At 37.5% G+C, this 66,065-nt stretch overlaps 14 protein-coding genes and 2 pseudogenes across 18 annotated transcripts; 10 read left to right on the forward strand and 6 right to left on the reverse strand.

Moving 5' to 3' along the window:
- The first annotated feature begins 505 nt into the window (after positions 1-505).
- On the forward strand, positions 506-5,196 carry SKS3 (SKU5 similar 3). Of its 2 annotated transcripts, XM_086253534.1 has the most exons (10): positions 506-926; positions 1,766-1,875; positions 1,969-2,239; positions 2,333-2,471; positions 2,816-3,179; positions 3,591-3,730; positions 3,875-3,956; positions 4,054-4,132; positions 4,450-4,646; positions 4,745-5,196. In XM_086253534.1, the coding sequence occupies exons 1-10, from the start codon at positions 774-776 to the stop codon at positions 4,854-4,856; spliced, it is 1,647 nt and encodes a 548-aa protein (XP_086109660.1). In that variant the 5' UTR covers positions 506-773; the 3' UTR covers positions 4,857-5,196. The 2 variants fall into 2 exon arrangements, with proteins under 2 accessions (XP_086109660.1, XP_086109659.1); XM_086253533.1 differs by having other exon boundaries at positions 3,591-3,956.
- Positions 5,197-7,842: 2,646 nt separating this feature from the next.
- SCPL21 (serine carboxypeptidase-like 21) lies at positions 7,843-11,897 on the forward strand. The gene is made up of 14 exons (XM_086253252.1): positions 7,843-8,199; positions 8,300-8,445; positions 8,854-8,930; positions 9,095-9,217; positions 9,326-9,428; positions 9,504-9,541; positions 9,615-9,716; positions 9,828-9,908; positions 9,995-10,237; positions 10,523-10,588; positions 10,698-10,819; positions 11,126-11,239; positions 11,408-11,453; positions 11,689-11,897. The coding sequence occupies exons 1-14, from the start codon at positions 8,036-8,038 to the stop codon at positions 11,770-11,772; spliced, it is 1,509 nt and encodes a 502-aa protein (XP_086109378.1). The 5' UTR covers positions 7,843-8,035; the 3' UTR covers positions 11,773-11,897.
- Positions 11,898-12,887: 990 nt separating this feature from the next.
- LOC147276182 (CDT1-like protein a, chloroplastic) lies at positions 12,888-16,549 on the forward strand. The gene is made up of 7 exons (XM_086254472.1): positions 12,888-13,325; positions 13,424-13,543; positions 13,659-13,896; positions 14,319-15,008; positions 15,722-15,923; positions 16,007-16,103; positions 16,223-16,549. Exons 1-7 carry the CDS (start codon positions 13,000-13,002, stop codon positions 16,293-16,295), a joined length of 1,746 nt encoding a protein of 581 aa, XP_086110598.1. The 5' UTR covers positions 12,888-12,999; the 3' UTR covers positions 16,296-16,549.
- A 2,336-nt stretch (positions 16,550-18,885) lies between these two features.
- On the reverse strand, positions 18,886-22,029 carry LOC147276183 (uncharacterized). The gene is made up of 2 exons (XM_086255465.1): positions 21,877-22,029; positions 18,886-21,412 (listed from the first exon to the last, which is right to left on the reverse strand). The coding sequence occupies exon 2, from the start codon at positions 21,292-21,294 to the stop codon at positions 19,324-19,326; it is 1,971 nt and encodes a 656-aa protein (XP_086111591.1). The 5' UTR covers positions 21,295-21,412; positions 21,877-22,029; the 3' UTR covers positions 18,886-19,323.
- A 1,398-nt stretch (positions 22,030-23,427) lies between these two features.
- Positions 23,428-26,704, forward strand: LOC147276184 (Polynucleotidyl transferase, ribonuclease H-like superfamily protein). The gene is made up of 8 exons (XM_086253584.1): positions 23,428-23,746; positions 23,866-23,996; positions 24,503-24,691; positions 24,789-24,901; positions 25,013-25,129; positions 25,208-25,322; positions 25,426-25,641; positions 25,972-26,704. The coding sequence occupies exons 1-8, from the start codon at positions 23,430-23,432 to the stop codon at positions 26,613-26,615; spliced, it is 1,842 nt and encodes a 613-aa protein (XP_086109710.1). The 5' UTR covers positions 23,428-23,429; the 3' UTR covers positions 26,616-26,704.
- A 345-nt stretch (positions 26,705-27,049) lies between these two features.
- Positions 27,050-30,106, forward strand: LOC147276185 (FAD-dependent oxidoreductase family protein). The gene is made up of 9 exons (XM_086253585.1): positions 27,050-27,568; positions 27,707-27,856; positions 27,959-28,173; positions 28,264-28,334; positions 28,463-28,625; positions 28,837-29,026; positions 29,222-29,380; positions 29,501-29,589; positions 29,835-30,106. Exons 1-9 carry the CDS (start codon positions 27,208-27,210, stop codon positions 29,928-29,930), a joined length of 1,494 nt encoding a protein of 497 aa, XP_086109711.1. The 5' UTR covers positions 27,050-27,207; the 3' UTR covers positions 29,931-30,106.
- A 91-nt stretch (positions 30,107-30,197) lies between these two features.
- LOC147276186 (linoleate 9S-lipoxygenase-like) lies at positions 30,198-33,753 on the reverse strand. Its single transcript, XM_086253586.1, has 9 exons — positions 33,454-33,753; positions 33,053-33,336; positions 32,736-32,976; positions 32,296-32,634; positions 32,116-32,201; positions 31,938-32,027; positions 31,466-31,764; positions 31,101-31,364; positions 30,198-30,974 (listed from the first exon to the last, which is right to left on the reverse strand). Exons 1-9 carry the CDS (start codon positions 33,644-33,646, stop codon positions 30,200-30,202), a joined length of 2,571 nt encoding a protein of 856 aa, XP_086109712.1. The 5' UTR covers positions 33,647-33,753; the 3' UTR covers positions 30,198-30,199.
- An 896-nt stretch (positions 33,754-34,649) lies between these two features.
- Positions 34,650-35,401, forward strand: LOC147276187 (2Fe-2S ferredoxin-like superfamily protein). Its single transcript, XM_086254908.1, has one exon. It carries the CDS (start codon positions 34,715-34,717, stop codon positions 35,198-35,200), a length of 486 nt encoding a protein of 161 aa, XP_086111034.1. The 5' UTR covers positions 34,650-34,714; the 3' UTR covers positions 35,201-35,401.
- Positions 35,402-38,060: 2,659 nt separating this feature from the next.
- Positions 38,061-39,246, reverse strand: LOC147276188 (cytochrome b561 and DOMON domain-containing protein At4g17280 pseudogene; annotated as a pseudogene).
- Positions 39,247-40,269: 1,023 nt separating this feature from the next.
- AGD11 (ARF-GAP domain 11) lies at positions 40,270-41,962 on the forward strand. The gene has a single exon (XM_086253641.1). It carries the CDS (start codon positions 41,259-41,261, stop codon positions 41,730-41,732), a length of 474 nt encoding a protein of 157 aa, XP_086109767.1. The 5' UTR covers positions 40,270-41,258; the 3' UTR covers positions 41,733-41,962.
- A 651-nt stretch (positions 41,963-42,613) lies between these two features.
- On the forward strand, positions 42,614-44,804 carry LOH1 (RNA-binding CRS1 / YhbY (CRM) domain protein). 2 transcript variants are annotated; one of them, XM_086253637.1, is made up of 4 exons: positions 42,614-42,846; positions 42,948-43,260; positions 43,440-43,847; positions 44,156-44,804. In XM_086253637.1, the coding sequence occupies exons 1-4, from the start codon at positions 42,764-42,766 to the stop codon at positions 44,702-44,704; spliced, it is 1,353 nt and encodes a 450-aa protein (XP_086109763.1). In that variant the 5' UTR covers positions 42,614-42,763; the 3' UTR covers positions 44,705-44,804. The 2 variants fall into 2 exon arrangements, with proteins under 2 accessions (XP_086109763.1, XP_086109762.1); XM_086253636.1 differs by having other exon boundaries at positions 42,615-42,846; positions 42,945-43,260; positions 44,156-44,802.
- A 109-nt stretch (positions 44,805-44,913) lies between these two features.
- On the reverse strand, positions 44,914-47,034 carry LOC147276191 (protein FAR1-RELATED SEQUENCE 3-like). Of its 2 annotated transcripts, XM_086253638.1 has the most exons (4): positions 46,880-47,027; positions 46,415-46,488; positions 45,553-46,169; positions 44,914-45,240 (listed from the first exon to the last, which is right to left on the reverse strand). In XM_086253638.1, the coding sequence occupies exons 3-4, from the start codon at positions 46,120-46,122 to the stop codon at positions 45,028-45,030; spliced, it is 783 nt and encodes a 260-aa protein (XP_086109764.1). In that variant the 5' UTR covers positions 46,123-46,169; positions 46,415-46,488; positions 46,880-47,027; the 3' UTR covers positions 44,914-45,027. The 2 variants fall into 2 exon arrangements, with proteins under 2 accessions (XP_086109764.1, XP_086109765.1); XM_086253639.1 differs by lacking the exon at positions 46,415-46,488 and having other exon boundaries at positions 46,880-47,034.
- Positions 47,035-48,208: 1,174 nt separating this feature from the next.
- LOC147276192 (Far-red impaired responsive (FAR1) family protein) lies at positions 48,209-50,744 on the reverse strand. Of its 2 annotated transcripts, XM_086254770.1 has the most exons (3): positions 50,584-50,744; positions 49,511-49,932; positions 48,209-48,557 (listed from the first exon to the last, which is right to left on the reverse strand). In XM_086254770.1, coding segments are annotated over exons 1-3 (627 nt in total). In that variant the 5' UTR covers positions 50,585-50,744; the 3' UTR covers positions 48,209-48,353. The 2 variants fall into 2 exon arrangements, with proteins under 2 accessions (XP_086110896.1, XP_086110895.1); XM_086254769.1 differs by lacking the exon at positions 50,584-50,744 and having other exon boundaries at positions 49,511-49,948.
- Positions 50,745-52,639: 1,895 nt separating this feature from the next.
- LOC147276193 (Far-red impaired responsive (FAR1) family protein) lies at positions 52,640-55,251 on the forward strand. The gene is made up of 3 exons (XM_086254715.1): positions 52,640-52,775; positions 53,492-53,943; positions 54,836-55,251. Coding segments are annotated over exons 1-3 (654 nt in total). The 5' UTR covers positions 52,640-52,774; the 3' UTR covers positions 55,037-55,251.
- A 1,411-nt stretch (positions 55,252-56,662) lies between these two features.
- LOC147276194 (maternal effect embryo arrest protein) lies at positions 56,663-57,782 on the reverse strand. The gene is made up of 2 exons (XM_086254644.1): positions 57,526-57,782; positions 56,663-57,418 (listed from the first exon to the last, which is right to left on the reverse strand). Exons 1-2 carry the CDS (start codon positions 57,531-57,533, stop codon positions 56,860-56,862), a joined length of 567 nt encoding a protein of 188 aa, XP_086110770.1. The 5' UTR covers positions 57,534-57,782; the 3' UTR covers positions 56,663-56,859.
- Positions 57,783-64,168: 6,386 nt separating this feature from the next.
- The window catches only part of LOC147276195 (eukaryotic translation initiation factor 2 subunit gamma-like), a 3,279-nt pseudogene continuing 1,382 nt past the window's right edge, over positions 64,169-66,065 (forward strand).

Genomic DNA, 66,065 nt, shown 5'->3' on the forward strand with positions numbered 1-66,065 from the left:
TTTCTAGCCCAATATATTTCATAATCTGGCCCAGATCAGTCCACAGCCAACACTACATGCACACTGTCGGCATTAGCATTTGCAAACTAATCTTTTCTTCTTTGCATACATTAGAGAGAATCGAACTTAAATTTATTCATTGCTACTGATGTAAAAGCTGGTTAAGCTATGAAAGTTTCATTGGATTCTAAAAAGAAAAAGATTTACAACTAATAAAAACTCAACTATTACTGCAAATTTTAATAAAACAAATTCCAAAACTTGCATTATAAAGTATAAACTATGAAGCATGAGATCGAACTTTGTCGTTTTGGTCCAGTTGAGAAGGGTCTTGATCCCAAAGCAATCGGTCAAAAAGATTTGGCACAGCCACTCAGCTGTGTCATCTACGTTTCTCTATGGGCCCAAAGAACCCCACACGTTGAATTTTAGTGTAAAAGTGTAAAAGCACAGCGGGTGTGGCTCCATTTCTTTAGAAATAAATGGAAGAGATGGGAGTATGGGACCCAGAAGAACAGAACATGAGCGCCTCAGACGGCCCAAAGCTGTGTCTTCCACTCTCCCATGTGCTCTTTCACTGCCACTCTGCCACCCAGTTTTGGCTTTGCTTCTCCTCCCCAATCAAACAAACATACCCAAGTAACCCAACTCACCTACAGGCTACAGCAACTCTCTCTCTCTCTCTCTCTCTCTCTCTCTCTCTCTCTCTCTACAGAGAACTTGAACTTCAAAGTTGAAAGAAAAGGTACCCAAAAGGGTATAGAGAAAATCCAATGCCCTCAGCTTCAGCTCTGCCCTCTTCTTGTTTCTTCAACTTTGTCACCCTTCTCTGCTCACTACGTGTTGTTTTGGGTGGTGACCCTTATGTGTTCTATGACTGGACTGTCTCATACATCACTGCCTCCCCACTTGGAGTTAAGCAACAGGTTCTTTCTTTCACTTATCCTCTACTTTGAAACTTTCTTGTGCTCTTTATATAATTGTATTTTGTAGTTGTCACATTGGGAGTATATTTGTAGTAAATTTCCAATGTGAATTTTGTGTCATTCAAACGGAATGATTCCATGCGTTTTGAATCTTTTGATAATTGGGTTTACTTTACAGCTGGAAACCGAAATACTATGCTGAACTTATTTATCAAATGTGATAATTGGGCTACTTTACATTTATTTAATAGAGTAAGTAACTAGGTATAGTAACTTTTCGGGATTCAGCTTAGAGCCTTAGAGCTGCCTAATCATGCTTAACAACTAGTTAGCAGCTTTATATAGGGACATGTGGTAGAAAAATGGCAAGGAGATTTAACAGAATGGTTCAATTGCCTGCTATAATCTCCTTCATACATAGACTTTACTAAAATGTGCCAAGGGGGGAGAACCCAGCTTAGTTATCCCAATACTGTGAAATTGAAAAAGAAATTCCTCAGGAATAAGAAAATTAAAGAACTGTTCAAGTACAAATTAGTTTAATACTCTGAATTTTCAAAACTGTATAGATGTGTTGAACATATGAATTCTTCATCAAATTGCTTTATCAAAATCATGTCTTTTTCCAACACCTCTTTACCCTAAGTTATGAATTATCTCTAATTGAGTACAGGACTAGAAGCTTGGTACAAAGTTAATGTACCAACTTTAAGTGTGGTTAGTTTCCTCTCATCTTCTATTTTATTTTATTTCGGTACTTGTATATTTTTGAATAGTACAACTCGTGCTAAAGTGAGTTTGGCTGCTTCCTTCTTAACCTTCCTGTCATAATCTTTCAGGTTATTGGGATTAATGGGAAGTTTCCAGGACCGATTCTTAATGTCACTACAAACTGGAATGTTGTTATCAATGTGAAGAATCACCTGGATGAGCCATTGCTTCTCACATGGTAAAGTATATGTGTACTATATGTGTACCATCAGCAACAAAATGATAGTAAGCATTGGTGATACTATTGCTAAAATTGCTTAGTTTAATGTAGGGATGGAATACAACATAGGAAAAACTCTTGGCAAGATGGTGTTTCAGGGACTAATTGTCCAATTCATGCTGGTTGGAATTGGACATATGAATTTCAGGTTAAAGATCAGATAGGGAGTTTCTTTTATTTCCCCTCCCTAAACTTCCAGAGAGCTGCAGGTGGATATGGGGGGATCACCATCAACAACAGAGATGTTATTCCACTACCTTTTGTGGTGCCAGATGGAGATATTACCCTCTTTATTACTGACTGGTATACAAAGAGTCATAAGGTCAGTGTAAAATTGTGTTTGGCCACTGCTTGTGTTTTACATTACCTATTTATTTTTGTTTCTTAGGTGTGACTCATGTTTGTAAGGAAACAGGAATTACGGAAAAAAGTTGAAAGTGGAACTGACCTGGGAATTCCTGACGGTATCCTCATCAACGGAGTAGGTCCCTTTCACTTTGATGGGGCACTTGTTGCAGAAGGCATTCCTTTTTTGACAATAAATGTTGAACCAGGTATATTTCTGGGAAACCTGTGTAAACTGTTTTGCTGGTTCTTGAATTTGATTATGTCTTACAAATCTTCCAGAATCATGTAAAATATAGGGTATCAATGTTGCCGAGAAAATAATGATGTAAGTTACATATTTCTTCTTTTGTGAGGGGTGGTGAGTGAGTGGTCCATCCCTCTAAGGGGCATTTTTCAGTTGGAAACATGGCATTTTATCTAGATATTGTTTAGCACCTTTTTGGGTTGGGTTCTACTTTGGGCTCTTATTGTTCTGCTGATATGGTGTAAATGTGCACTTTCATTATCTTGCACTTTCAACAGGAGCTGATTGTTGGTTTACCTGGAACAGGAAAAACATACCGCTTCCGGGTGCACAATGTTGGTATCTCAACTAGCTTGAATTTCCGAATACAAAATCATAACTTACTTCTAGTAGAGACTGAAGGATCATACACGGTTCAGCAGAACTATGCAAATATGGATATTCATGTTGGTCAGTCATTTTCTTTCTTGGTTACAATGGATCAAAATGCCAGCAGTGATTACTACATTGTTGCCAGCCCTCGTTTTGTCAATTCATCTTATTGGGCTAAAGCTACTGGAGTTGCCATCTTGCACTACTCCAATTCTCAAGGACCTGCATCAGGTCCTCTCCCTGATCCTCCTAATGATTACGACACATATTTCTCAATGAATCAAGCAAGATCCATAAGGTTGTAATTGAGCATGTTTCTTTTTGGTTTAATAACATAATTATTAGAAGATAAAAAAAGGCTCATTGAATTCCTCAAAAAAAAGAAATTGATGATGGTGGTGACCTTCATATGTACAGAATGCTTGATAAGATGGCTTACCCCACACTTCAATGTTGACAATCATTAATCTGTGATAAAATAATCCATTTCCTTAGCTTTTTGTTTTATGTTACATATGAGGAGGTTCAATGATACTACATTCCAAAAAATTAGGGGAAGTTTTGTATTTGTCTACCTGATATCTTGTTTGTTTCCCTTGAAATACATAAACTAATTAGTTTTTGTCTTTTCTTTTATGGGTATTTTAGTTCTCAAATGCTGGGCTTACTGTTGTTGCCTTTTTTTATGGTGGTCGTTGTGCAATTGTAGGATGAATGTTTCTGCTGGTGCTGCTCGTCCAAACCCACAAGGATCTTTTAAATATGGTCAAATCACTGTCACAGATGTATATGTTATCCTCAATAGACCTGCAGAGCTTATAAATGGGAAGTGGCGCACTACCCTCAATGGTATTTCATATTTACCACCTTCAACACCCCTTAAGCTTGCCCAACAGTTCAACATTTCAGGGGTTTACAAGCTTGATTTCCCAAATAGACTGATGAACAGACCTGCCAAACTTGACACATCTCTAATTAATGGCACTTTCAAAGGTTTCATGGAAATCATATTTCAGAACAATGACACCACTGTTCAGAACTACCATATGGATGGCTATGCGTTTTTTCTTGCGGGGTGAGCTTTTAGTTTTGAAATCATTATCTGTCTCTATTCCTAACAGTGGAACTGTCAAATTATAAGCATGACCAGACAATTCCCTGTTGCTCTGCAGTATGGATTTTGGAGTGTGGACAGAGAATAGCAGAGGCACTTACAACAAATGGGATGGCGTTGCTCGCTGCACTACACAGGTACCCCTTGGCTCATAAGCTTATACAAACCAATTGGTCAGGAGATTTTCCATGGCTTTAAGAGGACAACAGACACTAAATAGAAAGGGTATTAGGATCCTTCTATTGAGAAATTTTGTATTTGATTAATCTGGTGGTGTTGAAGTTTGTTGACACTAGCTCGATTATGTGCTAGGCTTTTTGCATTACTTAGTGTTTGTTATTGTGGTAGTCACACACATTTACACATGCACATGGAATGAAACAATATTTTCTGTTTATGTGTTAGGTTGATTGTGTATTGTTAATTGACTGCTTCATGGCTCGTGTGGCTACAGGTCTTCCCTGGAGCTTGGACAGCCATATTGATTTCTCTTGACAATGCCGGCATTTGGAATCTTCGTGCAGAGAATCTGAACTCATGGTATCTAGGCCAAGAAGTTTATGTCAGCGTTGTAAATCCTGAGATAGACCAATCCGAACAGCCTTTGCCTGATAATACCATATATTGTGGAGTACTTTCCTCTTTACAGAAGTAAGTTATATCAAAAAATTGGCTGCAAGTTTTCCATTCAGTTTAATCTTACTAGGCTACCAATTCATAATTATATTTGGTTTTTTTTTTTCTTCCAGAGACCAGGCTCAGAGAGTCAAGTTTTCTGGTGCACCATCAATCTCTTGTTCAAGTTCAACAATTTTGAAAATTTTGGTTATGCTAATAGTTGCATGTGGGTCTTTCCACTGAACTGGCATTTTACACGTAAACATGGTTCAAGGGGGTGGTGGAATGCAAAACATAAGGGCTTCATTCGTTTTGCATGAAAGAGTAGGATGTTGGTGGATAAAAACCCATGTAACATTTTAACTATAACATGTAGACCATGTAATCTGATTTTATATCGTAAACTATGTATAATTGTAATTGTAATGTGTCTCTTTGTAACTTCAACTTTGCAGGCCATTTTTTATTTTTAATTGCTTTCTGTATCTATCAGTGGTGGAGTAATGATGGGTCGGGCTGGACTATGCTAAGCCTACAAAAGAAAAAATTAAAGTATATTTTGTAGGCCTAGGCTAAATTCACTATCCTTAACTATTGAGTTCACCACCTTATTTCAAAAATTTCAATTTTATCTTTTGGTAGATAATCACTGAATGATCATTTTACAGGTATCTGTCAAATTTTGGCGAATTATTTGGTAATTATATGTTGAATATTGATGGATGTTTTGGTAGATAAGTACCGAATGATCATTTTATAGGGTATCTGTCGAACTTTGATGGATTATTCGATAGTTATCTGTCAAATGTTAATAGAGGTTTCGGTAAATAACTACCGAATGAGTGTTAGTAATTTCATCTTTATTTTGCAAGAAAGGGTTAAAAAAAAAAAAAATTGGACAAAATATGTTAAAGTGATAAACTCAACACCTAAAGGAGTGGATTTAAGGCGGGTTTATTTTGTATCCCACGAGTCCTAGTCTCCTGCTGTTTCCACTGTCAGCCCACCAAGTTTCAGCCCTCCTCTCCCAAATCTCAGCTCCTAGCATAAGCACCCATCCTCTGCTCTCATTATTAAACAGTACAGTCGGCATGCCAAACGAAGTTTCAGGCTCCTTTTCCCAAACCATCCCAATTTTCTAGTCTAGCTCTTGGCCCTCTTGTTTGGTTTTTGTTTGTTTGTTTGTTTGTCCTTTCTTTTTTAAAAAAAGAGAAGAAATTGAACCCAACAAAAATTAACATATCCAAACATGGCTTTCTGGCTTTGTGCCTTTGTTATTGAAGTTTCCCCTTACCCAAAACAAAAACATGTGCTTTCGTCTTTATTCGTAATACATTATTAAGTTGCAAACATATATATAGAACCTTAAGACCACCTTTTTGCTTTTACCAAATTCAAGGATTTAAATGTTATAAGGACGAACCACCCTCTTAATGATCACACATAAAATAATAAAAAACATAATGCCCACATACAAAATATCCTTTTCTAGTGGGTTGGTATAATTAAATTAATTAATACTTATGGGCCAATGGCGTATTATGCATGAATGCTATAGAAAAAAAGGGTTTATTGGCACATTTGCTTAATTTCGTCTTAATTTCCGTTACAAATGCTGATGTTGCAATGTATTTTTCGTCACTTCACCCATATAAGACTAGCATTTGCCATGTTGTGGATTTATGGGACTCAACACTCTATGTTGGCAATCCTTTCACATTTTAAATAATAAAAATAAAACTAAAAAATTATTAATAAAAAAAAAAACAGAATAAACAAAAAAGAAGCTAAAATAGTTATCTTCTAACATTACTGCCGAGTTACTTGATCATTAATGCAAATCAAAGTCTTAGTGCAGCTGCTATTTGCACACCCTTTTTTTTTCTTTTTGCACACCCCTCATCACTTAATTAGTAATTTTACAAATTTATCCTATTATGAAAAGACCTTAAAATCCTCCCCAACACACTCATCTTATCTCCTCTCTTTCTTCCCTCCCAAATAATTAACTGTGCATTGCCCAGCACATTAACAATCCTCATTTCATTTCAGTCTCTGTCTGCGACCACCCTACCCCAGCCCCATCTCGTCGGAGACTACCCCCAGCGACCACCCTTTCTGGCTCTCTCTTTCTCTCCCTTTCTCTCTGGCTTCTCTCCCCTTATGCTTGCAGCACCACTGCGTGCAGCAGTCAGCACCTTCTTCCACAGTACCTTCCAGCCACTGCGTGCAGCACCGTCGAAGCCACCTGCGCGCTCTTCTGCTCGCACCAACCAGCCACACCACCCTGCCCCGCCCTTCTGCTCGCACCAACCAACCACACCACCTTGCCCCGCCCTTCTGCTCGCACCAACCCATCCACACCACCCTGCCCCACCCCTCTCTCTCTCTTCTCGCCTAAGCAAACAGCCAAAAACTATTAAAAAAAAAATTTATAACTGGTTTGCCGAACATCAAGAAAACCATTCGGAAATACAGTGCCGAACACTTTCAGTCATGTTCGGCTAGTGACTGCCGAATGAAAAGAAAAATTTCGGAAGTGCAGTGCCGAACGACCTGCAACATTAACAATCCCCCACTCGAAAATTAAATCTTAAACTCTAAAAAACCCACACTCTATATGGTCTAAAATATACAAAAAATGTGTTAGGATGGATGTTGGGGGTGAACCAAAGGACTTTTAATTTTTGGTGCTGCGGGAAGAGAGGAGAGAGAGGGGTTGGGTGTGTGTTTTTTTTTTTTTTTTTGAATAGATTAGGTGTGTTGAATAAAATGGAGGTATTAGGATAATTGGAGGGGTGTGTTAAAAGAGAAATTTTAAATTTTCAAAGAGAATAAAAGTGTGTAAGAGAAAAATATGTGCAAAAAGAAAAACAAAATGTACAAATAGCAGCACTTTATATTATTTTTCCAAAAAAAAAAAAAAAAACTTGAAATCACACATTTCGTGTGCCAATTGCTCGATGCCTTTCTTCCTTTGTCAGACACAATTGGATGTACATCCACGAATGTCAATAAATGAACTAATAAATACCAAATAGACCCAAGAATATGGGGCACCTTTTCTCTTTCAGTTGCTCTCCATATCTGAGACATGTCCTATTGAAGACTCTCTCATATCTGATGGCTGACAACACGTGTCATGCACTGATTGACTGACTTGATAACTCCAACAGTTTTTTCCACTACAGCACATTAATTCTGGGTCAGTTTTGTAGTTGAGCCCACTTTGTTATCTTTTTCACTTTCTCTTGGCTTGTAAGCAACAACAACCGGCAAGTTGCGGACTAATAATAATCACTTGCACAGTTGCACATAATTAACTCTCACCATTCATATAAATTCTCTTGTATTACAGTGTTTGATATGACACCCACTTTATATTGTTTCTAACTGGAACAGTTTTATCAGTCACAGAGGTCATGGCTAGCAGTCTTGTCTCCTACAGATACAGAGTATTATATTTATTGTTATCACTGACTTTCCTGTTCTTGAGCTTTGTACCAACCCAATCAGCTCCTCAGGCTGCTCTCATCAGTCAGATTCCTGGCTTCAATGGCACTTTTCCTTCAAAACAGTATTCTGGGTATGCAAGATTTCTCAAACTATATAAATATATATGAATTCTTGGATGCATATATGCGTATAACAGTATATGCTTCTTAATTGCTTTGTGGAATTTGAAGGTATGTGACAATTGACCAGAGTCATGGGAGGAACCTGTTCTACTATTTTGTAGAATCCGAAAGGAAGCCATCGGAGGATCCGGTGGTTCTGTGGCTAAATGGTGGACCTGGATGCTCCAGCTTTGATGGCTTTGTCTATGAGCATGGTATTGTTTCTAATTCTATCACTCCCCAATATATATACATATATATTATATTATTATATATACATCAGTAGTGTCTGTATCATAATTGATTCTATTGCTTATAGAGGAAAGGTCATTGGTTGTGTCCTTTACTTTTAATTGCATAGTTGATTTTAACAACTTCTAGGATCCAAGTGTATGAATGAAGGCCATGACATTTGTAATTAAGTCACCCCATTTACATAATGTCTAAGCATCTGCCTCTGCTGGGATCTGGGTTTGGTATATACCTTCGAATGGGCATATTTTGTTGATTCTTGAATCTGGGGAGATGAGACTAGTTAAAGTACTTTGTGTGTTTCAGCTATAATTTAACACATTCTAGAATTTTATTAATGTATAAAACATTGGTTCCATCCATATTTTCAGGGCCATTCAATTTTGATAAAGCCAAGACCAAGGGAGGTCTGCCCCAACTGCACCTTAATCCATACAGCTGGTCAAAGGTTGCAACTTTGATAATCTTAAGGAAAAAGCTAATTACTCTTTATGTTTTATAGATATTGTGAAATGAATATAATTTGTGAACTTGATTACATTTTTCTTTTTCCATATATCTGTGAACTGAAATCAGATTATTCATAATTAATTTATGCTTATCTCATGTCAGGTTTCCAACATTATATATTTGGATTCTCCTGCTGGTGTTGGGTTTTCTTACTCAAAAAACCAAACTGACTATAAAACTGGTGATCTAAAGACTGCCTCTGATAGCCACACATTTCTCCTAAAGGTGAAAAAGGAAATAACTTGAAAAGGTTTACATACTTATTGAATTGATATTTATTGTTATCTTCCAGAATACTACTAATGCATATGCAATTTGCTATCCTGCAACCAGTGGTTTGAGCTTTACCCGGAGTTCCTTTCCAACCCATTTTTCATTGCTGGGGAGTCATATGCTGGAGTCTATGTGCCAACACTTGCTTCTGAAGTAGTGAAAGGTATAATAGTAATACTAGTAGGTACTTGCAATTCTTGAAATCAAAGGCTAAACTGGAGCTCTGGATCTTTATCAGGAATTGATGCCGCTACAAAGCCCATTCTCAACTTCAAGGTATTTATCCCTAGGCAGTTCTTTTGTGCATTTCAAATATGCGGCCCCAAGCTAAAATAACTGCGTAACACAGGGTTATCTAGTGGGGAATGGAGTTACTGATGAGCTTTTTGATGGTAATGCTCTTGTTCCATTTGCACATGGGATGGGACTGATATCAGATGATCTATTTGAGGTTTGTAAGAAAACCCAATTTGATATTAAGCATTGTAAATTTGTAATGCCCATTTCACCCCCTTTGCTCCCACTAAATCATAGTTCTGATAGTGTATCCTATATTCTCCAGGAGGTTAACACGCAGTGTAAAGGAAACTACTATAATTCACTCAATGATGCTTGTGAGAGTGAGATTGCAAAAGTTGACCAGGTACTGTAAAACTCAATATTTTGCCTCTAATGTGGATTAATGATTATTGTTTTTTCAACCAACTTTAAGATTCTTATTCATCCCAGGACATACAAGATTTGAACATATATGACATTCTAGAGCCATGCTATCACAGCACAGATTCAATGAACATTAGAACTATAAACAGTAAATTGCCATCTAGCTTTCGAAAGTTGGGTGAGACTGAAAGGCCTCTTGCTGTGAGAAAAAGGATGTTTGGTCGTGCCTGGCCTCTTAGAGCTCCTGTGAGAGATGGAAATGTTCCAACTTGGCCACAGCTTATGGATAGCGAAAATGTTCCATGCACTGTAAGTTGCTGAGATTGTTACCACTTTGATCTTTTGATCCCTTTTCCCATTCCCAGCCGTTGGTATCCTTGACATGATTTTCTGAAGTTGATAATCAGTGTACTTCCCTGAAAAGGTTAAAAGAAGAAAGGGTCTTCAACTTCAATACAAGAATACTATTCTATGTTCATATTAGTCTCCTTGATATGGTCGTACTTTATTCTGTTGGAATTTGTTACCCTCCATATTGGAATGGTCTAAGTGTCACTGTCAAGATGCTCTTAAATTTTAATGTACCACATGCAGGATGATGAGGTTGCTAATTCATGGTTGAACAATGAGGCAGTTAGGAAGGCAATCCATGTAGCAGAGGTAAGGTGTCTCAGTATTAATATTATAAACCAAAATCTGAAATCTGTAATTGTCTGATCCAAGTGGTTCCTAATGCATTAAAATTTTAAAAATCCTTTTTTCACAATAGGAAAGCTTGGTACCCAGTTGGGAATTGTGTACGGACAACATCCGCTTTAATCATGATGCTGGGAGTATGATCAAGTACCACAAGAACCTCACTTCTAGGGGATACCGGGCACTTATATATAGGTAAATCTTCAATGAAAATGGCATCTATTAAAGACATGCCTGTCAAAAGACTCTTAAATTTTTATATTTTTGCCACATTGCTCCATTTGATTGCACTGAAATGAAGGAAGGTATACCAAAAATGAAAAAGAAAAAGAGGAAATTGTATAAGTCACTAAGCTAGACTATGCAAGTTAGCTCTTCCCCATTTCCTAAGTTCCCCAACTTTGCTACAATGGATGACTTACATGCTTTCACTTGGTTATTCAGATTTTGATTTGCAATCTTTAATATATGATATGCATTCCTATTCACTTTTTCTGGCAGTGGTGACCATGATATGTGTGTTCCTTTCACTGGGAGTGAAGCTTGGACTAGATCAATTGGTTATAGGATTGTGGATGAATGGAGGCCATGGATTTTCAATGGACAAGTTGCTGGGTACTTATAATTATGTCTTTCCTTCATCAAACCTTGTGAAACTGTCTTTTATGAAATTGACAATTAACATAGATGATTTTCTTCTGCTACAACACAATTCATTGAAAAAAGAAAAACTCATTTTCTGTTAGTACTGTTTAATGACTTATCTAATGGTAATGGTTGCAGGTATACACAGGGGTACGAGAACAACCTCACCTTTCTAACCATAAAGGTTAGTCCATGAAAATGTGTTCTCATTCTACTATAGGCTATACTGAAGCAAGTTTGTTATGGTATGAAGATGTATGAGTGTATGACATACAAAGAGATTTAACGGTTCCTTTTGTATCATACGTATCTGTACCATAGAATTTTCCATACTGAAACTGTATCCAATATGCATTTTTTCTGTTGATATTGGATTCATAGTTGATTCTCATATTTCCATTTTGATTGTATTGGTGCAGGGAGCTGGACACACTGTCCCAGAATACAAACCCAGAGAGGCATTAGATTTGTTTAGCAAGTTTTTGGCTGAACAGCCACAATAAGAGAGAGAGCAGTGCTGCTATTTATTGCCTGTACTGCATAAATTTATAGATTAAATAATATGATCAAAAGGAACAGCCTCCTTGATTTGAATGATATACATACCTGTGCATTTTGACTTTGAGTTTATTGTTTCTTATAATTAGTTATAAACCGATTAATTAAACTGTGATTAGCATATAAATCAAAACAGCCTTCTAGTTGTTACAACAAAAAAAGAAAAAGAAAAACAACATTCTAGTATTCTCTCAAGTCTATGAACTGGGTGGCTCTAAATACCGTATGAAAAATATTACTTCTTGAAGAAATAATTGGATGAAAATTTCAGAAAGACAATCCTCCATAGGATCACATGTGACAAAATGACAAATTAACAAGGTTTGAGTAGAAGTATATATATAGAGTTGCTTATCAATAAAATCATATTTTGACTACTAATTAATGAGATTTAACCCACCCCTACTACAAAATCATCAGCTGATCTCAACATAAATTGTGTTCCTATTCCTATTTTCTTGGATATCTCAATGCAATAAACTATAGCACATGTTTTTTTGCCTGGCGGTCCACTTTTAAGTGGGTACATACAGCGTACTTTGTTTGTATACCAAATTACCAATGACAGTATTGTTACGGTCATTAAGTGACACTATTATAACTATTATTTAATAACATTCGACAATCATGCTAACACCATAGCGTACTCCTTTTCTTGTGTATTAACTTTTTGTATTAGTGAATTAACTTTCCATATGTAACATTTATTGACTTAAAAAGTGGACAGCAAGAAATAAACATGCTCTCAAAAACTAAAATATAATCCCTCTTCCAAAATTGCTACAAAAAAGTGAAAAACTCAAGAGGCTCTATTGGGTAACAATAGAGATATGATAACAAGTACAGCTGGGCACCTTTGGCTTGGGCCTAGAGAAGGCCCAGATAATAGCTAATCTGAATATCATGGTTTGACCTCAGCCCAATGAACAACGAGTGCTCCACTAGCCCACTAGCCCATCCGAAGGAAAATGCGGGAGCCAACGGATCTATTTGGCGGGAAGCAACGACGCACGCGAGCGCCAGCTCATCTTTCCCGCCATGGAGACCCCTCATAAATACCGAAAACCCTCATTTGGCTAATGCTTTCTTCTTCTTCTCTCTGTGACACTGTCATCCTCAGAATCTTAACCCTCCAATCGATTCCAAATCCCTAATTTCTCTTCATCTCTGCAATGAGTCTCTCAGAAACTTTCAAATCCAAGAAACCCATAAGCCGAGAGAAGAAAGCCCTAAACCCAAAGCCCCATGTCGTAGACAACGATGACACACTGATCGCCAAAACCCCTGAAAAGTCCCAACAACCCCCTCGCCTGGCCCGGAACCGAAACGTTGCGCTCTCCATCGGTGACGTGAGAAGGGCCGCCGCCAAAAGCCTCAGCGAGTCGATCCAGAAGCAACGGACGGACCAGATCGGCTCTGCTAGACGGAAGATCGCTGCTTGGCCAGACGAAAGCCCGAGGAGGACCAGTGCTGTCGCCTCTGAAAAGCTACCGGAAAAGTAAGGTTTCATGGGTTTCAGTTGTTTATGTGTGTTCAATTTGTTCATAGGTTTTTAGTTGGATTTTGATTTGTGATTTTTGTGGGTTTTTTTTGCAGGTATGAAATATTGGTTGAGTTTTTCAATTGCTTGGATAGTTCGATTCGGTTGTTGCGGTTGAGGGGTATGAAGCAGAGCTTTACTAATATTTGCCTGCAAATCGAGTCTTTGACGGATAGGTAATTATTTTGTTTTTGAAAAGAAATTCATTTTAATTTGTTCTTTGTTTGGTGGCTGAAGAAATATAATTTGGCAATAAAAAAAGTTATCAATTTTTGTTTATATTGTTTTTAGGAGATTTACACATAGTCACTTGGCTCAGCTGAAGTTTATTTTACCTGAGGTTATTGAGATAAAGAAAGTGCTTGTTAAGGATGAGAGAACCAGTTGTATGAAGCCGGATCTTCATGTTACCATGAACGTTGATGCAGTAGAGAATGATGGCAAGTCAAAATCTGATGGTGGTGGGATTATGAATTTGAGGAGGGCCTTCCGCGAGCGGCTTGTAGATATTTCAAAATGTCATCCTGAGGTATACTCGTTTCTGATATAACACAACTAATATTGTTTAATTTCTAAAGCATTCTATGTTATTAGTGTACTGGCATAAGTTTGAGTGTATGCTTTGTTATCTTCTTTCTGACAGATTGTAAAGGACACTTAGGATTTTGTAACAGAAAGAATTGTATGAACATGGTTTTTTCTTTATAAGGTCATTCTTGCAGTAGGAGTCCTGTATTTCAATTTTCCCCAACAGTCACTATCTGATTTTATTTAGATTAGGACGTCCAATTGTCCTAGCTGGGAAGCAATTCAAGTTTTATGAATAATAAAGATAGACCATAAAGGATGTGCTTGGGACTTCAAACTTTTCTTTTTATCAGTTTAACAATATTTTTCTTGAACTGCTTTTTTGAATAACATGTGGTTTAACAATGATTAATATGCTTTCAGGATTATGAAATTCCAGAAGAAACTCTGCCCCATCCATTCAATCGGGCAAAGCTAGATATGCATCCAGATACGATCAAGTTTCCCTCATCATCGTCTTCTGGTGAGGTATTGTCTGACCCACACACAGTTGAGCAACCAGAAACATCAACAACCTGCCTTCAAGGTGATGGAACTCAAGATGTAACACATCCAATGCCAGCAATAGCAGCTCAGTTGCCTCGATCTTTTCGAAGGCACTTTTCGAAGACATCCTTCCAAGCTCCAAATCTTCTAGGTCCAGAGTCAAACCTCAGTACAGTTTGCTCCATTGACGAAAGTAGTACTGCTGCTTCATCGAATGGCCAAGTGCCTGCAACTCCAACCAAAGAGATAGACCCCTTGGAAAATGAATATGGTTTGCCCAGAAAAAGTGCTAGCAATCAGTCGACTCCAGCAAAGGCTGCTTCAACTCCAGCCGGGTTGATGACTGGCACACCTGCATTGCGCCCCCCAAAGCGATCTTATATGAGCCCAGATGATAATTCTACTAGCTCGCCAAACAAGTTGGTTAGGCGTCCTCCACGCTCCAGGTCATTGAAATTTGACACTCCTGTGAAGAACAAAAAGGTTGAAGATGAAGTACTTGATTTGGATGGTGGACCAATTGATGATGACATTTTGGACATTCTTCCAGAGGATCTTTTGCAATCGGTATGTCTGATGGATTCTCCATTCTTTTATACTTATTGAGCATGTCTTCTTTATCTAGGATTCAATTAATGCTGTTGGAGCTTACTAATTCCATCTTACTCACTCTGCCTGCATAAAAATTTCCTTTCTCCCCCCCCTCCCCCTTATTTTTGGTGTAGAGTGTTTTAACAAACTTTTCCTGCATCCGGCCACAATGTGCCAGCCTTTGTGCAACCACTTTTTTCTTCAATGTATAGTAAATGCAGCAGAAAGTGTGGGGAGTTAGCTCCCTAATATATCAATACAGTGTAAATATTTTCCTTTCTTTTAGTTTGGATAATAATAGGGTTGGTTCAACATAGAATGTATTTAGTTGTGATCAAAAGTTTTTGGGAGCCATGTGCAACCACTTTTTTCTTCAATGTATAGTAAATGCAGCAGAAAGTGTGGGGAGTTAGCTCCCTAAGATATCAATACAGTGTAAATATTTTCCTTTTCCTTTCTTTTAGTTTGGAAAATAATAGGGTTGGTTCAACATAGAATGTATTTAGTTGTGATCAAAAGTTTTTGGGAGCCATATTATAGTTGAAACTTTAAACTTTATGTGGTTGGAAATCAACTTCAAACATAAGCAAGCCATGTTTTAAGGCTTGCTTATTCCATGTCTTTTTGTCTACTTGGATTTGAGCATAATGGACTGTAATTCTGAGAAGTATCCATATATCTCTTTGCAGCTTAGAGATAAGGAGAGGAAGACAATGGAGGAGAGAGATCCAGCCATCTCGCAAGCAAAGAAGCGGCGACGGATAATTGCCTGCCTGCCTAAACTCTTCAACATGATTCATTTCTTATTTCAGTCAATGAACCGTTCTGTTATCTCAAAAGAGGAGCTTGTATACAAGATAATTTCAAGCCATTGTGATATCGTTGACAGAGGTAAGCCATTATACAAAAGCATGTAATGTCCTATTCTATGGAAGCTTCTGGTGACCCTAAATCCTTTTTGATTCTTTTCACAGGGGAAGTTGAAGAGCAGCTTAACTTGTTGCTAGAACTGGTTCCGGAATGGATTTCTGAAAAAGAGTTGGCATCTGGAGCAGATTTGCATTTGATCCAGTGAGTTTTCTTTATAGCTAATCATGTCTGTATGTCTAGTGGAAATTTATGGTGTCTTCCATCAAAAAGATAGAAACTCGACTAATTTGTTTAATGTTACTACGTCTCTCTTCTTGCAGCATTAATAAAATGTCACATCCGGAGTCAATACGTGCAAAGCTTGAAGAAGCAAAGCGAGCTGGAGAATGTTAAGTTTTTTGGAAGTCTACTGTAAGAAGCAGATTTAGGGATGGTGTACAATTTGCACAATTCATCAGGCATCTCGGAAATGTTTTAATTAATTAATTAATTATTCATGTAAATTACATCTGGGTCGCCTAATCATGTAGTTAGTATGAAGGGTTTTGTCAAGAATGTTATTTAACAAGATTGTAGAAATATTTATTACCCTTTTTCTTCAATACTGTGCTCTTTTTCCATAAAAAGAAAATTAATGCAAAAACTTTCCAAGCACTATAAAAAATGCTTGATTGCAAGCTGATTGTTGAATGTGCAAGTTTTCAATAGTCATTGTTAAGAGGATTCTCTTTAGACATTTGTAAGGTGTACAATGGCCGGGACGACCCATTTTAAATGAGTTCATTCATGATTCGTGTCGTGCTCGGGCCAGTTTATTGAATAATCGGATCTGGCCTGTCCGACTCAATTATCTTACATCTTAAGTCCAGTTCGGTCCATGGTCTGTTTCATAATAGGTTGTGTCGGGTCAACCTGATGATTTGTTTTTAAATTTTAATAATTAGTTAATTAATTATTTTTAAGTTACTCAACATCATCTCAATAATATTATAGGGAAATTAATATTTCAAGTATAAGGATTACTTATTAAACAATTAGAATATTGTATAAAGAAACACGTTTATAAAAAACATTAAGGTATAAATTCAATTTAGACACATAACTATATATGTTATTTCAACGGGGTCCACGAACTTTTAAATATTTCAAATATACACCTGATTTATTATGTAAATTGAAAAATGAAATTTCGTCCATCAATTTATTGAGAGATCAGTTAAATGTCAGCTTAGCTTTTGCTAACGGGGATTAATTGGCGACGTGACACCAACTCAGCATACATTTCCCGCCAAATGAGCAACACATGTCCACTTGACACGGGCCCACACACCAATCACTTCTTTCCCGCTCGTCAAACGCTCTCCAGACCATTTAGTCTCCAAAAAACATCACGTTTTTTCCCAGATTCGAATATAAATCTCACTTGTGTTCAACGAGTGAGAAAGAGATGATGAGTTTGTGGACCCGTGTCAAGGGTTAGGTGGACATGTGTCACTCATTTGGCGGGAAATGAGCGACACGGGTCCACCTAACCCCTGACACGGGCCCACAAACTCTCACTCTCTCTATTATTATTATTAAATTGTGAGTCCGTGTCGCTCATTTGGCGGGAAATGTTTGCTGAGATAGCACCACATCGTCAAGTAATCCCGATCAGCAAAAGCCAAGCTGTCATTTAACTAATCTCTCAACGAATCAATGGACATAAATTCATTTTTCAATTTAGATAATAGATCGGGTGTATATTTGAAATATTTTAAAGTTAATGGACCCCATTGAAATAGCTTATATAATTATGTGTCTAAATTGAATTTATGCCAAACATTAATGATAAAATATGTTTTTAGAAAATAACAATTAATAATGAATAACTTTAGAATAGAATTTATAATGTTGTATGTAATTTTTGAGAAATTTTTGAATTTAAATAAATATTTTTATTTATGGAGACAATTTATTTTTTTAACAATTTAAAAAAGAATGGAGAAAAATTATTGTAAACAAGTCGGCCCAAGCCCGACACAAGTTCAAGCCATCCTAACCCGTGACGGGCTCTCGTGTTAAGCTAGCCCAATAAGATAGAAAACCTTAGCACGGCCCGGCCTGTACTTATGGACCGGGCCATCCCAACCATTGTACACCTCTACGTGTGGACATCAAAGTAGAATATGATACACATTCGATTTATTGATTATACTCATCGATCTTAATATACCTAGACGTATGAATGGATTGGATATGAAGCGGACTGGCCTGAATTTGATCCAATCTGATAAGATGATTAACTCGATCTGATCTGATTCGATAATTCAACGAATCATATAAAATTACTATAACATGTACATATAAAGTAATTTAGTGTATAAAAAATCAAATTACTATAACATATACATATAAAATATTTATAATAAATATTAAAAAATAAGCTATATATTATATTAACTCGGATCAAATTTACTAAAATTTATATTTATTTCATTAACTTAATGGATTATCAAATTCAGATTATAATCAGATTATCGAATTGAATCACCAAATACATCTCTTATTAATCACATCAAATTCAGATTGGATTAGATTAAAAATCCGAATCCATTGACCGGTCTAAATACCAGAGTTGACTAGTCATCCATTGACCGGTCTAAATATGCCAGCGTTGACTAGTCAAAATAGGTTGCTGTAGGGACTTGATATGATTTTGATCTCTATTTTTCTCCCATAAAACCAAGTAATGACTGCTCCCAGCATTCCGAGAGCCAAATATCAATTCAGAGATCAGATTAAGTATACAACAATGTTGCTTGGAAAATAACATAAAACTATGAAATGATGGTGCAGGGGACTGAACATGGTTACAAAAACTGTTCCTTGTTTCTGCCAAGAATGAAGCATGCTAGGCTGCTAGCAATACATTAAGGATATTTACTTCAAGAAATAATTGAATTAAAATTTCATAAAGATAATCCTCCATAGGCACATGAGATAATAAACAAGCTCGGGTTGAAGTAAATATATAGATTTGGTTATCAGTAAAATCATATTTAGACTAAGATTTAACCCATCCCTACCACAAAACATCAACTAATCTCAACATTAACCGTTCTCTTCCTATTTCATGCAGCTGCAGACCTTCACAGATCTCTATGCAATGAACCCCGGAATCCGGATACAGTAAAATAAAACTGCTCTGAAAAACAAATACAAAATATAATCTCTCTTCCAAAATAGCTATAAGACCTGTATGGCTCTACAGCAAAATCCAGATGGCAGAAACCGGAAGCAAGAACTGCTCTCAATCTTTACCTAAAATATAGCTTGAACAATATCTGCCTCGAAAGAATTAAAAATGTAAGAGATGCTCAAGATGATTTCCTCAAGCACCTTACTAAACTTCAACACCATAAGAGGAAATATCAGCAAATTAAGCAGAAGTCTTCTTGTTTCTAAAGCTTTCCTTCAGCAATGCAAATTTTTTCTTGCATTGATTCATAGTCTTCCCGGGAACAGCAGCAGCGACCCGCTCCCAGCGCTGACTGGCTTCCTTTGGAAAGGTTTTCAAAGCCTGAACCAGTGCCCTTTCTTGTACAGCAGACCACACATCTTGCTCTGAACTTGATGATAATCCATTTGCAGCAATCGGATCGGTAGGACTCTGGTCTTTTGCACTTCCGCTTGATGACTCTCCTAATTTGTCTCTCTTCTCATCACTGCTTTCAGTGCCCTGAGGAGTCGATACCCCTTCTACTTCCACTCTAGTTGTAAGTGGAGAAGCAATAGATGGTGCAGGTTTCCTCTTCTCAAGAAAAGAATCAAAAGCTTTGGAAGAATCAGGTTTCTGGAGGAGGACTGTTTTGGTTGCCTTCAGAATTTCTTCCACAGATCTTCCAGTACCAATGTATTCCGAAACAACCTCCCACCTCCGAGATGTTCCTTTTTGAAATTTCTGCATTCCTTTTCTCAAAAGCTCAATCTCTTCTTTGCTCCAAGGTTTCTCCTTCTTCTCATAGCTACCTAACAGAATGCTACCATTAGTCTCCACAGAACCATTCTGTTGTTGAGTTTTCTTCTCATCTTGAGTTTTCTTCTCATCTTCCTTCTTATCCTCCAAATCATCATTATTACATCCGCTCTTCGCATCCCTAAGAACTTTTGCTAGCTCTATCCCCTCTTTGCCTTGCATCCTGTCACATATATTCCTAAGCTTCTCAATATCAAGAGACATACAAAGACTTTCCACATCATCCTCAGAAAGATCCAGCAAATGTTGTGATACGACAGGCCCTGAAAGTGTTCGAAGACGAGTCCGCTCTTTGCGCAAGAGTTTCTTCTCTTTCTCTTTCAACTTCTTCTGCTGTAAAGCTGTTTCTGCAGCTCGTTTTTCCTCCTCCTCTTTTCGTCGTTTCTCCTCTTCAGCAGCCCTGGCTGCTTCCTCCTCCTGTAATTTCTTGACCAGATACTTGGCCTGCTTTTTCCTCTGCCTCTCAGCTTTCTCTGTTTCCTTTCTCTTCAATATTCTTGGGTCTCTTTTATAGGCATTGTCAACAAGAGTTCGTATTCGGACATACTCTTCCTTCCTAGCCTTTTCTGAAAGTTTCGCATTCTGCCTCTCCATCCACCTCTTATGGTCACGGGACTCAGCTTGCTCAAGATCAAACTCATCAGCATGTGGGAACTCTCTCCAACTCTTGAAAGTGTACCAAAAGTTATAGAAAGTATCTACTTCATTCAATGGAGTATTCTCATCACCTAAAAATGGGATCGGTTGGGTAACCGACCACCGCCCATTCCTTATGAAAGCAGGACCAAACACCTTAAAGAAATCCTGTGGGGCACATTCAGTGGGTATCTCATCATCAAATTCATCAGTGGAGTCATAGATTCTTCTCTTCACAGGATCAATTAACACCTCATATGCTTCTTGAATGGACTTAAAGTGGCTTTCTATATCATCCTTCTTTGCTTGTTTGGCTGCTTCAGTTACCTCAGCAAGAAGAAGAGCGGCCTGTTTGTCAGGATGATATTTCAGGGCAGTCTCGCGATAGGCTTTTTTTATCTGCTCCTCAGTGGCAAGATATCTCAAATGGCTCAAACCTAACAACGCATAGTGATCTTGTTCTTTGCCTTCTCCACCAGATTTCTTTTTACCTTTGCTGCTGCTATAATCAAATGATGGCACAGAAGTCTGTTCCTTATCAACAGCCTTCGGATCATCAACCTCCGTCTCTTCCTCCACACAACCAAGAAGTTTAAGAGCCACGGCATGGAAAGAATACCCAGCTGGTTCATACTTAAAAGCCTTGACAGGAAGGCAATTCGAAGAAACATAGATTGGTTGTCCATCTACTATCTCTTGTGAGTAGGAAATAAGACGAAACTTGGATTGGACCGACATAATGCTTATAAGAGACCCACAGTGCCAAGAACTATAAATAATGCCAAATTCAGTATCGAATAAAAAGCTTCACTGCACTTCAGAACCCACTTAATATGACTCCAAACAAATCCCCACACTGCAAAAGCAAGCAAACTTCACTCAGAATATCTAACATACAGCATGATGCAATATAAATATCATACATAAACTATTAGAAATGAATGGAATATGATATTGGTGATACAGGGTCCAAATAGAGCAAACAATCCTTCTTTAACACACACATGCCTTTTCGAGAGGCAATCAAATAAACTTAACTGTATTATAACAAACATCACCATCTTTGTTTCATCCATAGAGAATATTACTTTATCACTTAAAAAACAACAACAAAGAGAAACACTTATTCCTGGCCAAAAAAATAGGAACACTTATTGGGACATTTTATATTTCCCCATGGCAACACATAGCTACTCGACCTCTCAAAAAGGCTCAAAATTTATACACAACCATGAAAATCAACAAATACAGCAAGACGATTCAACAGAAATCCACAAAAAAAAAAAAAACAGGTCTATGAAGAAAGAAAAAAACCCTAACCTCGAGCTGAGCAGATGAAGGCGATGAAGTTTTCAATGGAGTCGTCGGCGGAGAAGCTCGAGTCTTGTACGACGATCGAAGCTCTGCCGGACTTTACTGGAGTCGTAGTCGCTCGCTCGTCCAGGTTTAGTGGTTTACATATATAAAGCTCGAATGCGGCAATGCCCTAATTGCTTACAATTGGGGGATGGATGTTCACGATCTACATCGCACACGTGTCACGTGTCCTCGTTTATGTCATTCATACTGGGCCACCGCATTCTGTTCTAATTTTTATTGGCCCAATTTCACTGTGTTTGGGCCTGGAGGAAAACGATTCGTCTCAGTAAGCCCATTGTTTGGATGATAAAAAAAAAGCGGTAAATGACCAATTCCGTCCTTATAGTTTGGCCATTATTTCAATTTCATCCATATAGTTCAATAATCGCACCTTATAGTTTGTAATGGAAGTACAAAATTCATTTTTTGTCAAATTTATTGATGGAATAGTCACGTGTTACGGTGTTACAAGCGTTGCAAGGTAAAATAACCCTTTCTTGATCATTTCCACTAACCTAACAATTCAACCCATGAGGTGTAACAAAGTTGAGTCGGTGAAAATAAACAATAAAAAGACTATTTTGCCCCTATTAGCTCACCCAACATATAAGCTTGCCCAATATGACTATTATGTTAATAAATTTGACAATTAACACAAAAAAAATTGTCCTTCAATTGCAAACAGTTCAAATTACAAGTTAAGTTGTATAACTATTGAAATTAGGACTAGCCACAATTTATTAACCGAACCGTGAGTGTGTAACCAAATCGAAGAGATTGGTAGGCCATAAGAGAACCGACGTTGACATCGAAGAAACCAAAACTGACGTGTTGGTATGCCAATGTAGAGAGAGAATAGAGAAGTAGAAGACGTGACGTAGACCTCTTAGGAAGAAATTAAAACAGGTTCGTTTATGCCAAAACTATCTATTTAAAACATTAAAACCGGTTTAAGCCGGTTATGTTCGATTTTTATGCTAAACTTTCAAAAAAACAACCTGACTAAACTAGACCATCGATACAGTACTTGGTTTGGTGGTTTGAACTTTGAAGTAGGGTTGACATTTTTGATTGATCAACCAAAAAAAACCGCCACCACCACCAATCGATTTGGTTATTTTTGTGCCTTTTCGATTTTGGTTGATGGAAATGACCGAACCTCCACCATTGGTGGTCGAAAGCGAAATGAAAACCACCCCTGTAAAACACCAAACAGCCGAACCACCCCACCAAATATCGCCAACCCTCGACTGATCTCGAAAAGTCGGTAACCGACATCAACCAGTTCGATGGCGATTCCCTTTTGTGCCTTTCGCCCTGCATCGGTTCGGTGGTCGGTCTTAGCTTGTCGGATCGGTTACCAACACCGACTCACCCCTACTTTGAAGTGCCAAAGTCTTAATTGAAATTGAAATAATAAGCAATTACAGGGACGAATTGGTAATTGGGTAAAAGAAAACACATATACTTCAGGTTCAGGTACAGCTCGGCGCACAGGCAGTGTGGCTGAGTCCATGGCGTCTCTGCCTCCATTGATACGCCGCCGTTTACTCTGCACCAAGGTCTCCAGGAAATGGGCCGTGAAGGAAGTGACCAAGTCGAATTTCGCAGAGTCTGTGGAGGAGTTCAAGGACCACCTCGCCAGCTCGGACTTCGTGGCCGTGTCGCTGCAGAAAACGGGGTCGTCTTCTGCGTCGTGGCACCGTACCCTACCCTTCGACACCGCCGACACGTCGTATTTCAAGGCCAAGTACGCCGCCGAGCGGTTCCAGCTACTTCAGTTCGCTGCCTGCCCTTTCACTCTCAGAGCCTCCAAGCTCATTGCTCACCCGTTAGTACATTTCACTTCTACTATGCCCTCATACACATACATACACACACAAACTTGTATATATGTATATATACTGGGTGGGATTTGATGGTTTGAGTTTGTTGGGTTTTTTGGTGCAGATATAACTTTGTATTGTTCCCTAGAGATGAGTTGAAGATGGGAATGCCAGCTTATAGTTTTTCAGTTCAAACATCACATTTGACCTCCATGGCTCAAGAGGGTTTTGATTTTAATGCCTGCATATATGATGGTAAGCCTGCCTTATGAGTTCTAATATATCATTCACTCCCTAATCACTGAGTTTGTGGACATGGGCAATGAACAATAATATGAATCACATTCATTCAAAGTCTCGAAACTTTCAACCCAAGTGAATGTATTAAGGAACACTAAAAGAAATTTGAAAATTAAGAACATAGATGCAATTTCAGTGACAAAGTGTTAGGAAGAAGAAATGTGGCAAGTGGGAAAGTGAGCTGCTTAACAATGGAAGATAAATTTGCAGCAAGATGATTTTTTTTTCCCTCTGTTTCATTCATGCCAATTTTTGAAATTCAAATGGAGTCTTAATGTGTTGGAATTCTATTCAGCTTTTGAGTGTGCTCGTGCACTTGTAGTGTGAAGTTTGAGAGTTGTGTTAGGGAAAGTGTAACAAAAAACAAGGACTGCTTGTTGTACTTGTATGCAATTTTGGATATAGCAAATCTGTATCTTTTATGATGTTTTGAGATTTCTTAGCTGTTTGTCTTGTGGCAGGTATATCATACTTATCTAGAGCACAAGAATCTGCAGCTAAACATCGGATAGGGAATCCAACCCCCAGCACCTATGTAATGGATTCTTCTTCTACCCGTACCGTTGCTGATACAGTTTTTGTTGAAAGAATTAGATCACGAGTTAAGCATTGGAAAAACGCATGTCAAAGCTCAAGCTCAGGGAAAGATGGTAAGGAAAATTCTCTAGGTTCTCTTTACAACCAATATCTTTCCTTCATCTTTGTTATATTTTCTATTAGAAATTGTATTCACTTTTCATTTTGCAGATGCTCTGCTGAGTTCCTTAAGAAAAATTGTCTTGGGGAGTGAAATTTATGGATCAAGGCCATGCATGAATATAGATGTTTGCAGTGAACGTCAAGTGCAGCTTGCACTGCAGGTACATTGATCTGATGTAGTTTTTAATCCTTTAGTTGAAGACCTGTCTTCTGGTGCTGGTATGCTTTATCAGAGTTTTGTTGATTTAATGTTTTTTGGTCATTGGTTGCAGATGTTGACAGAGTTCTCTGATGAACTTGTTCCTTTAATAACACCAGCAAAAGGTGGAGGAACTCAGGCTGTTCGTGTTGTTTTGACATGTTCTAAAGAGGACAAGGACTTGTTTGAGGTAGCGAGGGAATTTTCAATTCTTGCTGTTTTGCTTCATGAAGCTTTTTATAAATCAATATTTGGTTTAAATTTACAGAGAGAACTTCAAAACACTGAAGAGGAACAAAGCAAGAGAATTCGTGGATTTCGTGAGGTGATCGATTTGATTTCTGCTTCACAGAAACCTGTAGTCTCCCACAATTCCCTTAATGGTGTATCTCTATTTAATAAATATCTATGGGCTTTAATGCTTCTGATTTGGCCTTCTTGCTTTCTTTAGTTTCTCAACTAAAAATTTAATTTTTCTTCATGCAGATTTCACGTTTATTCATTCAAAATTTCTCTCTCCCCTGCCAACCAACGTAGATGAGTTCATGTGCTCCTTGCACTTGGTTTTCCCTCACATACTTGACGTTAGCCATCTGATGAAGAATATTGGCCCTCTAAGGAAGGTGACCAATATACCTGCAGCTATTTCCTACCTGAACAATCATTACTTTGCGCCCATTGATATGGAAATTTCGCTCCAAGGTATATGGTCAATTTCCTTAGTTTTCATGTAACACAAACAGAGTGAGAGAGAGTACAACATTGCCACATTGTTGTCGCTCCTGCGGGTTTTACTTGAGAGAAAGATTTGATATGAGAGAGAAAAAAAAAAAAACTTGGGCAGCTTGCTTGACCAGTATTGAATATTATAAATAATGTAGACATGCCAAGTTGAATTTCTTTTAACAATTCACTACTTCGAAGACCTTAACCTCATTTTTGTGAGATTGCTTTTCATCATTTCATTATGTTTTATTTCAGAGCAAGCCTAACTTCTAGTACTATAACAATGTTTGGGGTTGTCATCTACAGAAAAAGAAGGCAAAACTTATAGGCATGATGTTGTGAAGATGTGCTATTTGTTTGGGAAGCTCTGCTCCATTCTGAAAATTTCCAACAATGTTATGCCATCTAACAATGAACTGTTAGCTCCCGCCCTTGAAGAGTATGCAAACATATCCAATCCTTTCTCTGATAGCCCCCAAGAATCAATCAACGAGGATATCAGAATCTGGACAAAGAATATGCAAAGAGTCAGCTGTGATCATTTAGTATTCTTATGGGGATTTAGAAATGGGATGACTGCAGGAATGCTCAAGAGCTTGTTGCACAAGTCACACGACGTTTTCTGCGATGATTTTGATGTTCGGTTAGTGGATAAAAGCTGCGCCATCGTTGTTTTCTGGAGACCTGGTTTATCTAAAACATTTCTGAATGTCGTGAGTAATGAAGACATTTGTGGAGCCTTAAGGGATATAGTCTCAGAGGGCCTAAGAACAGCCAACTATGAGACTTACAAGAGAGTCTGTAGGTTGGGCTTATGGGAAGCAGATTTAGCAGAGTCCTTAGACAAAGCCTTAGAAGGCCCAGACTACCTTATGGAAGCCAATTCAGAAACAAATTCCAGAGAGATTTATTGGTCTAGTGACTCAATGATTTATTTGGATGACTTGTAATATGTAAAATTCACCGTGTTCAAATGATATCAGTTTTGCTCAGCTCACTAATTTGTATAAAACTGAATGCAGACTTCTTTTATTCTTGATTTTGGATCCGGAAAATTTTAAAAACTAGCTCCTTTATTTAAGGCTTTAGCTTTTTTTTTTTTAATTATAAATATAATTCCCAAATAATGCTTGATTTCTTATCGAGTGCTTAAACATCATGGAGTGGTTCTTAAGGGGATTCGAGCACTATTCGAGCAGATCGACTCCTATTTTGCGAGTTATATTTCTAAAACTACTAAAAAGAAGGGCTGAATGCATTTTAAGAGCACAAATTTTGGTAGATTTTCAAATCTCCCAATCCAGACTTACTGTTCGGGTTGAACCCGTTTAAATATTTTCAACGTTGACTGCTTTTAACGGGTCCCACGCCATGTTTCTAATAAAACGGCGTGTCGTCTTGCCGGAATATTCTGCTTCTCTTTCATAACCAACAAGCCGCTAGCACTAGCAGTTAGCACCGTTGAGTCAAACGGTAGTCGAACACACAGTTCGTACCTGGGGCTCTGATTATCAGAGCACGACAGAAAGGAGACTGTAATTAATGGCTGCAGCTTCGACCTTTCTCTCACACCCAAAGCCTCCTGGAAACGACGTCGTCTCCTCCTCAAGAAGTCTGTTCCAGTCATGCAGCTCCAGCTGCCAGTCAGCCTTGTTTGGCTCCAAATTCAACCCGAAATCGCTTTCGTTGGACACTGCCAGAACCCGAGCCGGTCCACCCGAACCCGTTAGTTCATCGGATTCGAAACCGGTACTTGCATCCAATTCCCATCAGACATTCGACGTTCTGATAATCGGAGCCGGAATAATCGGGTTGACCATTGCCCGGCAGCTCCTGATCGGATCGGACCTATCGGTCGCCGTAATTGACAAAGATGTCCCCTGCTCCGGTGCCACCGGTGCTGGTAAGCCCAACTCAACCTTTTATTCAAAACGTTTTCCTCCTTACTGGGTGATTGGTAGTTGAGAAAATTAAATGTAGGAAAATCACTCATGTGGAAAATATTGGGTCAAAGTCTGATGAAACGTTGACCTTGTTTTAGGGCAAGGCTATGTATGGATGGCACACAAAACACCTGGCAGCGACCTTTGGGACCTGGGATTGAGAAGCCAGAAACTCTGGGAGGACTTGGCTGAGAGCTTACTTGAGCAAGGCTTGGACCCTCTTCAACAATTAGGTTGGATGAAAACAGGTACTTATTTTCAAAATTGCCCAACATTAAAGGAAATACCTTTTTAATTTTAATTTTAACTTTTTGTTGTTTTTTTGAAGTGGGTACTCTTGATTTTTATAGGAAGCTTGTTAGTTGGTAGAACCCCTGAGGAGTTAGACATTTTGAAAAGGAGGGTGAAGCAGGTATGTGAAGCTGGGATAAGAGCAGAGTACTTGTCTGCCAGTGACTTGCATTTGAAGGAACCTGAACTGATGGTTGATAAAGATACTGGGGCTGCCTTTCTACCTGATGATTGCCAATTGGATGCTCGTCGTTCCGTTGAATTTCTTGAAGAGGTTTTCTTTGTTTTTTTGAAAGAAATGACTATTTAGCTATAAGTTTCTTGTTCTCGTGCCGTGAATTAATGATTTGCCACTATTGTGTAGGCTAACAGGCATTATTCATCAGAAGGTAGATATGCAGAGTTTTATAATGACCCAGTGACAAGTTTATTAAGGTATGCTATTATACTTTCTAGGGTGCACTGGAAATTACACTGAGAGACAAGGGACAAAAACGGAGAATTTGGTTTTTAGAGGTGGGAGACTGTTGAGCTAATGCTATTATAATATTTTATGTGCTCAGATCTGGTGCCAGTGGGGAGGTTGAAGCTGTTAAGACTTCCAGCAATATCTTGCACTGTAAGAAGGCTGTTGTAGTGGCAGCTGGTTGTTGGAGTGGGTCTTTGATGCGTGACCTGCTTAGAGAATCAGAAATTGTATTGGATGTCCCTGTGAAACCACGAAAGGTTTAAATCTACAATGTGACTTATTCTTTCATATATGAAAATACCTTATTTTGCTTTTCCAGATGCATAATGTCATTTACGTTGCTTTGGTTAGGGATAACTGAAAGAAAATCATTCTTTGGTGCATGTTTAACTTATCCCACCTGACTGAGTGGCAGTAATTTCTCCAACTTTATGTTAAGACCCACCTAATACTTAATCTTCATGGCAGGGTCACCTTCTAGTGCTTGAGAATTTTAATTCCTTTAAACTCAATCATGGTCTGATGGAGGTGGGATATGTTGATCATCAGACTGGAATTCCACTTCCAAGCATCTTGACTTCTGGAGTGCTTGATCATGGGCAAACCTTGTCTGTTTCAATGACAGCCACTATAGATGCAATGGGGAACATTGTTCTTGGTAAAAATAAAACTGATGACTTGTTTTCTTTTTTGGACTAAACATGAAATTGTATAAAGTATAATTTGATAGTGGTCCAACACTAAGTAACTATTACATGTATTTAAAATACCTAAGTTAGTGACCTGGAAGTGTTTCCTGTATTACAAATCCGAGAGTGTCTCACCTCCAATTAGTTGTTATAATGCTTTTCAGGGAGCAGCCGCCAATTTGCTGGGTTCTCCACTGAATTGGAAGAACACATCATTAGTCGTATATGGGAGCGAGCTGGGGAATTCTTTCCCAAATTAAGAGAGCAGCCCCTTTCAGGTTTTAGAAACAGCAGAGAAGTGAGAATAGGATTACGACCTTACAGTAAGTTCGATATCTATTAAACCTAATGAAAGTGAAAGCCTTTACAAATTTGTACTAGTACTAAAAAATTTAGTCATTCCCTGTGGAAATTTGTGAATGACAAAAGCTTTACAATCTCAGTGCCTGATGGGAAGCCAGTGATAGGGCCTGTGCCAGGTTTGTCAAACGTGTTCCTTGCAACTGGGCATGAAGGGGGAGGACTTTCTGTGGTAATACTCATACTTTGTTATTTGTTATTCTGCTTACAGTATATAGAAATTTATACAAGAAAGATTTTCCCCAAGATTCTTGCTTGTTACAATGTGCATGTCATTGCCAGGCTAAACATGAGTGGACAGTGACCAATCATTTAGGAACAACAGTTCATACAGATTTGCATATTACATAATTATTGCTGGTTTACTTGTATTGCCATGTAAAGAAAGAATCATCCATCATTTTGGTCCAATTTCAGGCTCTAGGGACTGCTGAAATGCTTGCAGATATGGTGCTGGGAAATTCTGGGAACTTTAATTCTGCACCTTTTGCTGTTCATGGTCGATGTTGTTGATAAAACGACCAGTGCTAATCAACATTAAAACATTGATTTTCTTAATCATTTAATGTATCACTGGGCAATCTAGAAAGTCCAAGGTCATGCCTTGGAGCACCTTGGTTCCTTACAGTTGGTATGAGTTGTATTGTGCCTGCAGCTTGCTGCTCTTTGAACGTTGTTCCTTCCAATTATTATCTTTCAGTATGTGTGCTTCTTTTTTCTTATTTAGCCATATGTGCAATAGAGAAATGTCCTGAACATATATACAGGCTGTTTAAGACATGTCAAATGGCTATACTGTTAGGAATCCCCTTTCCCGTGATTCCCCCTTTGGATTCAACATTGGATGTATCAGGGTACAAAAGCATGTAAGGAATTTCGGCATGGCCCCGTCTGTTTTTAAGCTTGGGATCGGTATTCTTGGCCTCAATTCTTTTCTCTATATTTCGAAGTTCTTCATTAAACTTTTCAAATTTATGGATCACCTCTTCATTATTTATCGACAATGCTGATGGCCTCTGGCCCAAGTACACTTCATCGGATGTGTGTCGTGAGAGGACCTCTGCTACTGCCATGCCCAAGACCATCTCAACTCTGTCAGGCAACATGCTAAGGTAGTATTTATCTGGATCCTTTAAGAACTCCGCATATTCAAATGTTCCTTCCTTGGGAATGAACCTTTGGCATAGTGTGGGACGATTTGGTGGAAAACCAGCATATGCATATTGCCCAAAGTTTACTGAAGCATGAAGGGCTGATGCAATCCATATCAGAGTTGTCAAACCTTTGATTAGGTCCTCCTGCGATGTCATTTGGTACCACCATTTCTCATTGCACTTGTCACCGTGACCCACATTTCGAATTTCTGACCACCATGCTTGGATTTCTTCATCAGATCTTACAGAGGCGTCATCTTTGTAGAAGAGCATGCAAAAATCTTTAACCCACGCCTGGATGGCGGTCCATATCTCGAGTCCATCTGCACCATAGGGATAGTCCTGGAAAAGGAGCTGAACTCCAGTGGGGTTATCTGGATCTGGGTCTTCTATGGCCATACCTCTGAAAAGTGTCCCACCAAAGAGTGAACATGAGAAATTGTAAAAGTTTCCTTTGGTGGTTTTCCCAATTATGTCCAATTTCTCTCATTAAATATCAAATGATGGGCTATCATGTAATATGAAATACCTTTTGAGTAGGTCAACAGGAAGGGCTTGTTCATCAAATGTCCACTCTTTGTAGAGCTCAGCAGATAACTGCATGGAGATTTCAGCAGAAAACAATGTCTTTTCAAGGATTCCTCCAGAGTTAATGAGTATACTCCGAGCCAGTGCATTTGTGTGCATGGTGTCTTTGAAATGAGGATCTAGTAGCCAATGGATGGGGTGCATCACACTTAGTTGCCTTCTAGTAGCAATGATGAACGGTTCAACCACCGCATGTGTATGCAACCTATAAATGCATTGCACGGCAAATGTTGTAGTACTAGGAAAGAAATGCAATAAATAATAAGAACTTGCATTATTTTGGGTTCATAAAACTGTTCAACTCACCAATGGCTGACTAGTTGATGATAAACAGAATCATTTGCTGCAACATGAGCTTTAGCACAATGCCACAATGCTGCTGCTTCCCCCTGACTTGCCGGAACAAGTACCCAATTGATCTCATTGCCTCTAGGTGAGCCCGGCAAGCTAAGTTCTATAGCTTTTGGCTTTAGTGTAGCATCACTCTTCAAGAATAGTAGTGTACGGGACGCATAAATACTAACACCATTTTTGTTGATTCTTCTTAAGAAGGGCATGAGGTAGTCATGGTGATCCAAGATGAACATCCTCCCATCATTCATTGCCTGTCAAGTTTATAGAAAAAAGGAAGAGTAATGTAGCCAATAACAAGCATGCACTCGATCTGGAATACAAATTTTAGAACATGGGCATGCAGAGGATATATCAATTTTTCACTTTGGGAGGCAGGATGATTATAGAGGATCACCTTCTGGTGCATTGTTATTTGGTTTTTTACCTGGGCAAGTGTCATCCCTTCAAGGTTGTGCTCTATATGTGATGGCTCTATTGAACTTACTGCTCCATTTTTGCTTTGTGGTGGAAATACCTGCAAGTCAGTGTAACAAACAGTTGGTTGTTAACCACTTGGAATACACTAGTGCCCTACTGCCCTACTTCATAAGGGTAGGATGAACCTTCAAGGATCGTATTCGTGCTGGATTAATTCCTGCAAGCATTTGGCGCCCAAACTCTTCATCATCCTTCCATGCAAATTCATTTTCTGGAAAGTAGAAAGTGATAATATAAAAGAGAAATGAAGCACCATCTACCATCTATCATGCAAGCTGCAGAAGTGTAATAGTCAGCTGCATCACCTGCTATTATTTGAGGGAATGGAAATTTCAAGGGGATCTTGCTTGCAGGAGTGATTTCTTTGAAAAGCTCATTTGGTACCATAACTTTCAGTTTCTCTTTGAGCAATCCCTCAATTACTTGGCTTTCTTTGCCAGAAAACATGTTATGCAACTCATCAAATGACTCAAAATGACTGGAATCCTTTTGTAACACAGGTTTTACCTCATCTCTCAGAAAATGTACAGCAGCCTGGATTGAATTTGATATGAACTCAGATTGTTTCTTGGGGCTGAACCTCTCATCCGGAGGAACGTATATGTCCAGGTTGACGGTACAAGGCCGGCTCTCAGTTAGAGGATCTAACATTGATCATGTTTGCAAAGCCATTGAAATTGTAGAACAAGTAAATTGTACTGGAAAGGCAAAACTAGGAGAAGTAGTAGTAGCTTTAGTTGTATACCTGCATTGCTAGGAGGGCGACCTGTTCTGCCTCTGCGAGGATATGGATGCAATGTAGACCCACCCAAGACAGGTCTCTTCTGTTCTGGACCTTTATCAGGATCTCCAAGATCATTGTAGTAGTCATAGTCATATATTCGATCCCATTCTTTCCTCTCCCCACTTCCATCTCCTCTCAAGCTAATAAGCTCTTCCTTCCTCAAACTTATTAGAGCTTGGGGTGTTTGATTTGGAAGACATTTCTAAGACAGCATGGTCAGCTTTTTAATTAATTGCAGTTGCAAAAACTTGTAGTATCTAATTAATCATGAAACTTACTGTATTTGAGAAGAAAATTCGATCAAAATTTTTCGTCTTTCCGAATGGGTATACCCAGGAGTAGCAGTCGAATTGGATAGTCTGACTGTTGTGAATTTGAAGAGCAGCAGATTGGAGGAAGAATCTATGCTTCTCTTGGTTTCTTATTTCCAAAGCTCCTGGAATTCCAAAGTTTGGACCAACATGGAACTTGACATGATATGTTCTGGTTTTTTCACCATCACATGTGCCGGTCTTTCCACATTTGAGGTATGCTTCCTTGCTCAACTTGCCTTTGCCAGTTTCTGTTGGATGCAATATCAAGGAAAAAATATATATATATTTGGGTTTGGCATTTACTCAAATCCCATTAACTTTTCAAAGAAATGGCTCCAATTATTCATGACCAAAATTGAACTTACTTGGGTCGACTTCTGTGCAACTATATATTCGAAGAGAAGCTGATTTTCCGGAACCTGATTGTTTGTGACACTGGACAATGACAATTTCTCCTTTGATAGTTGATTGTCTGCTCTGTAGGGTAGCAGTACTCAAGCAATCTCGCAGGCCAGGGTGTAGGTGGTGGTGATGTTGCATTGTGGCTGCCTGGTGCATGGAAAAAGTGTCTTCCCAGATCAACTCTGAAGAATGGTTGGTTTCATTAATTTGTAACAATAATAATGGACTTTATGTAGTTTAATGTGAAAGGGAAAGACTTATGCTTGCCTCTTATTCTTAGCAATGCATCTGATTCATTGCTTGCCTAGAGGTATTTCAGTTGAACTTTACATACACAACTTGGTGGTTCTGTCCCTGCTTCTTATATAATGCATTTGGTGAGTCTTCTTCTTTCATTGATAAACACACATGACAAGATTGTATAACATAAATTTATATGAAAGAACACTGGGAAAACCATAAGTCCAAATCCTAGTTTTAGAATTATCATGACCTTGAGAGGTGACAGAATCTAACTACTGAATTGGCCTCCTGATAAGTATGTTAGAGGAAAACATCTTCAAACCATTCAAAAACAAACAGATATTAGAGAACAAAATGATAGACCATTGAATCTACCTATGACATTACCAAGTATTTTTGAGTCTCCTTCATTCTTAAGGATTCATTTATAAGTAGACAGACATAATCATTATCATTTAGTTACCAAACAAATACATAAAAACGATTAGTGGAGTTAATTTAAAAAGTATTCAATAATACAAAGTTTAGGTTCACACATTATACAATTATTGGTGTAACAAAATACAAATGGTAATACATCAAGACAAAAATTAAATGTCCAAATGTACAATTATGATATAAGGGTACTGGTGTTTAAACTTCTTCATTTTGTAACTTCTTATTTATTGGTATAAGAAGGTACAAAATGAAATGACTAAAAACACTATTGTACATTTGTACTAGAGTATAAAAAAATTAAAATTTTATTAGAGAACAGGGTAGTATTTCATTTCGTTGAAATAAATCTCATAGTGGATCTGTGAGAATTAACTTAAGTATCATCACATACAAAAAACAATTAGGAATTTAAAAATGTTTGATTTTCATTTTCCTTTATTATTTTTTACAATAAACATTTCTATTCTCCAATAAGGCAATAACAAGTCACCACAGTCGACAGCCAAAGTGTTCCCAAAACAAAGCATCAACAAGACACCAACAATGGCGATGGCGAGCCTTCAGAGCCTTCGCTCCCAAATCCACCGCCTGCCTTCGCTCTCCAAGTCCGTAATCTCCAGATCCTCAGCCACATCCACCACCCCGTCCTCACACACCTCCTCAGCCAAAGTCGCGGACCGCATCGTGAAGCTGTTCGCGATCGACGTCGACGGCCGGAAGCGCGAGGTGGTGGGGCTCGCCGGCCACACCCTCCTGAAGGCGCTGGCAAACTGCGGCCTGATCGACCCGGCCTCCCACCGGCTCGAGGACATCGACGCCTGCTCCGCCGAGTGCGAGGTCAACATCGCGCAGGAGTGGTTCGACAAGCTCCCGCCGCGGACCTACGACGAGGAGTACGTGCTCAAGCGCAACTCCAGGGCTAGGGTTTTGAACAAGCACTCCCGGCTTGGATGCCAGGTCGTCCTCAACCATGACCTTCAAGGTATGGTCGTCGCGGTCCCCGAGGCCAAACCCTGGGACATTCCATAAGCTTTTTGAATTTTGATTTCTGAGTAAAATGGAACAGAGGGTAAAAGAAAAAACTAGGACTTGATTCTCTTTTTGGATATAATAATGTGCTTGATTGCTCTGGTGGCTTTTGGAACCAGTTCTTATATGTTGTGGTGTAATGTGCTGGATTCTATTTAAGAAATTGGTGTTCAATTTCATGGATTTGATTAGTTTGGAATATTTGATTGTTTGTTGTTTTATATTGCTCTTAGAATGAGTTAATTTGTTTGCTTGGAGTTGGTGTCTTGGTGACAATTGACAAAATGTAGGAAAAAGGAAGGGAAAAAATGAGCACCAGATTTTGGGTTTTCTAGAATGGGGATTTGAAATGAAAGTATCAGGCTTGATGATGCATTCTATTGTTTCTTTAGTTTCTTATCACAAAACTGTTCCTTTAGTAATAGGGGGTTGGTTTTTGACTTCAACTGAGTTTGAATGTGGATGTTCAGTTTGTAGCAGCCATCTTGTTTTTCTTTGTGTGAGTGAAGAGTGATTTCCATTTAGTTTATTTGGATTGAATGCAGCATACTCATTGGAAATTGTGGGATTCTATGAAATGTTACATAAAGAGAAAATAATGCAAGAATTGAACAAAGGACGTTTGGAATATGGAGTTTTAGTTAATAATTACAGTAATGACAAGGTTGATGCACTTGGATGATAGTTAATGCCGATGTTCATGGGTGGGTTTGTCTTATGGTGGGCTATAGTGGCTTGAGCTGGTGATAGTGGTGAATAATAATGACTTTTGCGAGCTTGCTGTTTGTGTAAGAACCTAATTAAGAGATTGGTTTGGTCCTCAAAACTTGATTTTATCTCAAGTGTTTGAAGCTCTTTCTTTTATTAACTTTCTGATATACATATTGCTTCATGGGGATGTGTGCCATAACATGTTGTTGCTCAAGTGGTAGTCACTGACGGAATGTAAACGGTCCATTTAGGAAACTGTTGATCTCTGGTGGACATTGTGCTTCTAATCTAATATTGTTTTATAGTAGTACCAACCTCTGCTTGTATGCTGAGGAAATGTAGCAAAAGAAACTTAAATTTTGAGGTTAATTGTTTTCTGTTATTTTCCATGGACAACCGATACCATTTGGCTCGTTTTTAGTCTTGTGGACACTAGGGCAACATAAAACATAAGAATCTCTATTCAAAAGGAAATTATGCCATTTGGTCCTGCCATAGCAAGTTATTTAGATTTAACATTTTGCACTTGGTGGCCACTGTCGAAAATCCAACCCTTACTTTTGCACTTGAGATGTTTTCTTCTGTTCCGATGTTTTGTCACTTGTTAGCACCTGAGTGGAGCTTACTTGAGATATTATGTCCATTTTTCTCTAGGTATTAGGCATATCAAATCCCTTCAAAGACTTTCGTCCAGCATTTTGTTTAGGAGTATACTTGCTAGAACAGCATGCTGGAAAGAATAAGGGGTAGTTACCTTGAGGAATAAGGGACCCATGAGAAGATCATGGTAGGTACTTCAAATCTTGGATCTTTGGCTTAGAAATGCAGACTTTTGGGTTTTTGGTTTTCTGTATTGTGACTGTGCTTGTGCAGTGCCCCCATGTCTTACCCAGAATCATATAGTCATTAACAAAACATGCAATTCGCGCTTTATCATCAATACAAAATTGTTTTACAGCTGCTATATACTAAGTGAGCTCAACAAATTATTCGGATACAGAATCTGCTGTTAAGATGGAGGATAACTCATTTAGAGACTTCTTATATGTTATTATTATCATTATTATTGTTTTTCTTACCCATAAGAATTTTGATAAGACTTCTTTCTCCTAAATGGTAAACCTGCTAACACATTGGATGACCAAAAATAGAAAGTATCAGGCGTACTGGCAACCATTGGTGCTTTAATGATATGGGTGATTCTACGTACATCCTAAATAAAAGGGTCAATTGGTGAATTCCAAGTTAGGAGTCCCATTGTTGTCTATGTTGTAATGTAAAAGGTACATTGTAAGGTGCCCAAGTATAGGCACAAGAATAAAATGTAAGAAAGCAATGACATGCCAATAATTAGGCTGGAGAAAATTCGTTTTACCAAATGAACCGGTTCGTCTCCGGGTTGGACAAAAACACGGTTGGGTCGTTGAACATGTGGGTCGTGAATATGGGCCCGAACCAGTTCACTCCTAGAAAGGTGGGGCCCAGACTGCCTGGCAGCAACCTCAGCCGCGAGCCTGCGAGGGTCAAGAAGATGAAGGTTGGATTGAGACTAGTGTTAAAAATACAGTAAATCGTGCCTCCCCACCCCCAAATGTACATGATGCAACTCCAAGTTCGTCAAAACAAATATAGTAAAGATTAAAATTATTAAATCAATCTATTGAAAGCAAATAAAATCTCACACCTTCACATTCGATGACATCAAAATTATTCAGAAAATTATAGATATAGTATATATATAGACTACCAAAAATGTCTGCATACCAGTATACCACTTTATTATTAATTTCTTATTAATAATCATAAGCATAGAACACTGAGGTATCATCAGCATCCATATTCCATACCCCAGAACAAAGAGATAATCATAAGTTCATTGCAAAATTTCATTAATTTTTTTTTCCATTCCTCACAATTTTAACAGACTGGAAAATATTCATATACAAGTAACAAAGGAAAAATTGAATAAAACCCTGCATGTTTCTGCAATTTATATATTAAGAAATCAAATTGCAGGTGGAGCAAACAACAAAACGCTTGAGGAAGTGGGGTGGGCAAGACATCAAAACTGAGACTACAGCTGAAGGAATACGAATTCTCTGCATATTCATTGTTGAAACCTTGCCTTGCCTTGCCTTTGCTTTGCAAACTAAGCACCATAGCCATTGGCACCATTCATGCCGTGCGGTGGTGCCTTTTCCAACCTCTTCCTCTTGAGCACAACATACCATTTATAAACTTCCAACACTGCAGCTACGACAGCCAAAGCAATGATGATGCCGATGTATATATCTCTCCATATCTTGTTAGGCATCAAGATGTCAAATCCTTTGAAAACGTTAATGATGCTAAGGATGATAACAACATACCCAGTTGCATGGTGATAGATGTTCCAGTAAAATCTGTATTTGTGATTCGGGTTGGGTCTCCAACGTAAAGCAAAGACTTGAAGTGTTCCAAGGCAGAAAAGGGTGATCCCAATATTTCTGTGCATGTGATGTTGGATGCCTTTAGAATTGGTACCAAGTATAAGACCAGTGACCCATCCAGCAACACCAACAAAGTATGCTGTGGCTTGGCAAATGACATGAATATAAAACCATAAAGTGCCTGTGGGATTGAACACCTTCAAGTACCTTGCTGCCATGGCACCAAAGGGCATCATGATACCCCAACTCACTACATTCAGCACTGCGTGTGTGTTTCTTTGTTTAACTATTGAGCTGCCTCCTTTGGCTGAAGCGATGTGTCCAGAAAGCAAATCCAAAGTCTCCTTAGAATTAAAATTAGCCGCAGCATTGCCATGCATTAGGGGGGAGTCACTAGAAACTGGACCCTGTTGCCAAACTTGAAGTATTGTGGTGGCATTGGTCGGAAGTGACCAAGTCCCAAATATGATCATCTCTTTGTTTAAATACTCTGCTGCTAAATCAGTCACTTCATAACTCAGAGTGCCCTCAGCCAAATTGGTAGAGTACCCTTGAATTGGAGCCCTGTACACTCTGGTGTTTCCATTAGAGAGTTGAAAAGCAACAAGGGATTGTGCTCCAGTCATGGCTGATTGGCTTGCACTGCCTGCGTTTGGGTTGATGGCCCAAGCAACCCAGTTGGAGGATGAGACCCCAGTTTGCCTGTACGCCATTTGAAGCTTCCCTGTGGACTGCTCAAAGTTCCAATGGAGAAAAGAGTTGAGGTATGGAAGGTCACTGCAGGAGGTGAACACCTTGTTGCTTCTGAATTTGTAGGCTGAACAAGTGGTTGTGTTTTGGGCATAGGATGATGGTAAAGGTAAACACAGAGAGCAACACAGAGACTGCAATTACAAGCCTCAACATCGCAGCCTTGAAAAAAAATGAATGTATGAATTTGTAAAGCTTGTGAATTTGTAGGCTGAAGAATGAATACAAATACAAAGCTTGTGAATTTGTAGGCTAAAGAATGAATGCAAATACAAAGTTAACTAAGGACTTTATATAGATTTCTATCCTTATTCCTATTCAGAAACATAAAAATGAGTTCATAACTAACAAAGTAAACCACTACAACTCCTGATTAGAAAAGAGAAAATAAAATGTAATCCTATTTAGAAATATAAAAATGAGTTCCTAATGAACATAGGAAACCACTTCCTAATTAGAAAAGAAAAAATTGAATGTAATCCTAATTAACACAGGAAACCGGTACAAATCCTAAAGCTCCAATTTGTTGGTGTACATGTAATGATCCAGAAGAATGGCGATAAAGAAGAAGGAAGTCTTGGCTCTGGGCTGTCTTAGTAAGAAGCCCAAATTTGGGTTTATGAGGCCAAAGGCCCAAAATAATCAGCCTAGTATTTGGCACATCCAGCAAGCCCACTATATCGGCTAGCTTGAAATTACAAAAGTACCACTTAACCAGAGAAAACCCTAGCCTCCCAGTTCTCTATATAAATTCTTCGATATGAGAATGAGAGGCATGCTCTGTAAAAATGACTGCTGGGTTACCCCTTCTTCTTCTTGCTCTTTAACCCCAATCCCCCTTCTTCTCCTGGATAAATCTCTGTCACTGCCGTATCGATTTTTCAGATTCAACTTAATTCCCACATGTATCTTTCAATTTTTTGAACTATTTATTTTTAATTTCACCAATTTTTTGTTTTTTTGTTTATCTTGGCAAGTTCAGCTTCTTGGCTGGGTCTAGATCCCAACGACCCAGGCAAATGTATATTTCAACCTTGCGAAATAGAATCTGTCAGTAGCACTCGCCTGAATTTGACCCTCTCTGATTCTTCAGGCCCTTTTACTACTGGCACATCTTTAATGTCTTTTTGTTTTCTAACTTCTCCCTAATTTATTTTGCCATTTTTATTTATAATTTGGATATAGTACTAAGCAAACGCACTCTGTCCCAAAACAGTTAATGTTTTGAGGCAATTTCTTCGTTTGCAATAGTAATGGAATTCTAGCGTGCTAGAATGTCCAGCTTACTCGCCTATTTGATCTTGTACTTTGATGGGTCTCATGGGCACATGGTTGGATTACAATTACATACAAAGATCACCTAAGCACCTCACTCACCACTTCAACTATTTTCGGCTTTTGGGTCATATTCATGGCAAATATATGCAAGATTGTGGATTGAAGAGAAGCTGTGGTTCCTATATACAAATTTATATTTCACATAATAATAGACATAAAAATAGCAAAATCCGAAGTGACAACTCAAGAAATGTAAAATACCCAATTATTTTCTCAAAAAATGAGTTAGTCAATAAGTTAGGATGATGATAAATGAAATGTCACCTTACTCACCTATATATCAATCGGATATGGCAATAATGGCACGACTCATTTGTCTTCCAGAAAAAATATAAATAATTTAAGTTCTAGAACATTTTCCCAAACTTGGATAAAAGTCCAAACTCCAGACACCTAATTTTGGAAAATTTGGCGCCACCATCAACGGTCAGATGAAGGTGTTTGAAGTCCTGCATAGGCAGTGTGTGTCCCCAAACGCGGTTCCGAGACCCAATTCAACCTCTTTAAAACCCCAAACCAAAACCAATAAATCCAATATCCAAAACCAACGACGCAACGCGTTTGATGGGGTTGCGCTCTTGACTCTTTCCCTCTCTGTTTTTTTCACCTCCATTTCCTCAACAAATTCCAAACGCCACCCGCCATTGCCAAGTTGGTAACCAAACCTCCTTCGGCAACCATTTTGCAAAAACCTCCAATTCTTATTTCCACATCTTCCTAATTCTCTCTGCCTCCCAAATCTTCATCTGGGTTTTGTTGTAATTGTCTAATTTGTATTGGGTTTGATCAATTCGGACGATCGGATTAGTATATCGGGTTGGGTACATAACATGGATCGGGCAGAACTCCGACGGGTTTTTCAGATGTTCGACAGGAACGGCGACGGTCAAATCACCAAGAAGGAGCTGAGCGACTCGCTGAGAAACCTGGGGATCTTCATTCCCGACAAGGACTTGATCCAGATGATCGATAAAATCGACGTGAACGGCGATGGGTTCGTGGACATAGACGAGTTCGGGACGCTGTACCAGAACATCATGGAGGAGAGGGACGAGGAGGAGAGAGACGAGGAAGAGGACATGAGGGAGGCGTTCAACGTGTTCGATCAAAACCGCGACGGATTCATAACGGTAGAGGAGTTGAGGTCGGTGCTGGCGTCGCTGGGGCTGAAGCAGGGGATGACATTGGAGGACTGCAAGATCATGATAAAGAAGGTGGATGTGGATGGGGATGGGAGGGTCAATTTCAAGGAGTTCAAGCAGATGATGAAAGGTGGTGGCTTTGCTGCTTTGAATTCGATTTGATATATTTATTTATAGAGAGAGAGAGAGAGATGTGAGAGATTTATAATAGAAGAGGAGCTGCCTGTAAGTGTGTAAAGGTTTAGAGGCCTCTCTTGTTCATCTTTGTAAATCAATACAAATTCTTCCATTTCTTCAATTCTTTCTGTTTTTTCTTTTTCATCTTGGTAATCTTCATTTTAATTTGTGTTTTCCTTTTTTATTTTCTTTAATTATTTATATATTGATAGAGGCGATAGATATAGTCATATAGAGGGAAATAACAATACCATTTTTAATAGTGTATAAATAACTTAAATAAACTGTATTTAGTTTGGACTTATATTGTACTCGGTTTATTTCGTGTCAACCTCAATTTATTACAAAAAAGTATAATCAATCCATTTCGTATTTGTGTCAATCTCAATTTATTACGAAAGAGTACACTAATTCCATTTCATATTCATGTATTGTTAAATAAGTTAGAATACTTCAACTCAATTAAACCTGACATACATTTTGTACTCTTATCATACAAACAAGTCTTGCCTAATTTGAATTCATGTTGTGTTTAGTTCATTATGTACTCTTGTTGTGCTCGATTTATTTTGTTCTCATTTTTGGTGTCATGTTAGATGATGGGTCAAATACTTCACCCCGACCAAACCCCACCCGTTTTATAACCATTATGGTACCGGGTTCGCGCGATTCGTCTAGGCCGACCCATTCTAGACCTTGACTAGTAAATATTAGCCCACTTTTCTTTTGGCAATTAACCCAATTGGTAGTTAAATTTGAAAAGTCATAAGTTAGCAGAGGCAAGAAACGCCGTCGTTCCGATGCTACTCCTTGGTCGTCCAGAGCACAAAATCCAGCAGTTCCCAATTGGGGTTATTGGCAATTGGAATGAGTACACACTTGAAGCAATTGAATTGAATTCATTTGATCACTAGTAAGCTTCCAAAACCCTTATTTTGAGACGATGGAATTCCAATGAGTTAAATTCGTCTTCTTTTGGGGTCCCAAAATAGAGAAGTGCGTGTAGCTCAGCCCCAATGCAGAGACTGGTGTGGATGAGTGTTTCTCGTTCACTGCGTCTTCTCAAATCTCATAATCAGCTCAAGATTCACAGACCCAGGTACCTCCTTTTCTCAAACCCCACAAACTATATAGATAGATATTTTGAAATTAGGGAGCTTTTTTTTGTGTGATAAATGCTACGACCTTACAATGCAGTAGCTTGGGTGATGTTGTATGCAAGGTGTTCGTTCAAAAACCATTTTTGGGGCACTTGGGTTGTATCTCAAGGCTTCCATTGGAGGGGCACCGATGGGTGCACTCAGCTCCAGGTCTTCACACGGAGCACAAAGCGGTGGAGCCATTGGGGCATCAGGAAAAAGGCGCAGTTGCTGCTGGTAATGCTACGGTGAAGAGGAAAAAGCTCAAGGGGAAGAGAGCAGTTGTTAGGTGGCTCAAGTTCTTCAGGTTTAAGAAGAAGAAAGAGTATGAGAGAATGACAGCAGAAGAAAAGGTTCTCTACAAATTGAGAAAGGTAACATTCTATATGCTAAGAATTGTATTTGGGTCCTGATTTTTATGACATTTTCTTAATGTTTTTTGACATGTCTTTCAACCCATTTTCCATGTTTGATAATACAGTCTTAGAGAGTGATGATAATATGTACATGCATGCTAACCACTTTTATACTGGTTGCTGTTTTTTGTTTGCAGGCTCAAAGGAAAGAGGAAAGCCTTGTTGAAGCTCTTAAGAAGATTGAGCCCAAGGAGACATCAGAGACAGCCCATGACCCAGAGATATTGACACCTGAAGAACACTTCTTCTTTTTGAAGATGGGTCTCAAGTGCAAGAATTACGTGCCCGTTGGAAGACGGGGAATATACCAGGGTGTAATTCTGAACATGCACTTGCACTGGAAGAAACATCAGACTCTGCAGGTGGTGGTGAAGACATTCTCACCTGAGGAGGTTAAGGAGATTGCTTCTGAGCTGGCAAGATTAACCGGAGGGATTGTGCTCGGTATTCATGAAGATTACACCATAATTATGTATAGAGGGAAGAACTATTCTCAGCCGCCAACAGAGATTATGTCGCCTAGGATCACTCTCTCCAGGAAGAAGGTTCTTCTCTCCTATATTTGTTGTTAAATTTATGTCTTTCACAAATGAGAATTGGAGTTAACTGTCTGCATTTCTAACACTGCAAAACTAGGGGGATGCCTTTTAACTGCATATTTGAATTAATAATCCATATTATACATTTTGCAATTGCAAATGATAAATGGTTCTTTGTATAATATTTTAAATCAATGCTTGACACGTATGACAATCAATTCCTTTTACATGCTTCCTCATTCCCAGTTGTTGAAACTTTGCCCACCATTATTTGTTCTCATTTTTCTCCTTTTGTTCTGTACTCCCCCATACAGGCTCTGGATAAATCGAAGTATAAGGATGGCCTTCGAGCTGTAAGGAAATATATTCCGAAACTTGAACAGGACCTTGAGTTGCTTCGAGCACAGGCTAAAAGAAAAGCTGAAATTGAAACAGACGCTATTGAAGAAACCCCAGACACTGACATTGAGAGTGTAGACTCTGGGAGCTCCCCAAACCTCAAGCTGGAACCTTCAGATAAGCTGAAAGAAATTCTAGATAGAAGCAAGGGATGCACTGAGGACGACCTTTCAACAGATGCAGATATGGCTTCGGATTCTGAAGATTTATCAGATATCTTTGAGACTGACTCTGACAAGGAGACTGGAGAGAAGGCAGAACGACCTCTGTACTTAAAAGAGTTTGAAAAGTTTCCAGTCGAAAGTGATGAAGAACCTGAAGACTTTGAGGATCACCTGCGGAAAATATCTATGGACTCAAAGAAGGCTAAATTGCTGAACGAAGATGCTGACTTGCCAAATTTTGATGAGGTTGATAGGGTATTTCTGCGTGCTGCTTCACTTTTAAAGAAAAAAAGAAGATGAGGCGCTTGTAAATTATTTATCATCACAATTTGATTATTAGATATTTGTTCTGCTAGTTTCTCGTTAAAGGTAATATTTGGTTGCATGAGCAAGGGTTACCTCTCGTAAATAAGAAAGAACGCATAAAAGAAGCCTCGTGAGAAAGAAGGCAGAAATATGATTTCTTTCTGGACCTATGCTAGCACTCCCATATATTGAAGAATAAATACTGGACAAAATGGGCACCAATATCCTCTGGTGTTTATTAAACTCTATATCGAATTGGCTAAGACAAATTAATGTAAAATTAGTGGCATCTGCATCAAGCCTCAAAAGAGAAATGTTCATTCTGAATGCTCACATTGCTCCTCATTCTCAAGTTCTGTTATGTTCTTTACTATATCCTGAACGCTTTTTGACAAGCAATCACTGTGGTCTTGGATATCTTTCAAAAGCATACTTAATTGTTCCTGATAAGCGGCACATCGGCGTTTGCATCGCTGTCTCTCATTGCTAAGTTCAATGGTCAGCTCCCTAATTTTCTGATCCTTCTCATCCTACAAGTAATAAGGTAAAACCGTAAAAGGTATATTATTAGAATAAAATTCAAGAAAAACAATGACACTTCACTACAGCAAGTGAACAGAACATTGCTTTACAGTCAATTCCATTCATCACAGTTTTGAAATATTGCACATAACATATGTTACTTTGAGCTTGTATTTTGTTTTCCAAGCAGCATGCAAAGAAGTACTGCCTTAGATTAGGACATCCGTCAGAAAGAAAGTAGTGCATGAATCTGTCAACTCTGCAAACAATTTACCACTCAACTTCCCCTCTTATCATATAATGGAAAATTAGAAACACACCTCACTGATCAAGTTTTTCCCAGATCCTCTCCATGGAACTTTACTTGGAGACATGAATCTGTGATTGTGCTCTTTTATAAACTTGGTAACAACCCACTTTTGTCCATCTCTCAAAGCTACCCTCAGCATTGCAGCACAGCCTTCTCTGGTGATAGGTGGTGGAGGAAGAACTCTATCTTCCCTGTGGACATATTTCTTTTCGCGAAAACCCTCCTTCGAACAAACAAAATCTTGACCAATAACCATGTTATTCATCCGCGAACGCCGGTTGTGATGAATGCGTACAGTAAATCCAGTATGCCTGCCATAAGCAACATAAAATTCTCGAGCATTGTCTCTAGACTTGAACTCCATTCCAATGTATGGCTCTACAGCATTGCCTATCAAAGGTAAGCTTCCATTAGGCTGTTGTATGATCTTATCAACTTCACCTGAGCAGAAATCAATGTTCTTTGGAAGCTCATCATCAGCACCATCATCAACCAATACATGCTCATCATAGCTTTCAAATTGCGAACACCTGTGGCTCTCATCCGAATCAAATGGTTTATAATTAGTGATGCTCTCCATTGTTCCTTGTACAAAAGAGTTACACAAGCTCTACCTCCATCACAACTCTGCAAGCAGCAAGGCCACCTATTACTCCATTTGTAGTTTTTTTTTTTTTTTTCGAAAATTACATAAACTAGTTTAAATCTTAAAAAATAATAATAATAAATAACCACATCCCATATCATAAAATTGAAAATTGAGGTCAGATCATTCAGAAAAATCGAAACTTGTTCCAAATTCTTCACCACTGTAATCTCAATTTTCAACCCAGAATGCATGAAAAACTATAATTCGCAGAAGAAATCCATACCTGACATGAGGTTTCTAACAAACCAGCGTGTGAGTGGTACCAAAATTCTATCCTTATAACTCTTCATTTATTTTCTTGGGAAACAAAAGGAAAAATTAGGAGAGATAATGGAAAAGAAGTGCACTTTAGCGTGGAATTGCAGTGCTAAACAAGAAATTCAAGAAAATTGCAGATTTTGCAGAGTTTTTTTTTTTTTTTTTAATTTTATTTTGCAGAGTTCAAGAGAGTACGAGAATTGCAGATCGAAATTTGCAGAAGTTGCGAAATCAGAGAGAACAATACAAGAAATCAAAGAAATTAACGTAACACAGATCTGAACAAAGAAAAACAAAGAAGAAAGAGTAATCTGCAAGTAGATTACAAATTTTACAAGAAATCGAAAAAAAAAAAATCAAGAAAGAAAATCAAGGCAAATCGAAGAGATGAAGAACAGAAAAGAAAGATCGCAACAAAGAAGCCACTCACAGTACATCGCAACAAAGAAGCAAGAAGCAGACCCATTCCTGCTCAGATACCATGATGAGATTGTGTTTGGTGTCCGAGAAAATCAAAGAGAAAGTAGAAGGGAGAAAACAATGAATATTCTGTATTGCTATTAATTGTAATTTGTGAATACACAGTTACAGAAAATATAAAGCAGAGCTGAATTATATCTAATATCAGGTAACTAACAAAGCTAACAGACTTAGGCCTGTTTGGGATCCGGTGGAAGATCGAAAACCTGCTGTAATGACAATTTTTAATTACTTACATTAATTTTGGTGTTTGATAAAAAAATTAAAAACTATTTTTTTTCATAATTTTCAATTCTCCACAACAGAAACAGAAAGTAAATTTACAAGTGCTTTTGAAAGGTACATTCACAATGAATATTTATTTTACCTATAATACTCTCATTGATTTCTATAATTTTTATTTATTTATTTTAAATTAAAAAATATGTTATTGTTAATTATATTTTATATTGTGATAATTAATTATAATATTTTATTTATACTATTAAAATTATAATATACGTACAAAATAATAGATATACTTATTTAATACTGTTGTTCTTAAAAAAATTCATGCTAATAAAAATTTGTAATCAAAAATTTCAAAAATAAGTAAAAAAACATTTTATTTTTACCAAATAAATAAGTAAAAGACATTTTCAGCATCATATTTATTTTAGTAATTATACACAGTCACAGTATTTTTACATTAATATTTATCAAACACTTTGATACTGTTTTTTTGTACTCACAGCACTTTTGAAAACATAGTTTACCAAACACTCAACTACTTTACTTCACAGCTGTTTTACTTCACAACCTATTTTTTCTCACAGTAATACCAAACTGACCTTTACAGTAATAACCAATCAGTAACTAGCTAGCTAACTAACTAACAGACTGACGTGGACAACTAAAGCTGAGCTGGACATATTGAATGGCTTCGCCTATCACTGTACCCCTACAACCCCACTCTTCTTAACTAACCGGTCAATTACAGCGCCCCCGTTACCAAATTAAACGACTAGTACAGTGATGTCGTTAGGAATCACACAACGGTTGAGAATAAGAAATAAATAAAATAAGGCATGCTTTGAGGCGAAGTGGATACTGTGAGCTTTGTTGAACTTGAGCCCATTTCAATTATTTACTCTTTTTTCTTCAATCCAAAAATAAAAGCGCAATTATGAACAATGTGGTAGATTAGATATAGCATTACACGTTTTATTGCTCATTTTTCAATTTGTGACGGAATAAAAGATCCATGAAGCTTACGAAACAATTAAAGTTTGTGGCAGGATGACCCAAGAATAAAAGGACTTTCTTTATGTAAAAAAAAAAAATTTTAATAAACACTGTACATTCATATTTCATGGAGCTGAATTTGAATAATTCACAAATCTTTCCCATGAGTGGCAAAGAAATCCTAGTGTTAATTCACATGGCTATCTATGGCGAGAATGTTTTTGCACTTCAGATTCGACTTTTCTAACATTGTCAACAATAACTTGTATCTTTCCGGACAGTTCTTCTGTTTCTGTCTCAACATTGTTAATGAAACTGAGTAGTTTTTCTCGATAAGCTGCACATAGTTGATCCTGATGTTCCAACTCCATCATAAGTTCCTCGATTTTCCTATCCTTGTCACCCTACAATTACCAATACGCAGATAACTCATTTAAGGAAACTGAACTGATTCAATATCAGACCAATAAAAGAATGGAAAAAGGGCATTCCCAGAATACATTAATATATTAGATAACTAAATATGTGGTAGCAGTTTCTATAGCAGTACAACTTTGTGAAAGCAAAATTTTGATATCCAACTTTCAGGTTTCAATTATTAAATTCAAGGTTTTTGTTTGAGAACAAGCTTATCACATTATACAGACCGCTTTCATAAAATCCTGAGGGTTTGTTCATGAACTACATTTGGAAATCTTCCAATATTCCGGTTGAAATTTCTTTTCATTAATAGTTCATTCAACAACTTTTTGTGATATCTTAAGATGAAGGAACCACGCATTGATGTGTGCCATCAAAAGATCAAGTGGCTTCAGCTGCTTGATACTTCATGTAGGAGACATGATGAGAACACAGATAGCCCATGAAAACTAGAGTATATCTACCGTGCCCTATATCTCTCTTGTCTAATTACCATCAAACGGCATAATTTACCCTATATGTTATAAAATGTGTATGCATATCATAATGAAATTCAACTAAAGTCCCTATATCTCTTGTCTAATTACCATCAAACAGCATGAATTTACCCTATATGTTATAAAATGTGTATGCATATCATAATGAAATTCAACTAAAGTCCCTATATCTCTTGTCTAATTACCATCAAACAGCATGAATTTACCCTATATGTTATAAAATGTGTATGCATAACATAATGAAATTCAGCTAAAGTGAATGATCTTGAAGGACATAAAGTTCTCTATATTTTGTCAGATCACCAAAAGATTTATATGGGAAAGAAGAAAGGGAAAACATCAAGCAAGAAACAACGACGTTGAAAATTACAACAATATATGATGAATATGGGAGAAGACTATCTTTGAAGTTATTAATTAAATAATGTAAAGAAGCTCACCGCTGTACTAAAGCCATTGGCAGTGACAACCAGAGGATGATTATGATCCTTTGCAAATCTTGTAACAACCCATTTTCCAGATTTTTCCATCTTCACCAAGATTGTTGCATTGCAACCTTCTCGTGCACTAGCTCTAGGCTTTTTCTCTGGTCCACATTTTCCCTTCTGGTTAGGAGAAAATCCTTGTTTGTTACAACCAAGCCGACGGGCAAGAGTTCTCCCATCAATACCTGATCGACGACGCTGCATAACACGGACAACAAACCCGACCTGTCTGGCATACTCAGTATAAAACTTCCTGGAAGCCTCCTCGGAATCAAATTCCATACCCACATAAGGTTCTACAATAGGACCTCCTTCTGAAACATCCATGCTCACTTCAACAGAGTCATCTATTGTCCCAACTTCCTTCTCCAAATCCACTGTCATGAATTATGTAATAGAATCCATAAACATTAATTGTGGGTGTACTCATACATATAATTTGTAATTAGAAATAAGTTAACACACTTAGTCCTTCAATAATCAACATGCAAACTGCCTTGACCTTTAAACAATATCATGATTTCACTTTTCTAGTACTTGGGTCATTTCCTATTGGGGAATTTTCCTCATAAAAAAAGAAAAGTACTAGTTTAACTCAAAAGGCAAAGCTTTCACACATTTGGACCAATAACCCAATGTTTAATATCCACAAGAAAAATGCTTGGCCATATACAAAACAATACAGACAAACAAACTGCAAAGACACAATCTTGAGAAATGTTACAGAACGCTCAGTTGAATGTTTGTATTTCCATTTATCAAGACTGGGAAACAATAAGAGATCTAAGAACCAAAACATAAAAAGTTTCTTCCACTTTCCCACATTTTCGCACCCAAGTATTATTATTTTTTTGCATGAGCTATTCATGGGAAAATTCAACAACTTTGCAAGTAATTCTGAGTAGTTAGGAGCATTTGGAGGGCATAAGTGGTCAGGTTGCATAGATTCGCTATAATAAAAAAAAAAAATTACAGAAAAATATTGGAGTTGAAAGAGTGGAAGAGCGTGCAAAAAGTGAGAAACTTACTCTAATAAAAATCGGAAATTTGAATAGTCAAAGTGTCTCGGAATGATTTCGGGAGCTGAAGATCTTCTTCTGGCTTCATGGACTGATTGAAAGGAAGAGAGAGACTCTACTCAAATGCAGAGGAAATGGAAAGGACGAAACTCAAATGCGAGTGAGATTGATTTCGTTTCTTCCCCTCCTCCTTTCTATTTTTGCAATTTAGGTTTCTGTTGGGACCCCAAAAGCGGCAAACGACGGAGGTGGGCTGGGCCACAGTTTTAGTAGGATCTGGATTTGGCTGGGCCACAGTCTTTTTACATAAAATACTATGTTAGAATTATCTCTTTATTTTTTTTTTCTTTTTTGCTTTAGTAAGATCAGATTAGTGTGGAGAAATTTGAAAAGTTCACAAAATTTGTGTATTTTAGAGACAGCTATTTTTAAAAAATTTTAGAAATACAACTATTAAGTAGTGTTCGAGCTCTCTTCAAATCTCTTTGGAACACTGCTCAACAAAGTCTGAATATCACTCGAGAGGACTTTAATCAGTATTTAAAAGTTATATTTATAAGATTCTAAAATAATTGGCTAAAATTATTTAATAAAAATAAAAATAGGTTAATCTTCAAAATTTCTTGATTCATTTGTACAAAGAAGAATTATCACAAGGAATCAGTTTGAACTAAGTTAGTTTAAGAAAGAAAAAAATAAAAGTAGAAAATAATTAAAATTAAAAGTAGTATCATTCACATTATCGAAAATTTAGCTTATTTCTTTTCCTTTTTGAGTTGTTATTTTTATTTTTTAGTATCCAATGTATGAATGCTATGTAAATTGACACATAAGATGGTATGAAATTATGGTATAAAAATGTGGTATATCTAGCACTACTGTTTGGTGCATAATTCAAATGTGAAATATGAGAGAACGTTTAAGCAATAATCCCGCATTTCACACACATTGGAGAAAAATTTACATTGTTGTACACTTGTACTATAATCCTTTGTTTTAAAAATGTATTATTATATTATTTTATATAATGAAGATAATTTGAATTGAGAAATATGAAGAGAGGGACTTGCTTATCCCCATTATTTTGGGGATATGGCATCACCTTTCTCTCACTACCTCTCACTCTCTTTCTCTCACTCTCTTTATGTGATGTCACATTCTCAATAGCGGGGATATGCAAATTATTTCCAAATATGAAATATGAAATATAGATAAATCTGTAAAATTTATAGGTTGGTTTTGGTAAGTAGGGAGCGGCTCTATTGCGGATGGAAAAATTTGCGGATGAATAAGGGTGTAAAATTTTAGCCGTTAGATCTAATGAATGGCTTAGATTAAAAAATAAAAAAAATTACTTTTTTATTACTTTTTTTCCCCTTCACCTGTGAACCCCTTCCCTTTCACTTTCTTTTTTTTCTTCTTTCTTCTTCCTTCTTCTTCTCGCGACAGCAGCCATTTTCTCTTTTTTTTTTTTTTTCTTCTTCTTCTTCTTCTCGCGACCTCACCCTCTCTCTCTGATTTTCATTTTCTCTAAAGTCCCTCATTCTCTCTCTCTCGGCGTCTGGGGTGGTTGATGGTCGAGACACAGCCGGAAAAAAGTCAACGCCGCCAAAAAAACCCTTGATTTTCCCTCGCCGTTGATCGGATAAACAAGCTGAGGGTGCCAATGGACTCACTGTGGCCTGGGGAAGAAAACCTAGTGGTCTGCCGCCTTAATTCGCCGGAGAACGGTCGATCGACGCTGAGGCGATTGGTTTAGAAAGAGAAAGGGAGGGGGTTCACGGGTGAAGGGGAAAAAAAGTAATAAAAAAATAATTTTTTTTATTTTTTAATCTAAGCCATTCATTAGATCTAACGGCTAAAATTTTACACCCTTATTCATCCGCAAATTTTTCCATCCGCAATAGAGCCGCTCCCTTGGTAAGTAATAACTAATAAGGATTAAGGATCCATGGTTGTGGTGGGCCTGGCCCTGGTGGCAATACGTCACTTGTCCAACAGTATTCCCTAGAGAAGGACGCGTGCGCTTCGTCACAGAGGATCCTTCTATCTTCCACAGCGCAACACACGGTACACACCCTCTGGACTTGGAGCTCCGACCTGCCCTCTCTCAAACTCCTCAACCACCCAGAAAAAAAGAAAAAAGGACAGACCTTTTCGCTTTTTCTATATCGTGGAAGTCAAGCAAACTGTTGGGTCAAGTGAGTTAATCATTCTCTTACCATTTACACTTAAATCTTTTTTGCTAAATATGTTGATTAATATGCACTTGGTTTTGCTTTACTACAAGATTATGAAATCAGATTCTCTGAATTTAGTTTTTTGTTTTCCGTTTTTGGATTTTGCACTCTGTTTGGCTGCTGAGAAATTATAGAGAACGAAAAGTTCAAAGTTGGGTAACTTTAAATTTTAACTTGTTCTGACATTTTCAGTGTGCTGTTATCGTTCTCTTGCGTTTTCTCGGCAGCCAAACAGGACCAAACTGTATACCCAGTATTCAAAACATGCTTAATTGAGTTTAGTTGATGATCAATTATGAGCTTCTTTTTGTATAGCGTCGAATTCGTAGTCCTTTGGAAATTGGAAGTGTTGGTTGGCGTTGGGATTCGGTCCAAGTAGTCACTTTCTTGACTACTCTTTTTCCAGTGGATAGTTGAGAGATAGATGTGCAATAACATTGGTATAGTGCATTTTGTTGGGTTTCGTTTGTTTCCACAGAAAATAATTCCTAAAAAGCAAAAATTCAGAAACTAGTTGATGTATAATCTATAAATTTTGAGACTTTACAGTTTATTATGTAATTTAGGGCTCGCTTTGGTATGAAATAAGACATTTCACACCTCAAAATTACTGTTTCGCTTGGATTCCCAAATATTGAACGTTAGGTTGAGTCTTGCCAAAATGTTTTTTTTGACAGTGGATGAGGAACCTTCTATGGGCAAGGATGAGGACATGATAGAGAGTTCCAATGGAAAAGAGGTACTCACATCCGAGGGGAGTTCGGATATGGAACCATATGTGGGTATGGAGTTTGAATCTGAAGAGGCGGCTAAAGTGTTCTATGACACATATGCAACGCGCTTGGGATTCATTATGCGTGTTGATGCGTTCCGGCGATCAATGCGTGATGGTAAGGTTGTTTGGCGTAGGCTTGTATGTAATAAAGAGGGATTTCGTAAGACGAGGCCCAAAAGAACTGAGAACAGGAAGCCTCGAGCAATCACAAGAGAAGGGTGTAAAGCAATGATAGTGGTAAAGAAAGAAAAATCAGGAACATGGATTGTGACAAGATTTGTAAAGGAGCATAACCATCCACTGGTAGTTACACCTGCTAATGGTCGCCGGACTGTGCTTCTATCTCAAACACCGGTGAGTTCTCAATAAGCTTTCTTTTTCAAATTCTGTCTATTTGTTGCTTTCTTTATCTAATATGCATTTGTGAGTTTCTCAACTGTAGTTTATTGGTTTCTTTGAAAACATTGACATGCAATGTGTGGCTTAAATTAGTGGATAATCTAGTAGTAATTCCTGTCATCTTTCTGTAATAAATTTGAAATTGTTTCAGACATTCTAGTTATCAAATGGAACCTTAGATTTTCTTAGCCTGTGGCCTACAGGCGATTTGGAGCTTTTACAAGTTGGAAAGTTAGTTTTTTTAATATGTCTTACATGATACAAGTAGGGATTCTGGTTATAATTGGATGACGTTAGCACATCTCCTTTGCTTGAAACGGTTACTCTATGTTGTAGTTTTGATTGTTCTAATATTGTAGTTTATATATTTCTCATAGGATCATGAAGCGACTCATACAATTCTAATGATGGTTACTACTTGAGTGGGAACTTGGAAGCTATTTATTTATTATTGAGTTTAACTCAAGCAAGTTTATACAACTAATTTTTAGATTGAACATCAGAATTCTTTTTAACAATTTGGATGTGAAGAAACAAATTGCTTCTATGATATTTTTCTGTGAGATATAGTAGGTGTCCGGATTCTGGTCAATTTGCTTTGGACCTGAGATCTTAAAATGCCACTTCCTTTGTGGTCTAGTTTATAATGGTTACAGTTATTGTTTTATATATTTGATCTCGGCTTGTTAAAGCCATCTAGCACACACATTATGACTGTTTGTGAGCACAGGGGAACAGTTCTTTGCATTCTGCTATCATAATATTTCCAATGGCAATCACTATATGTCATGCTTCGTTTGTTTATTTTCTTCTTTATTTGATTTTCTCTCTTTTGGGTATGATCCAGGATGAAAAAGATGTGAAAATTAGAGAGTTGACTGCTGAGTTACAGCGCGAGCGAAAGAGATCTGCAGCCTATCAAGAGCAGCTTGATGTAGTTTTGAGAGAGATGGAAGAACATTCCAATCATCTCTCGAGAAACATCAACGGTATAGTTCAAAGCGTGAAAGAAATTGAGTCGAAGAGGGTAGCACCCTCAAACAGTTAGAGGCTGCAACTAATTGTTCAGCTAATCAATTTTGTACAATCCCTTTCATATGCTATATTGCTTGTATCAAAGACTGTAAATTTCTCTTTTAGGTTGAGTTGAATTACCCTGTACCTGTAAAAATAGCATACCTAGAATTAGTGAGATGTTGTAGCTCCGTAAACTTAGTGAACCCCTCTTTTTCTTCTTCAGTTTCATCTGATTTTAAGGTTTGACTTCCAATCATTATCCGCTACCAAAAGAACTTCGAGGTGTTAATTTCTAATATAATCCCAAGATTGTCTCAAGAGATGAGGCAAATGCTGTATGCAGATGATGGTTATAGTCGTCTACGTGTGCCTTGCGTTGATTGTTAATTGGGGTGGATCTCACAACTGGGGACCCAGCAATCTAGCAATCTTATCATCAAACTTAGTTATGAATTGGTTATGAAGGGCTTCCAAATAGTCATCCGCTCTCTTAGAATTGGTTATGGATTATATTGATGGTTTCAAGCATCAAATTAGGCAGGCTCGGGTGTAAGTAAGTAAGTATTGATGGGATACACAGAACTTGGGTTTCGGATATGTTGGGGCAAGCCATTCCGGACACATCACTTTGTCTCATACCTGAGCTTGAAAACCCATTACCGTTGCTCTCCTTTCTTCTTGGATTTACGTGTAACCAACTTAGTTTCTTTGCTTGTAGGTTTTGTAATGGCTGCTTCCAAGTTAATATGCTTTTGTCCCAAAAAAAATGCAAGGAGAGAATGAAGGAATAGAATCGTACACAGGATAACTGAGTTTGCAAAAGCCACAACCCCATTTCTAGAAAAATTTCATGGAGACCAATGAATTTACAAAATGGAACAATGTCTATCAAATTGGTTTTCCAATCCTCCAACCCTCTCTCAACCCCAGTGCCACAGCATAATTTCATGGTGATAATTAATCAATTTTTAGTGGGGATTTCTAATTTCTATTGCACCTATATTCCAAAAGCCAAGGTCCAAGGAGGCTCATCTAGTTGGCTGTGATGTGGTCACAACTCACAAGATGGCAAGTAGACCCCTCCAAGTGAGAGTGAGTGAGAAAAGGAATATGACAATAGTGGTCGAACGAACCACTAGTTTGTGGGGAACTCTAAAAAGAACAATATGACGAGTTTAATCAAAAAACAAAAAAAGGACAAACAGAGCACGTATTGACCAAGACATTTTCGTCATGAAGGACAGTGGTCGCACAAGACCCCAAAAACAAGGGTCTCAAAGACTCAACTGCAAGACCAAGACCCAGAGTTCAGCTGTGCTAAATATACTCCTCAATATTTATCCTATCTCTACCTAAGTAAGCAATGTGAAACATGCTGCTCAATATTGAAATCATCTTTTTTATTATTTGGCTTGAAGAAGATCAAAATGTAAACCAAAACAGACAGTGAGACACCAAGCACAAAATGAACACAATAAGAAACAGACGCACCAAATGCATAAGCTGAGCTAGTTTGAGTGAAATGGCAGTCATCTTAATCTGAATTAACAATTCAACTCCAGCAATTGAGCAGGCAATCATAACCCAGATATGTCGAACCCAATAAAACTGATTCCAAGTTCCCAACTAATTAACATGGCTTAGCTAATTAATTAAGTAGTCAAATGAAGCAAATTCCAACAGCTAAACTTACCATCTCTTACAGATTTGGACCAAAACCCATCACCTAAAAACTCAAGTAAGGACCAATGGACCCAATCAAAATTTACAAAAGCAGGGGCAAAAATATACAATTCATGATATTTTATAGTTGAAAAAACACATAAATATGATGATGGGTTCAGTGAAAAACAGCTAGTGAAGAAAAGCATAGACAGCAGTGGAAATATAGACCAAAAGAGCCGAAGAAACCAAAACGACAAGAGTCGCAACAGAACGGACCGTAGATTTACTCCCACACGACAACATCCCCAACCGGATCTCGATGACATTGATCATGGACAGCATCAAAAACAGGCAACCCAGGACGGATCCGAAGGCGGAGCCCAGCATCCCGAACCGGAGGACCTTGAGGTTGATGTGGGCTCTGAAGACCTCGTTGACGTCCTTGCTGTTGAGGAGGTTGATGGCGAGCTTGAGGCCCTGCGCGACCAGAGACGAGAAGAGGAAGAAGCTGAAGGAGACCACCTCGAACACCAGCAGCTTCTTCGCCACGTCGACGCCGGCGTCGCAGGATGACCCCTCGAGACTTCGCTGTCCGGGGACGGTCAGGGACAGACCCACGAAGACGGCGATGGTGAAGAGCGAGTTCACGTTGACCAGGCCGTCGAGAGCGGTGACGTGTACGCTTGTGGTTGATGCTGAAGATGTTGTTGCTCGTCGGCTGTCTTCGGTGTAGTACTCTTTTGGGGATCTGAGAAAAAAAAAATACACAAAACAAAATATGAGGATCGGGTTTTTGAGGTTATAGCTGAAAGTGAAATGAATGAGAGAGAGGGTGTGTGTGTTTGTGTGTTATACTCATCCATGGTTTTGAACTTGTTGTGCTAATTGCTTCCTGGGTTTATGTCTTCCCCTGTAATGAGAGAGAGAGAGAGAGAGAGAGAGAGAGAGAGAGAGAGAGAGGGAAGGGGTTGATGTATTGAGTTTTTTTTTTCTTCTTTTCTCTGTGATAAGTTGCTTGTGGGTTTATATGTTTGTTTCTTGGGAGATAGAGAAGGAAAGAAAGGGAAAGGGAAAGGGAAAGATGCTTTGCCTTGCTGTGTCTGTATTTTTATGTGTGCTGTGATTTTGGGGGATGGTTTGGAAATTTTGGTGAGAGAGAAGAGGGATTAAATCATTAAAGAAATTGAAAAGGGTGGGGTTTGTTTCTATTTTTTAAAAAGAATCAATGTCCGAACCAAAAAAAAGTGGATAAAGACATGAGTCACGTACGTGACGTACTCACATGATTCAAAATATTGAAATTAAATTGAAACCCAGACCTTTCTTTTTTTTCTTTTTTCTATTTTAAAAAAAAGTAATTTGACAAAAAGATTTACTAAGGATGATGGAGAATGGAACTAGGAGGAACTAACGGAAAGCAAACTTATGAATCTTCATAAGACAGGACCAGGAGCAAGAAAGTAGTTGGAAGCATTGCTTCATGGCACAAAATTGGTGAAACTGAAAGGCATGTATTGTGAAGTAAAATACTCTCAATTTCATGATCTTTTCTTCTTGTTTTATATATTAATATTGTGCTTATACCTTATTTTTTGGTATGAGCCTCAGACCCAAAAGAAAAAAAAAAAAAAAGTTGCTGCATTGTATGCTATTATGGGGATTGTTGTTCAGTAGTTGAGTATTGTATCCTTGAATATATTGGGAGAGAAACTCCATGTTGAAAGGACATAGTCTTGTTTAGTGGTTTACATTTTACAAGGAGTGGTGTCTCTCTATTTATTTAAATTCATTTTGAGTTAAATACTTTAAAGTTAAACTCTATTTTTTTTTTTTTTAAAGATTACTAAGCATTAAGAATCCAAGTGAAACCAACATAAAGCAAACATGTGAATCACAAGTTCATTATAAGCCAAGAGCAAAAAGGTAGTTGGACACTTTCTTCATGCTACATAATTGACTCACAGTTTTAGTTAGCATCTATAACACATGTTGTCAAAAATTAATATTAGGATGAGACATAATTGAGGAATAATAATTTTTCAATGCACCTATCGCCATCTTTTTGTTTATTTATTTTATGACAAAAATACGTCAACTTTGATTTTTGCATAGAACATCTTAATTTCCAGGACTGGCCATATGAGACAACTTATATATGTACAACTCTCTATAGATTCTTTATATAATCTTATTGATTAAGTATAATCAAGGTGTTAAATTTCAAAATTTTCGGTGAAATTTCGCCGAAAATTTCGATTTTTTAGGGTGTCGAAATCGAAACCCATATTTGTGAAATTTTCGACATAATTTCGCCGAAATCCTCGAAATTTCGGCGAAATTTTCGGTGGTGAATCTGGTTTTGGGTTTTGGGTTTTGGAAGGCTAGGTTTTTGGAGAATAATGGAGCGGTGGCAGGGGCGGCAGGGGGGAGATCGAGGGAGAAAGAGGGGGTGGCGGCTAGCGGCGGCAGGGGGAGAGAGAAGCGACTGCAGGGGCGATGGCAGAGGGGGGCGACGGCAGGGGAGGTGAGGGAGAAAGAGAGGAGGGTGGGTTGTTGTCTGGTGATGGATTGGAGATGCACACACAGAGAAATGGTGGGTTGTTGTCTGGATTGGAGATGCACACAGAGAGAGAGAGAGAGAGAGAGAGAGAGAGAGAGGATGAAGAAATGAAAGGAAGAAAAACAGTGCAGTGGATGTGGATGAGTGTTGCGCTGGAGGCTCACAGTTCAAAAAAAGTCAAATCAAATTCCATAATTTACTTTAGCTTGTAAATCCATCAATTTTTCAATAATTTCATTGGCATGATGATGGCAGCACCAAAACCTGTGCAAAATGACCAAACTATCTATACTCATGCCAGTTTAGAGTCCCACGTTGCCAAGGTCAAATAAATTGACGAATTTATGAATTTAACTTATTTTGCAAACTGAAGTGTTAGTGTAGGGATTTGATATTTTTTGAAACACATATACTAAAACGAAAAATGGTCAAAACTACATGGACAAAAAGTGTAGTTTGGTGCCTGGAGCATCGGGGGAAAAGAAAAGAAAGGAAAGGAAGGAAAGAAAAAGAAGAAAAAAAAAGAAAAGAAAAAAAGAAAAGGAAGGAAAGAAAAAGAAGAAAAAAAAAAAAGAAAAGGAAGGAAAAAAAAAAAGAAGAAAAAAAAAATTAAAAGGTTTAGGGTTGATTGGGGTTTGGGGCTTTTGGGCAATTGTAAAGAAAAAAAATAGTTTGAGGTTTTGTTTGGCCGTTTTGGAGTTTCGTTTAATTGTTTTTAAACCCTAAACTAGTAAACTCTAATATATTTTTATATAAAAAATAATTTAAAATACTCTAAATGGCCTAAATCTTAATATCATATACAATATCCTAAACAATATAGAATATAGATTATAAAATATATAGAGTTTAGTGTACAGATTATAGAGTATAAATAATATACTAATTTCATATATTTATTACACTAATTTAGGGCTCACCAAATAGCCCAAGGCCCGAAGCCCGCCCGGCCCATTGGGCCCGATTTGGCCCGACATTTGGGCCGGCCCGGCCCGGCCCGAAAATTTCTTGGGTTGGGCTTGGGCCATCCCCTTGAAGCCCACGGCCCGCCCAAAGCCCGGCCCGCCCAAAGCCCGGCCCGAAGCCCAAAGCCCAAAGCCCGTTTAATATCTTCAATAAAAAAAAATATAGGATTTTGGCTATGTTATGAATTGAACTTGAGACCTCATAGAACAAATTTCAACTCTCAACCAACTGAGCTGACTAGTTTATTTGTCTAATTTGTGAATCATAACATATTTAATAGGTTTTTCGTTTGTTTACTCTAATAAATTATTAATATGCTTATTAAGTTATTATATAATTCTATAATATTAGTAAATAGTAATAGTGTAAAGTGTAAACTATACTATGTAATAGCATAAATAATAAACTTTGAAAATTATATACAACATTACAAATTTACAACTATAATAAAACATAAATGTATATGTATATATACAACTTTTATAATACAACTATAATTAAAGTTATTAAACCATGATTGTTCATTAATTTAATAATTTGAACCGTTCATTTTATATGTTGATAGTCAAAGATTATCCTTACAAAAAATCGGCCAAATCGGAATTCATTTACCCATTCGATTATCATTAAAAAAACCATGATCATTCATTAATTCGACCATCGTTACGTCACTTTTACATATAAATACACTTGAAGAGTTGAAGAGTATAATTCTAATAACTTTCTCGTTGAAACCTTATTGTTTTCATAATTGTGAAGACCACAACGTGATTTCAACAATCTGAGCCGTTCATTTTCTATATTCATAGTCAAAGATCATCCTTATAAAAAATCAGCAAAATCAGAACTCATCTACCCATTCGATTATCATTAGAAAAATCACGATCGTTCATAAGTTAGACCACCATTATCTAATTTCTACATTTCCAATTGAACTAATTTTTTGCAGGGATGATCTTTGAGTGAAAAACTAAAAAATGAACGGTTCGGATCATTGAAAACTTGGAAACACGATCGAGATGTGAGCTTCTACATATAAATACACTTGAAGAGTTGAAGAATATAATTCTAATAACTTTCCGGTTGAAACATTGTCGTTTCCATAATTGTGAAGACCACAACGTGATTTTAACAATCTTAGCCGTTCATTTTTTATGTTAATAGTCAAAGATCATCCTTACAAAAAATTGGCTATATCGGAATTCATCTACCCATTCGATTATCATTAGAAAAACCACAATCGTTCATTAATTCGACCACCGTTATGTCACTTTTACATCTCCGATTAAGCTAATTTTTTGCAAGAATTCTCTTTGAGTGGGGAACTAAAACTTGAACGATTCGGATCGTTGAAAACACGATCGATATGTGAACTTCTACATATAAATACACTTGAAGAGTATAATTCTAATAACTTTCCCGTTGAAACCTTATTGTTTCCATAATTATGAAGACCACAACGTGATTTCAACAATTTGATCCGTTCATTTTCTATGTTCATAGTCAAAGATCATCCGTACAAAAAATCGGCTAAATCGACATTCATCTACCCATTCGATCATCATTAGAAAAACCATGATCGTTCATTAATTCGACCACCATTATGTCACTTTTACATCTCCGATTAAGCTAATTTTTTGCACGAATTATCTTTGAGTGAGGAACTAAAATTTGAACGGTTCGGATCGTTGACAACACAATTGCATCGTTTGTTTATAAAAATATGTAATAAAATATATAATAAAACATATGTACATTTATGTTTTATTATAGTTGTAATGTTGTATATAATTTTAAAAGTTTATTATTTATGGTATTACACTATTACTAACATAATAGTATTATAGAATAACTTAATAAACATATTAATAATTTATTGAAGTAAACAAACGAAAAAGCTATTAAATATGTTATGATTCACAAACTTAACAAATAAACTGGTCAGCTCAGTTGGTTGAGAGTTGAAGTTTGTTATGTGAGGTCTCATGTTCAAATCACAACATAGCCAAATCTTATATTTTTTTTTAACATATATATGTGTCTAAACAGGCTTTGGGCCTATTTGGGCTGCCTGTTTGGGCCTAGCCCGGCCCGGCCCTCCAAGCCCGCAAGCCAAAGCCCGATTGGCGGGCCTTGGGCTTGTGTATTAAAGCCCAAGCCCGGCCCGGCCCGGCCCGAAAGCCCTATTGGGCTTCTATCATTCAAGCCCGAGCCCGGCCCGAACCCGAAAAATTTGGGCCGGGCTAGCCCGGCCCGGCCCATTGCCGACCCCTACACTAATTTTATTTAATACTATTTGTCTTCAGCGTGCATTATATTCATCTTATATTACATGAAACCTACTATATAATTTGATTTCTTCAATATTTTTTATCAATTTAGTAGATAATATGTTAAATAAACATATGGTAAAGTTTCATTCAAAATTTCCGTATTTTGATAACAATTTCCGTCATTTCCATCTAATTTTTGTCGAAATTTAAAAATCTTCGAAATTTCCGTCGAAATTTCCATCGAAATTTCCTCGAAACCCGAAATTTTATTCCTTGAGTATAACGTGAAGTCCTAAATTTGAACATTGAATTCCCAGCACAAATATTAAGTTCAATAAATTGTTAATTTTTCATTTGTCAAGCTCAAATCATATTTGTTGTTCAAACTTCTCATACAAAATAAATTAAACAAATGTGACAACCTAAAGAACTAAACTATCAAAATAGTTATACTTGTCTCTAAAGTTATAGCATGAATTTAACCCTCGTCTTTCCCTAGCTCTATTGGCAAATAAATCAGAAAAAATTTGGTGAAAACACTAGTGAAGTACATTGAAAAAGAACCAGCAAAAAATCTCGTGCATAACATTGGATCGAATTAATGAAGGTTCATTTGGTTTTTTTGTTGGAAAACTTTGATTTAGATACTTTAATTTAATAATTTACTGATTAAAGCATTATAACTTTTAAAATTTTAATTAAAGTCTAATAATATTATAACAATTTCATATTACAAAATATTGGTTCATTAGTTTCAATTTTTTTTCACATATTAAGTGCTATACAGGTGCCGATACCAGGTGCCGCCAAATCCTTGATGGGTCATTTCTGATATTCAGCAATACATTTTTATTTTTTCTCAAGTTCTGATTTATTAGCTTTATATTAAATTTTGCATCTGACAAACAAAAAGTGCATGCAATGCTGGCTGAGTCACCCAAATTTCGTTACTTGACAAGAATTCAATGCAATATCGGACTGGAGCCACCCAAATTATCTTACTTGGAAAAGAAGTCAAAGACCCAAACACTATTACTCGCAGTGCACTGTGCTCGCTCGCCTCTCTCCCAACTCTCATCGTCTTGCCCTAGACTACAAACAAGGTCAATGCCTCTCTCTCTGTCTCACTCATACTGCTCGTGATAATTCTCTTTTCTCTTTTGATTCTTGATTTCACTTTCAGATTTTGGGGCTGTTTGATTTGAGTCTTTTTTTGTTCAAAATGTTGTAATAGATTTTCTTGGTAATATTCCATTATGAATATTGTAAAAAAGGAGCATTTACCGAATTTCTTTCAAACCATTTTTGGGTTTTGGCATTCCGTACTGTGGTTTTGGTTACTATCCATCGTCTGCCGTTAATGGGTCTCGGTGGACCTTTAAGGTTTTCTATTGTAGTATTAGGAAATATTTTGGGTTCTTGATCCTGTTCATGTGTACTAAAGGCAAAACGTTAGTAGCAAATAGAGTTTTGTTTTCATATTTGCACTGAAAATAGAATTGTGTTTTACTGGTTTAGTCTGTTTGGCAGTGTTGTGTCTGTTACTCTGTTTTCAACTAAGGTACTCTCTCTTAATTGACCTTGTGATTAATATTTTATGCCGTCTGTCACAGTTTTGAAGCAAATTCATCACTCTTGATACCCCAAGTTGTCAGTTCATTACTTATTCAACCCAGAGGATCTGTTAAGAATTGCCACAATGTTGAGGAAGGGTTTGATGGAACAAGATTTGAGCAAACTGGATGTAACAAAGTTGCATCCACTCTCGCCTGAAGTTATATCTCGTCAGGCGACAAATCAATATCGGTAATGTTATAGATTGTTGGTTGAACTACTTAAAATTATTGTGCTCATCCTTACAATGATATAACAATCAAATTATTTGCAGCAAAAATTCTTGTTGGTTAGTTTTTGTATGCACTAATTTTTCAGTTATTTGGATTGTGCGAGTTTCCTCTCAGGCACTATAGGTCATGTGGCTCACGGAAAGTCAACGGTTGTAAAAGCAATTTCTGGTGTTCAGGTGATTAATTGCTTCCATTTTCCATTTTCCATTTTCCATTTTGCATCCGATGTTTCTTGCACTTTTTTCTGTTTTTTCCTTTGTGGACATTAAATCATGCAAGTATGTCTTTTGTTATTGGAATCTTAATATGGTTTGTTTACATGAAGTTCCTCAATAGCCGTAGGTGTTTCAGCCTGATTTTTTTATACAGCCACATAGAGTCCACATTGTGGTTCCAAATTCTTTCATTTGACTATTCTTAAGTAACTTTATATCCCAATAGCTTAGGCTGATTGGATAGATTCCAAAAATGTGTATCAATTTGAATAGAATATGGCATGCATTAACAACAATAAATGGCTTGTTGGTTTGAGTTGTTTTTTTTTTGTTGGGGTTGTTGGTTTGATGCTTATTTACTAAAGATTGTATGCAGTAAGGTGTTGCCCGAGCATGACATGCATCATTTTCCATGATAATAAATCTTATCCGGTTAAACTTAGCGCCTGTTAATGGTCTTTCTTGAATGCAGACTGTTCGTTTTAAAAATGAGCTGGAGCGCAAATTACTATCAAGCTTGGATATGCGAATGCAAAGATTTACAAATGTGAAAATGAGCGGTGCCCTCAACCCTACTGCTACAAGTGAGCATACATTTGATGTATTTTCATTTGTTTACATTCAGCCATTTCATTAACGTGTATTAATTCATTTTTCATATAGGGCATATGGAAGTGGAAAGGAAGATAGTCCTCTCTGTGATGTTCCTGGATGTAACTCCAGGATGAAACTGAAGAGATATGTGTCTTTTGTAGATTGCCCGGTAAGGTTTTGAGATGCTAATTTTACACCATGCTGTTCTATATGCCATAATATTTATGACTGCACTAGAATTTTCTGGATTAATGGTGGTGTCATGCTTGCATCATAAGAGGTGCTGATATTTTGGATCTTGGTCATGAGTGCATTTATAATTTGTCTCAGATCTTATTTTTGGTTTTATACCCTTGGAAGACATTATCATTAGTGGTGAATCAAACTGTACTCAAGTTAGCTATTTCTCACCATGGGTTCTTGTAGCATGCTTTTTTTTTTTTTGTTGCACAGAATGTTGTCTTATTATTTTTCATTTTTTTTATTATAAGTTCTGTCCAAATCATCGATAGACCTGGGTCTACAAAGAACATGTTAGGTGGTAATGTCATGTTTTGTGTTGGTTTACAAAGAAGAAATCAGTAAGGTAACTATGATTATAACTTTGATGGTTGCATATAGCGGATGCAGTTGTTTTTTGGTTGTGTATTGTGGTTGAATTTTCAGATAGCTCTTTATAAATTTTTTACTTTCTACTCTTCTATAGGGGCATGATATTCTCATGGCTACTATGCTTAATGGTGTTGCAATCATGGATGGAGTATTACTTCTCATAGCTGCTAATGAAGGCTGTCCCCAACCACAAACTTCTGAGCATCTGGCTGCTGTTGAAATTATGCGTCTTAAACATGTTATTATCCTCCAAAATAAAATTGATCTCATTCAGGAGAATGCGGCCATCAACCAAAATGAAGATATCCGGAAGTTTATTCAGGTAAGT

Source organism: Dryas octopetala, chromosome 8 (assembly GCF_963921425.1).
Source record: "Dryas octopetala chromosome 8, drDryOcto1.1, whole genome shotgun sequence".
Classification (NCBI taxonomy): Eukaryota; Viridiplantae; Streptophyta; class Magnoliopsida; order Rosales; family Rosaceae; genus Dryas; species Dryas octopetala.

Bases quoted from the DNA above. Each gene is read 5' to 3' on its own strand.
- LOC147276185 (XM_086253585.1), top strand. From the start codon at position 27,208: ATGGCTGCAGCTTCGACCTTTCTCTCACACCCAAAGCCTCCTGGAAAC. The intron at 27,857-27,958 runs GTACTTATTTTC...TGATTTTTATAG, and splicing joins ATTAGGTTGGATGAAAACAG to GAAGCTTGTTAGTTGGTAGA. The intron at 29,027-29,221 runs GTAAAAATAAAA...AATGCTTTTCAG, and splicing joins AATGGGGAACATTGTTCTTG to GGAGCAGCCGCCAATTTGCT.
- LOC147276192 (XM_086254769.1), bottom strand. From the start codon at position 49,939: ATGACAGTGGATTTGGAGAAGGAAGTTGGGACAATAGATGACTCTGTT. The intron at 48,558-49,510 runs GTGAGCTTCTTT...TGGTAATTGTAG, and splicing joins CCAATGGCTTTAGTACAGCG to GGTGACAAGGATAGGAAAAT.
- LOC147276184 (XM_086253584.1), top strand. From the start codon at position 23,430: ATGGCGTCTCTGCCTCCATTGATACGCCGCCGTTTACTCTGCACCAAG. The intron at 23,997-24,502 runs GTAAGCCTGCCT...GTCTTGTGGCAG, and splicing joins TAATGCCTGCATATATGATG to GTATATCATACTTATCTAGA. The intron at 24,692-24,788 runs GTAAGGAAAATT...TTCATTTTGCAG, and splicing joins CTCAAGCTCAGGGAAAGATG to ATGCTCTGCTGAGTTCCTTA.
- LOC147276186 (XM_086253586.1), bottom strand. From the start codon at position 33,646: ATGCACCAGGCAGCCACAATGCAACATCACCACCACCTACACCCTGGC. The intron at 33,337-33,453 runs GTAAGTTCAATT...TGCATCCAACAG, and splicing joins TTGCACAGAAGTCGACCCAA to AAACTGGCAAAGGCAAGTTG. The intron at 32,028-32,115 runs GTTCATCCTACC...ACTGACTTGCAG, and splicing joins CACGAATACGATCCTTGAAG to GTATTTCCACCACAAAGCAA.
- LOC147276187 (XM_086254908.1), top strand. From the start codon at position 34,715: ATGGCGATGGCGAGCCTTCAGAGCCTTCGCTCCCAAATCCACCGCCTG.
- AGD11 (XM_086253641.1), top strand. From the start codon at position 41,259: ATGGATCGGGCAGAACTCCGACGGGTTTTTCAGATGTTCGACAGGAAC.
- SCPL21 (XM_086253252.1), top strand. From the start codon at position 8,036: ATGGCTAGCAGTCTTGTCTCCTACAGATACAGAGTATTATATTTATTG. The intron at 10,589-10,697 runs GTAAGGTGTCTC...TTTTCACAATAG, and splicing joins AGGCAATCCATGTAGCAGAG to GAAAGCTTGGTACCCAGTTG. The intron at 10,820-11,125 runs GTAAATCTTCAA...TTTTTCTGGCAG, and splicing joins TACCGGGCACTTATATATAG to TGGTGACCATGATATGTGTG.
- LOC147276191 (XM_086253639.1), bottom strand. From the start codon at position 46,122: ATGGAGAGCATCACTAATTATAAACCATTTGATTCGGATGAGAGCCAC. The intron at 45,241-45,552 runs GTGTGTTTCTAA...TATTACTTGTAG, and splicing joins GGAAAAACTTGATCAGTGAG to GATGAGAAGGATCAGAAAAT.
- LOH1 (XM_086253636.1), top strand. From the start codon at position 42,764: ATGCAGAGACTGGTGTGGATGAGTGTTTCTCGTTCACTGCGTCTTCTC. The intron at 43,261-43,439 runs GTAACATTCTAT...TTTTGTTTGCAG, and splicing joins TTCTCTACAAATTGAGAAAG to GCTCAAAGGAAAGAGGAAAG. The intron at 43,848-44,155 runs GTTCTTCTCTCC...TCCCCCATACAG, and splicing joins TCACTCTCTCCAGGAAGAAG to GCTCTGGATAAATCGAAGTA.
- LOC147276183 (XM_086255465.1), bottom strand. From the start codon at position 21,294: ATGTCGGTCCAATCCAAGTTTCGTCTTATTTCCTACTCACAAGAGATA.
- LOC147276182 (XM_086254472.1), top strand. From the start codon at position 13,000: ATGAGTCTCTCAGAAACTTTCAAATCCAAGAAACCCATAAGCCGAGAG. The intron at 13,897-14,318 runs GTATACTCGTTT...ATATGCTTTCAG, and splicing joins TTTCAAAATGTCATCCTGAG to GATTATGAAATTCCAGAAGA. The intron at 16,104-16,222 runs GTGAGTTTTCTT...CTCTTCTTGCAG, and splicing joins GCAGATTTGCATTTGATCCA to CATTAATAAAATGTCACATC.
- SKS3 (XM_086253533.1), top strand. From the start codon at position 774: ATGCCCTCAGCTTCAGCTCTGCCCTCTTCTTGTTTCTTCAACTTTGTC. The intron at 1,876-1,968 runs GTAAAGTATATG...AGTTTAATGTAG, and splicing joins GAGCCATTGCTTCTCACATG to GGATGGAATACAACATAGGA. The intron at 2,240-2,332 runs GTCAGTGTAAAA...GTAAGGAAACAG, and splicing joins GGTATACAAAGAGTCATAAG to GAATTACGGAAAAAAGTTGA.
- LOC147276193 (XM_086254715.1), top strand. The intron at 53,944-54,835 runs GTGAGTTCTCAA...GGTATGATCCAG, and splicing joins TGCTTCTATCTCAAACACCG to GATGAAAAAGATGTGAAAAT.